Source organism: Tachypleus tridentatus, chromosome 9, assembly GCF_004210375.1.
Source record: "Tachypleus tridentatus isolate NWPU-2018 chromosome 9, ASM421037v1, whole genome shotgun sequence".
NCBI classification, from domain to species: domain Eukaryota; kingdom Metazoa; phylum Arthropoda; class Merostomata; order Xiphosura; family Limulidae; genus Tachypleus; species Tachypleus tridentatus.
The window spans coordinates 3,110,107-3,163,771 of record NC_134833.1 but is presented as its reverse complement, the minus strand read 5'-3'; the positions used below and the strand labels follow the sequence as shown (position 1 = coordinate 3,163,771).

General features: G+C 34.4%; 1 protein-coding gene and 1 long non-coding RNA gene across 7 annotated transcripts in view; one reads left to right on the top strand and one right to left on the bottom strand.

Annotated features, from left to right (window-relative positions):
• The first annotated feature begins 2,392 nt into the window (after window positions 1–2,392).
• Window positions 2,393–29,973, top strand: LOC143224664 (apicoplast pyruvate carrier 1-like). 4 transcript variants are annotated; one of them, XM_076452810.1, is made up of 11 exons: window positions 2,408–2,563; window positions 9,351–9,831; window positions 11,285–11,569; window positions 14,645–14,771; window positions 20,226–20,353; window positions 20,807–20,942; window positions 22,378–22,617; window positions 24,663–24,785; window positions 25,427–25,636; window positions 27,316–27,415; window positions 29,581–29,732. In XM_076452810.1, the coding sequence occupies exons 3-11, from the start codon at window positions 11,307–11,309 to the stop codon at window positions 29,619–29,621; spliced, it is 1,368 nt and encodes a 455-aa protein (XP_076308925.1). In that variant the 5' UTR covers window positions 2,408–2,563; window positions 9,351–9,831; window positions 11,285–11,306; the 3' UTR covers window positions 29,622–29,732. The 4 variants fall into 4 exon arrangements, with proteins under 4 accessions (XP_076308924.1, XP_076308925.1, XP_076308926.1 ...); XM_076452811.1 differs by having other exon boundaries at window positions 2,427–2,645; XM_076452809.1 differs by lacking the exon at window positions 9,351–9,831 and having other exon boundaries at window positions 2,393–2,563; window positions 29,581–29,973.
• Window positions 29,974–33,789: 3,816 nt separating this feature from the next.
• LOC143224663 (uncharacterized) overlaps window positions 33,790–53,665 on the bottom strand; it is a 29,859-nt gene continuing 9,983 nt past the window's right edge. The window contains exons 2-5 of one of the 3 annotated variants that reach the window (XR_013013391.1): window positions 50,090–50,244; window positions 48,066–48,196; window positions 37,569–37,717; window positions 33,790–34,015 (exon numbers count right to left, since the gene is read on the bottom strand). This is a non-coding gene — a long non-coding RNA (uncharacterized LOC143224663). The remainder of the gene's footprint in view (window positions 34,016–37,568; window positions 37,718–48,065; window positions 48,197–50,089; window positions 50,245–53,665) is intronic. The other 2 variants (XR_013013392.1, XR_013013390.1) reach the window with 2 other exon arrangements.

Genomic DNA, 53,665 nt, shown 5'->3' with positions numbered 1-53,665 from the left:
GATTCGTACCCGCGACTCTTGGATTACGAGTCGAGTGCCTTAACCACCTCGCCATGCCAGACCCACAGCCAAACACGCAACATTTTATTTTTGAAAGATTATTTACATAAAATCCTATAAACAACAAAAATAGAAAAGGTAAGAGAGCCCATAAAATCTTATTTGTTTGTTTGTTTAGAATTAAACACAAAGCTGCATGAGGGGCTTTCTGTGCCCTTGCCTACCATGGGTATTGAACTGTTGAACTGAATGACTTGCCTAATTTTCAAGTCTCAGATGACGTGTTAATAAGTTCCCTCTGATATGAAGGTTAAGTCGTACTGTAGTTTAAGAGAACAACTGCGTCACACTCACCTGAGCATCATCTATTACGCGTGATTTATTATACTCAAATAATAAATGTACAGTTTGTTACTTGCCATGTTAGCAGCCCTCAGGAAACGATGCGACCTTGATGAAAAGTTGACAAATTATATTGAGGTTCTAAACATAAACGTGTTATCTTTAAAGCACAATAAATATTTCGTGCGTCATTGTGTTTGTTTGTTTGTTTTGAATTTCGCACAAAGCTACTCGAGGGCTATCTGTGCTAGCCGTCTCTAATTTAGCAGTGTAAGACTAGAGGGAAGGCAGCTAGTCATCACCACCCACCGCCAACTCTTGGGCTACTCTTTTACCAACGAATAGTGGGATTGACCGTAACATTTTAATTCCCCCACGGCTGAAAGGGCAAGCATGTTTGGCGCGACGGGGATGCGAACCCGCGACCTTCAGTTTACGAGTCGCACGCCTTAACACGCTTGGCCATGCCGGGACCGTGCGTCATTTTGCTTTTAAAAATGCATCTCATGTGAACTTGTGATTGCAAATTTTTTTCTTACATAAAAATAACAGTTACTTCATGGTAACATTATAAAACCAAACTTTTCTAAAATTAGTACGTTGGTGATTTCTAGAAGTTTTAGTTGTTCAAATAGTCATAAATAATTCTACAAATCAATTGTATGTGAAATTGAATATCACGTAAGAATCATTTAATGTTTCCACACTATGCAGAAAAATTAGTAGTGTCGTAAGATTTTATAAGCCCAAAGTTTGGACCAACATTTCTTTAAAAAACAGTTGATTTATAAATAGTAAAATTATAATACAGATGATAACCTTCATATCCAAAGCTATTATTGCAACTGTGGTCATAGTGCTTCTAAAAACGCGCGTTGATGGTATTGTTGAAGTTACAAATTACAATGAATACTGTAATGTCTGCTATATAAATATCCTTGAAATTCACCTAATATAACGCTCTAAATCAGTGGTTCCCAACGTTTTTTATGCCCCGCACCCCTAAAAAATTTTAATATGTTCTCGCACCCTTCACAGTAATTATATATTTAAGAATAAAGGTGAAGGTGGTCAAAACAAATGTTATCTCGCACCCCTGGTTGAGAACCACTGCTCTAAATTCTTACATACAAACCCCTAACCATGAAAACATGAAAAACGATCAGCAGGGGCTGGTGGGTTGCATAGACAGGTGGGTTAAGACGTTCGACTCGTACTCTGAGGGTCGCGGATTCGAATCCCAGTCGCACCAAACATGATCACCCTTTCAACCGTGGGGGCGTTGTAATGTGATGATCAGTATTTCATTGGTAAAAGAATAGCCCAAGAGTTGGCGGTGGGTGGTGGTGACCAGCTGTCTTCCCTTTATTCTTAAACTGCTCAATTAAGGACGGCTAGTCCTCGAGTAGCTTTGTGCGAAATTAAAAAATAAACAAACAAATAATATGATAAAGTTGTTCATTGAAAATCTTTTAAGATATTAAAATATCCAACGCTGAACAAAGACTTCCCATAAAACGTTTTTCATGCACAAGGTAAAGCTGTGAAAATATAAAGTCAGCCCGGCATGTATATACATGTGTTCTAATATAATGAAAGCTTTCAGGCTAATTACTGTGTAGCTTCAGATTATATTTGATATCGTATACTTCAAAACTAATTCGTAAACCCTTAACAGCTGCAGGATAAAACGAAACGTGCGTGGCATAATAATTTAGTGTTTACTGATAAACTTTACCGACGCCATACAATAAATGGCGAATTTCAATCACTCTACATCCTTCTGAGCTTGTATTGCGTATTGTAATACCTCATTCTGTTATATTGAACGGCATAGTATTCCTACAATGCTTTGTGATTTGCTGTAATCTTAAATATTAGGATATTTTAACATGCAAAGTATTTTTATTTCATTTAAACAGTTTCAGTTTCAGTTTAGTTCTTTATTTTTATCCTCCAATTTATTCATGGATTACCCTTGTACCGAAACAATCAACGTAATATTTTATCCTCCAATTGACTCACGCACCACTAGGCGTCTAAATGTCGTACTTGTTTCATTACGACATTCGTGTCGTGTTCATTTTTAGCATTTGGGTTGTGTGGTGAGGGGAAGTATTAACGTGAAAGTTTTTTGTGCTGTATAGTTGTTACGTATTATCGTTAAAGGCATAACTAATAAGCTGTTCTCTTGTATATTTGACAAAATATATTGTTTCTTGTAAGTGTAACGACATTTATTTTTCGTATTATAATAAGTAATTTAAAAGTAAGTCATTTTCAAGTTGAACATATAAAATCAGGTAAGCCTTAGTAAACAACTGATGTTCGCTGTACTGTGGTGAATATTCTTTATAAGTTCACTATAGGAAACATAATTATATTTTAGGCCATATTAAATTTGATTTTTTATTAACCGTAAGCTAATTTGTGTAACGTTAACCATTATTTACCTCTTCTTTGCTCTGTTTAATTCTACTGTCTTACACAGCTTTTGTTTTGTCATTTTGTACATTATTGAAGATGAAACGTAAACGCGAAGTTACATTATTAGTATTAACAAATAAAATAATTATTTTTACGATGCGTAATGGTAAAACGACTATTATTATTATGGGGAGGCTAAGCCTAATATCATTGCTGGGTTAAACGTTCGCGCCTTGCGCACATTCTGTTTATAATGTATGCTGCAGCAGCTAGTTGCAAACGTTTCCATTTGTTGGCATGTTGTTTATTGGTATGTTATGTAATCGTGATAAGATATTACATTTGATTGGGTGTGGTATTATACGTAAAACAACGTACTTTAATTTTAAATCAGATCATCTCCTTTGTTTAGGCGCTTGATATCAGAATATCTAAACCAATTTCATGAGTCTACCCGCACTTATTTAACAGTTGTTGAAGTGTATTTATTGTGCGTATTCCAAAATATGTGATGCTTTCGTTGACTCTTAGGAGAACATTCTTTTAAAATAGAATTCGGAAATTTAAACCAACATTTGTTTTTATTATTTTCCTGTAATTATGCAGCCACGTGTATCAAATGTTAAAATATATTCCGTTTTTTTTTTCAAACAAAGTACTGAACCTGTTCATATGATTTTTTTTTTTTTTAATTTCATCTTTATTCGTGGCGAAGCAAGTTGTATTAGTTTTCTCGAAAAAACGTTTGCATGTTTGCGGTAACACCAGAGAGAATAATTTTATTACATCCAGATAAATTTTCTTGATTTTTTTTTTTGAAAAACCAATAAGAATTCTCTATAATATTGACTTTTGAAATTTAGCTTAGCAAGTAAACACTCGGATATTGGTAGTAATGTATTATATTAAGAAACACTGATTTATTAATCAGTTTTGTGTCAAAGAGAAGTAATAGTATTATTACCTCCATATATACTAAAGGTTTAAACTTTAACAGAAGTTCTGTATAACATTAATCATTATTTATATTTTGCTTTCTGTAATTAATTCCTTTGTTTGTATACGAATGAATTTGTGAACGAGATTTCAGCAAAGTAATAGTAAATGCTAGTTTATTTAAGAATAGTGTTTAAAAATACAGAAAGCATTTTAATTTTAATGTAAAAGTTATCTGGTATTTATATTGTCTTTGTTGAGAAGGTTTGTTTTAAAACATAAAAAAAACAAAATTTTAGTAAGTTTTTTACCAGATTACTTTGTTTAGTGATCTGGTATTCCAAGGTATCGAGTTATCTGATAGTATCAATGACTTGAGGCTCTTAGATCAGTGTTTTTGAGTAATACGTACATTGACTTATAAAGAAAAGTGAGATTCTTTGTGAAGATAAATAAATATGAAGACTACTGACAGAATAGAAAAGACAAGGCTTAGTGTGAAGACAAACTAACATTTTATTGACAGTATAAAAAGGAAAATATTCTGTGTGAATATTAAAAAAACTAAGACTATTGACACACAAAGAAATACAAGGCTGTGTTAATATAAATAAAAACAGAACATCATTGACATGATAAAAAGACAAGATTCGATGTAAAGAATTAATACTTGACTAACCACTTGAAAAACTGTTAAATATGTATTTCTGTTAAGCCTTAAGTTACTGTTGCAATATCGATCAAGTACATGAAAGTGAAATGATAGCCAGCACTAGTTCATGCGTTTAAGTGATAATCCAGAAACTAGTCAGCTCAGCGTTCTAAAATGTTCGTTTTAAAACGAGGTTCAACAACCCCACGAAAGAGTTAAATCTCTATTTGTTGATAGAAAACCTTTTTTTAGTCAGTTTTTTCGAAGAAAGGAAAACTTTTTTTATTATTATTACTGCAGTCGTTTTGGAGCAGTTTCAGGTAAATTATTTTAGTACAAGTCGATTGTGTGCTGTCTGTTATATTGTTCACATGTATCACAAACAATTAAGACACATCGTAAAGAATCACGGTCCTTATAAAACCTAACAACGCCGGTTAAATACAATTAGTATAATGTTGATGAAGTGTTATAAGACTGAAACTTTTGAAATACATGATGTCACTGTTGAAACTAGGTAACAGTGGTGTTCAAGAAACGCTCGGTTGTTTGGACGAGAAGACCTTCAGGGTAGCAAGCGTAGGTCTGCTGTTTATCGATTTTTTGTTTTTCTGGTTCAGTAGGACATGTGATCTCTCACAGATGTATTCCGTTATAGGAAAATAATAAAAGGTTATATTTCTTTCACTTACGTTTTGAACAATTTTTGCTGGTGCTAAAGACACTAGGTTTCGCCATCTTTTTCTGCTTAAATGTAGTATCAGAACACGAAGAGACTGACTATATAAACGTAACATTTCTTTCGCCTTCGTCATGGCCAATGTATACTATACCTAACGCAGTGCATTGGGCGCTCTGATTCGTTGTCTTGTTTTTAGTAAAGAAATTCAGAATAGAAAGGATTGAACTGTTGCATTATGGCAAACATAATTAACTAAAAATTGATTAAATATTTATTGAGATGAAATTTGCAGAATTAGTACATACAACTGTAAATGCATGTAATTAAACAGAATTAGTACATACAACTGTAAATGCATGTAATTAAACAGAATTAGTACATACAACTGTAAATGCGTGTAATTAAACAGAATTAGTACGTACAACTGTAAATGCGTGTAATTAAACAGAATTAGTACGTACAACTGTAAATGCGTGTAATTAAACAGAATTAGTACGTACAACTGTAAATGCGTGTAATTAAACAGAATTAGTACGTACAACTGTAAATGCGTGTAATTAAACGGAGTTGGTACGTGCAGCTGTAAATGCGTGTAATTAAACGGAGTTGGTACGTGCAGCTGTAAATGCGTGTAATTAAACGGAGTTGGTACGCGCAGCTGTAAATGCGTGTAATTAAACGGAGTTGGTACGTGCAGCTGTAAATGCGTGTAATTAAACGGAGTTGGTACGTGCAGCTGTAAATGCGTGTAATTAAACGGAGTTGGTACGTGCAGCTGTAAATGCGTGTAATTAAACGGAGTTGGTACGTGCAGCTGTAAATGCGTGTAATTAAACGGAGTTGGTACGTGCAGCTGTAAATGCGCGTAATTAAACGGAGTTGGTACGTGCAGCTGTAAATGCGTGTAATTAAACGGAGTTGGTACGTGCAGCTGTAAATGCGTGTAATTAAACGGAGTTGGTACGTGCAGCTGTAAATGCGTGTAATTAAACGGAGTTGGTACGTGCAGCTGTAAATGCGTGTAATTAAACGGAGTTGGTACGTGCAGCTGTAAATGCGTGTAATTAAACGGAGTTGGTACGTGCAGCTGTAAATGCGTGTAATTAAACGGAGTTGGTACGTGCAGCTGTAAATGCGTGTAATTAAAATGAAACAGAGTGGTGAAACATCCGCCATAAGTAATGTCACAATTGGGAAAAACCGAAAAGGCTTAAACAGCAGTTTTGACGCAGAGTGTAAGAAGCAAATCCAACCGAAGCTAACATATATCCTGACTACGTTTTCTGTGTAACGTGTTAGATTGTTTATAACAAGTCAAAACCTTCAACAACATATATCCTGACTACGTTTTCTGTGTAACGTGTTAGATTGTTTATAACAAGTCAAAACCTTCACTCCCACCAGGACATATAAAGTATTTGCTACATGTTGGCACTTTAGTCTTTGCATTATAAGGCTTTTACCAAAGTTTGGAAAGTAGTGTGCAAGAACGAATTATTAAGCCAAAGTGAATAACAAAGAGAAATGTATCATGAATAGATTTTACAAAGAAGGACACGCGTAAAAAATAGTGTTTGGTACCATAGCCAGTATTAGAAAATCTGAAAGTAAAACTACATATAGACTTACTTATAGCTAATACGACTTGGTCGTAAAACTACATATAGACTTACTTATAGCTAATACGACTTGGTCGTAAAACTACATGTAAACTTACTTATGGCTGGTACGACTTGGTCATAAAACTACATGTAGACTTGCTTATGGCTGGTACGGCTTGGTCGTACAACTACATGGAGACTTGCTTATGGCTGGTACGTCTTGGTCGTACAACTACTTGGAGACTTGCTTATGGCTGGTACGTCTTGGTCGTACAACTGCTTGTAGACTTGCTTATGGCTGGTACGGCTTGGTCGTACAACTACATGGAGACTTGCTTATGGCTGGTACGTCTTGGTCGTACAACTACATGGAGACTTGCTTATGGCTGGTACGGCTTGGTCGTACAACTGCTTGTAGACTTGCTTATGGCTGGTACGGCTTGGTCGTACAACTACATGGAGACTTGCTTATGGCTGGTACGGCTTGGTCGTACAACTACATGGAGACTTGCTTATGGCTGGTACGTCTTGGTCGTACAACTACATGGAGACTTGCTTATGGCTGGTACGGCTTGGTCGTACAACTGCTTGTAGACTTGCTTATGGCTGGTACGGCTTGGTCGTACAACTGCTTGTAGACTTGCTTATGGCTGGTACGGCTTGGTCGTACAACTGCTTGTAGACTTGCTTATGGCTGGTACGGCTTGGTCGTAAAACTACATGTAGACTTGCTTGTGGCTGGCTCGTGTACATATAGACTTGGTCGTGGTAAACTACATGTAGACTTGGCTGGTACGGCTTGGTATCTGACTTGGTCGTGGTAACTACATGTATACTTGCTTATGGCTGGTACGCTCGTAAAACTACATGTAGACTTGGTGGCTGGTACGGCTTGGTCGTGAAACTACATGTAGACTTGCTTGTGGCTGGTACGACTTGGTCGTGAAACTACATGTAGACTTGGTTGTGGCTGGTACGACTTGGTCGTGAAACTACATGTAGACTTGGTTGTGGCTGGTACGACTTGGTCGTGAAACTACATGTAGACTTGGTTGTGGCTGGTACGACTTGGTCGTGAAACTGCATGTAGACTTGGTTGTGGCTGGTACGACTTGGTCGTGAAACTGCATGTAGACTTGGTTGTGGCTGGTACGACTTGGTCGTGAAACTGCATGTAGACTTGGTTGTGGCTGGTACGACTTGGTCGTGAAACTGCATGTAGACTTGGTTGTGGCTGGTACGACTTGGTCGTGAAACTGCATGTAGACTTGGTTGTGGCTGGTACGACTTGGTCGTGAAACTGCATGTAGACTTGGTTGTGGCTGGTACGACTTGGTCGTGAAACTGCATGTAGACTTGGTTGTGGCTGGTACGACTTGGTCGTGAAACTGCATGTAGACTTGGTTGTGGCTGGTACGACTTGGTCGTGAAACTGCATGTAGACTTGGTTGTGGCTGGTACGACTTGGTCGTGAAACTGCATGTAGACTTGGTTGTGGCTGGTACGACTTGGTCGTGAAACTGCATGTAGACTTGGTTGTGGCTGGTACGACTTGGTCGTGAAACTGCATGTAGACTTGGTTGTGGCTGGTACGACTTGGTCGTGAAACTGCATGTAGACTTGGTTGTGGCTGGTACGACTTGGTCGTGAAACTGCATGTAGACTTGGTTGTGGCTGGTACGACTTGGTCGTGAAACTGCATGTAGACTTGGTTGTGGCTGGTACGACTTGGTCGTGAAACTGCATGTAGACTTGCTTGTGGCTGGTACGACTTGGTCGTGAAACTGCATGTAGACTTGCTTGTGGCTGGTACGACTTGGTCGTGAAACTGCATGTAGACTTGCTTGTGGCTGGTACGACTTGGTCGTGAAACTGCATGTAGACTTGCTTGTGGCTGGTACGACTTGGTCATAAAAAAGAAAAAGGACGAATAAAGCGTTGTCTAAAACTTATTTCTGGTAATTGTAAACAGTGTGACTGTCATATCGGTACTGTCAGATGGTGTTTAAGTAATATGAGAACAGCTTTCTTTGTTTCGTTAGAGTGATAGCGTAATTTAATTATACAATTGTATGTATAGTTTTGGGGTGGATGTAAAACAGGTGCATAGAATTATTTTGTAATTTGGGTTTGTAATGGCTATCTTCCGCTGACCAGGAGGGTCCAGTTCCACCGAGCCCACATTTTCCCTTCATGAAAATGCTATATCTCGCGTACTTTTTTGTAGTGATGGTCCAGAATAAATTTCCAGTTTTGCGAATTCATTTAGTTTGTATGTAAAGTCTTTCACTCAAAACAGTTCCTTCACACACGCGTAAATTTACAAAAATTTTGAAGATCGTATTTATATTTATATGTAAATACTCTTGTTAAATACATAGAGTTCATCTAACTTCGTAAGTTCTCTTGTGGTAGGTAGCCTTGTATTTAACTGTTAATAGGGGAGATACTTCTAGAATGTCAAAACATTGAGGACTATGTTTGGAGAAGTCCAAATATACTTTTTATTAATGTGCCTTGACTTGTGAGTAAAAGTCTGTTTTTACTTTTTAAATATAACGCCTTTTGTTTTTGCGTGTTTGTTTTAATTCCCATCTTTTACCTAATTTTAAACTTTCAATTTTATATAAATTTATCTTTTATTTTTCTGTAATTTTTTTATCTTATTTTAATGTTTGGTTTTGTTCTTTTAATATCCTGTTTCTTCCAGACCTTTCAAGTCACGTAGGTTTCTACATCCCAAGGACCTCCGCCTATGAATCCAAACAAACATCGTTATACTGCGAAACCTTATAAACACAGTTTCAAGACTTTGCTAAATCGGCTACACAGATGAAGAAGTGAACTGTATAATAAACCCCTTCATTCACTCCAACTACTGTTGAAATGCCTAAACTTGCACACAAAATTGACACTGATACAAGAACACAATTTCGCTGTACCATTCATCTTGAAGTAATTTAAAAAATAACCAACACTTGGAGAAACTTGTCATTAAACATAATTCCTGTTGACTTGAAGTTAATTCAAAAATTTGACACTAAATGAAAATCATTACTGAATAAAAATCAAGTAGAACATTCCACAGAATTGTACATCGGAGAAACAGGATGGGAAGATGAAAGCAGTTTCTTCGAACATAGTAAAAAACCATCCAGTATTTACTACCACTGCAACTTGGGAAAACCACGGTAAATCTATACAAAATTAGATTAGAAATAAGTACTGAACGCCAGCAAACAAAAGAATCTAACTGAACAAAGCAGCCATGCTTTAAACAAACATCTGGGGTATCCTTAATCTGCTGAACAGTTTGGTCATGTGATCTCTGTTTCATACTGTGTATGTGTCTTGTAATGCGATATACGTACTCCATCAGCCAATGTTCGCATACCACTAGTGTCCCATTGTGATGTATTGTTACAGATGCTTCACCAGACAATGTTTTAAATATAGACTTCTCATAAGCAACTGATATCGTAAAACCAAATTAAAGAATTTAACAAAAAACCAGCTGGTTAGATTATTTATATGGAAATCATTCACCAACTGGTGTGGCACAAGTGTTGAAATACCTGTGTTTAGTAAAATGTCGTGAGTGAAGCTGTGCTAACATTTATTCTATGTCTATCTTTTATTTTTCTGTGCTGAATATATATTATTATAACTTCTAATTAATGCATTAACTAGCAATTTTTTTCCTGAAATTGTTATTGCTTTCCCCAACAATGAGGATACTTTTCTCTGTGTATAAAATTTTCGTGTATATTTTGGTTTCTTACATAAAATAAACATAATGATAATCTTTTTATTTTTTCAGGTTATAGTTTTACTTAACTGTAAGTTTGAGTTTTAGCGCAAGCCACGTAATGGACTACCTTCAAACAAGTCTGTACGCGATGAGGAATGGTCCTGGATTTTAGCGTTGGAAGTCCGTTAATATATCATTTACCTCAAGAAACTTTAAGTAAAAATAAGCTTCGCTTCTTAGTTAAACTCTAAATACAAACTCCAGTTACTAATTTCTGTTCTAATGGAATTTGCACAAGTAGAAACTCAACGTGCAGCTGAAGCTAACTGGCTTACAGCAACAAAAGTTCCCCAGTTGGGCAGGGGTAAGTCTAAGGCCTTTCAACGCTAAACTCCGGGATTCTATCTTCCCACGGTAGACATAGCAGATAACACAAGATGGCTTTGCTCTAAAAGAAAGAAACAAAAAGCAACAAGGAAACTTACTAAATCATGCTCTAATTATTCGTTAATTAACACTAATTCACTAAGTCGACAGTTTTTCTCTAGTCTAAGTTTGTTTTAAACTGGTTAAAGTATTTTTTAAAATTTTCAAAAGTTTTTCGTCATTTAATCACGCACCTCTTGCAACGTCAAACCTCCTCCTGGCTAAACAACAATACAAACGTCTAAATCGAAATATGTGGCGTAGAACATTATAATTTCTCTTAGCTACAATGTTTTTGAAATGATCGGGTTTAAAACGTGGGGGAAGGGTAAATGTTATTGATATAACGAATTAGATTTCAACCAATTTTAGGATACATTTAAATAATTTTGTTAGTGTTCACAATATTTAGTTCTATGCTAGAACTATTGTCATCATGAATGACGAATTTTGTTGTCTTTATCTAGCAACTCAGTGGACAAAAAGAACATGAATTTCCGTGGAATCCTGGTGTCATTCTGTGGCTTCCTCATTCAGTTCACCACTGGTCATTTGTTAACATTCATTAATATGAACACGTACATCACCTCGTATCTGCGTGAAAGAATAGATAAAAGTGTCAACTATAGTATATCTCCCTGGATTAATGCTGCTACCATTCTTGGTCGAGGACTTTTTATGCCTATAGGGGGACGACTTGGTGACCGACTAGGACCGCGGTGGGCGTGCCTTTTTGGAAGTGTTCTATTTAGGTAGGCTCAAAGTTCAACATAAGATTTGTAAGCATGTGACCTACGTGTTATCTATATCTGTTCCTATTAGATGTAATGTTAAGGCCAATATTATCATTTATTTAAGTTAAACTCAGTGGAACTTGTATTAGTAATAGTGTTAATGTTAAATATCATATAATACATTGGCATGGACCCCTTGTTTTTTTGCGTTAGTAAGTGTTAGTGTCGTGTTATGATATAAAAGATTGCTTAGTGTAGGTATTATTTTAGTTTATTTTGAGTTAATATTTCATGATTGTTTAGATTATCATAAGATAATTAAGAGCAAAGTTTAAAGTAAACATTGACGATTTTATTTACAAAACTCACTGTTTATAGTTCATTGGTGTTGAGGTTGTGGGATGTCGCGTGAAACTTATTGATGTCGAGGATATAGAAATTTGTAGAAGATGAGCAGACGATTAAGTTGTAGATATATAATTAGTGAGACTAGCGGGAAGAGACAACAGACGAGAAAGTAAAGGCACGGAAGTAGAAACTTGGCCTGAGAAAAGTTAACGTAAAGCTAACTACCGTAGGAGCGAAAGGCCTAACTATTGATATGTCGGAGTAAAACTAATAATTTTAAATGATACAAGAAGTGTAGTGTAGCGAATTATAGAGCATTTGAATCAGCCCGAGTACACCTTGACGAAAGGAAGAGACGATATCTGAAGTAGGAGGACCAGACGATCATAGGAAGAACAGTATACAACTGTGGTAGCTCACGTTATAACTGTACACGGGATTCTGTAGGGGGATAGAAATAAAGGTAGTTTGGCTTGTCAGTTGAAATTCCAAAGTAATTGACTAAGCCTATGTAGACTTTTGACAACTAGAAAAGAACTACATATGTGGTGTTTATGATATGCGTATGAAATCTGTTATGTAAATAATTTGTTGGACATCCATTTAACTAGTTTTAATATATATTCTTTGAAAAATAAGTTGTCGTTTCTTTATTTTTGAATGTATGACCAACAAATCGGAAATCTATTGTATAAGAGAACCCAACGCACGTATTTTTTACCACAATTCAACAATCAAGTTGTTTGATATGTTGAGTATGACATAGTTCATTGGTTCGGACTTGCCTTTAATACTAGTTTGAGTGTTGAATGTTTAATACCGTAAGTGAGGATTCCTCATTAATGATATTAGTTTCGAATGTAACGTAATTAATTGGTGGGAACTTAGCGTTAGTAAGTGTCAGCATTAGTATGGAATTGCTGTTATTAATAACGTTAGGGTTAACTATCATATAATAAATTGATATCTACCCATTAATATTTTTTAGTGTCGTTTAATGGAGTTTTAATGAAAAGGTAACTTAATACATTGAGAGAGTATTCAAGTAATAGGCTTAAACAACTTATAGTAGTTAAGAAGTATTCTGCTTAAGTGTATTTTATCAGCTGATATGTGATACGGTGAGTGCAGTTGTGTTCTCTTCATTGTCTGTTTTGATCAGTTTAAAATTTGAGCAAGAAAAGTGAACTTAAATATGCAATTACTATCTGTGTTTTGAAAACTATATTTTCTTTACGCTAGATTGTAAAAGTGGTAAAAATTTTTGTGTGTAGATTACATAAGTATTTCAGCAATACCTGTATATAAGTTTTTTGTTCCAAGTCCAGTGTTATACTTGAGATTAAAAATCTCAAACCACCACATTTTCCTGTTTTCTGAAGTATAGTATGTGGAGATGCTTTTAGAAATAAATCAAAGGTCAAATAATTATTGTTTAGCATGACTTGTTTTGACAGGTTAAAAGTAGAAAATTTTATTACTAGCCATTTCGCAGATTTTACCAACAGAATGTTGGCTTAGCACCAACTTATACGAGCGCGCCTGAAAAAGCAAATGTAGGCTTAGCACCAACTTCTTCGAGCGCGTCTGGAAAAGCGAATGTAGGTTTGGTACCAACTTCTACGAACGTGTCTGAAAAAGCGAATGTATGTTTAATACTAATTCCATATTAGTTCTACTATATATTAGTGACCACAGATTAAGCGATTGTTATAGGTGTAAGTTATTTAATAATACTTATTTATAGTGATAACAAATGTTCACAATATAATGGATCATGCTGTTTTGGGTGTATATTAACTCTTCTTTACAGTAACAGTCTGTGCCAGCTCACCTCCAATGTTTTAGGTATAGGTGGCTCAATGATAAATGATCTATACTATTTTTATTAATGGTCACAGAGTAATTGGAAGATAGTAATTTAGGTGTAGGTTTCCCAGTTGCATCTAATCTTTACTTTACAAGGATGATTATAGTGTAATAGCACTGTGATGTTTTTTGTTTAGATTACCCAATAATACGAGACTTCCACTGTGTAGTAGTGAAAGTGTAAAAGGACCATGATGTTTTGAGTGTAGATTAATTTATGCTGTACAGTAATGAACACTGTCAGAGTAACATCCATGTAGAGAAAGCTACAAGTTACATCTAACAAGCACTAAACTTGTATGTAGAAGAAAGTTCCAAGGAAGAAATGATTAATAGATTCTAGCTATCAAAAGTAGTGGCCAATTCTGTGACTGATCTCTGTACTGGCAGCCAGATGCAGAGAGTGGTTAATTCTGTGACTGATCTCTTTATCACCAGTTTCTATACTTATGAAATTATACACAAATTCAGGTATCTTTACAGTGGAGAGAATGCAAGGTGTCCTGAAATGAGGTCAGTTATGGAGAAGAGAAGTGAGATGCATTGGTGACCATCGGTTCAGATCAACAATTGGGAGCATGTTTATGGATCTGGGATAGGGGTTTAATTGATGTAGGTAGAATGAATTGCAAGATTTAACGGGGGGTGGATGAAACAAGATAAGACGCATATCAATGTTCAGATTGGTAGAAAAGAGTATGTTTGGAAGAAAGAATGCTAACCTGTAAGGAGAGGTAAGTATCATTAGAAATATATTTGTGGTTAAGAAAATGTTAACCTTGATTTTTTCTTTATAAAAATTAGAATCATATTTGAATAGTATGTAGAATTACAACTTGTATAATCTTGTAATTACATACATCTTATTTGAAACAGTGGATCCACTATTCTAACTATGTTTGCTATCAAGAGAGGTTTTGTGGCAATGGTAATAACGTATGGGTTAGTTCCGGGCATCGGTATGGGTCTAGCTTTTGCTCCCTCACTAATGACTGGCATGAAGGTAAGATAAATATGATACTTTTTTAACATTGTAGTAGAAGGGTGTGGAAACTGGGGCATATTTTGAAGTACAGGGGTTCTGCGTACTTGTTTTAACACAGTAAGAACTGAGTACATAACTTCTAACATACATCTTTGTTAAATATATTACAGCAACACTGCTGTAAAGAATGTTCCAGTATCCATAATGTTGTCCCTTTAAGATTCTTGTTATGTACATATTAGATATTACTTGTTAACAGTAGCTTCTGCTTTATATACATTCAAAATGACATTCCTCAGATTACTTGATTAAATTTATTTTGTCAGTTGATTTTTTCTCTGCAGCATTTCATATCAGTGTGAGATGATCTGTATTTCAACTTTAATATTGCTGTTTAATTAAAGCTTGATTGAATGGACGAGAATAGCACTGTTGTTTTAGCATCGTTTTACACTAATCTAAATGAAAGGAAAGAGAAAATGTCCAGAACACTATGTAACACAAATTTTGTTTCTGGATAGTATGTGTTATTTCTTAATTGCTTATGTTGTAAAAGTGCAGAAAATGGTCATTATTACCTTCAAACTTTGCTTTTGTGACGTGGATAATGAAATCTAGAAATTAACCTATTTTCTTTGTAAAAACGGGCAAATTTGCACATTTTCATATACATAAGGTCTGAATAAAACATATGAATCAAGATTTCCATGTATTTATGCTAAAGTTGTAGAAAAATGAACAAAAATGTTTAGAAGTGAGTAGTTTTTCGAGATTTGCAACTGTAATGTAAATCACTTTCACTATAATCCCCCAAATATGGTCTCCCATCATGTTTTCATTATACACTCCTTGGTAGGGCATTTATAGCCCAGTATATCTTGGTGGAAGAGCTTACCTTGCTCTTCTGAGTATGCTCTCATGTTCTCCTTGAATTTATCAAGATGAGCATCAAAGATATGGACTTTGAGGAACATCCTGCAGCCCATTTTGTTGTAGTTCTTCACCAGAACCTGAAACAGTTCCACATAATTTTTGGCCTAGTGATTGCCCCAAAAGCCCTGAACCACTGCAACAAAACTGCCCCAAGCTTTATTTTCCTTCTTACTGAGCTTCTTGGGGGATTCTGTGCACTCCAGGATCTTCTTTATTTGTGGTCCAATGAAGACACTAACATTGACCTTTGCCTCAGACAGCTTAGGGAAGAGGTTTTGAAGGTACTTGCTGCATAAGACCCAATTTTATGTGCAATGGTGAGAACTTGCTCCATTAAGGCCAGTGCTTCCTGTTGTAGTGTGTTGCAGTGTCCCTGCTGTCCCAAAGGCAAAGATAACAGGGAAACTTGGTAAAGCCTCCTTGGATAGGTCTATATGTTTGCTTTGGCAGCTAGAACTGAAGTGGTGAGTGGTGAGCACCTGGATATATATTACAATGGAAAGTTCTAGAAAATAGTAAAAGGTTCTTAAAGTTCTACAACATCCCAGAAAGTTATTGAAAATTCTTGTAAGTTCGAGAAAATTCTATCAGCTACTCAGCACTGAATCCACATGGAATGGTTTGGAAAATGGGTAAATTTGAAAATTTCATTTCCCAGGTCACAAAAGCAAAGTTTGAAAAGAAAAATAGGTTTTTTCCATTTACTTTAGCCATAAGCAATTGGGAAATAACACTTTCTGCCCAGGAACACCGATAATGGTTGAGCACAGATAAGTCGAAAATCAGTTATTAGGATAGGCTTAATTGTTACTATTATAATGCTAGAAATATAAAGAATAAAACAGATGATTTTTAAACCACTTGTAGGAACAGAAAATTGATATAATGGGAATGAGTTAAATATAAATGATTTTGATGACAGAAGTTTATTTGAAATGCAAAGTTATAGGCTATTTGATAGGGATAGAGTATTGAAGAGGGGATAGGTGTGGATTTGTTTAAAATGTAAGTTACATCCTGTTAAAGTTTAAGATATTAAAGATAATACCAAGAAGATGGGATCCATTTTGATTTCTGTTAGTGGATACAAGGAGAAAAGGCTTTTAATGGGAGTGTTACAGATAATCAGATGATGCTGATAAAATTAGTAAAACTTCACAGTGAGATTAACATTTTAGCTGTTAATAAAGTGGTAATTATGAGTGGTTTTAATTTCATGCATACAGATAAAGGCTAGAGTTAAACCATGAGGAAGAAAGGCTGTTATTGTCTTTTGTCACCAATTAGTCAAGAAAACTACAAAAATAATGCTATTTTACCTTTATTGTTAACTTAAATTATTAGAAAGAATTAATACGATTGAAATTTGGCAATATCTGGGTGTAAGTGGTCATTGTTCTATTTACTTCCGTGTTTAGCTGGGGTATTTAAATTCTAATTTGTTTTCAGTTTTTACTAACAAAGATCCAAGCAATATTCCACATCTTGAAGGATGGATAGATGGAAACAAGAATAAGTAAGATTATTACATTAATTCTGAGCTTGTTAAGACCATTAAGTCCCCAGATAATATTTTCTCTAGGGTTTTGAAGAAAGTTATGAATTGATATTGTGAGTCACTCACTCATTGATGTTTGTTTATTTATAAATCCTTGAATAATGGGCAGATACCAGAGGATTGGAAGTTAGCTTATGTAACTTCTCATTTCAAAGTGATGTTAAAAGTTGTCCCAGTAATTATATTTTTGCATCAGTTGTGGGAAAAGTTTTAGAAAGTCTGAGAAAAGATACTTTGTAAAACGATTTAATGAAATTTAGAATTTTATTGTATAGTTAAGATGGTTTCACTTAAGGAAGTTTTTGCTTTACAAATCTTTTGACATTTTTTGAAAATATCATTGTTTATGTAGATGAGAATAAGGGTATGAATTTGGTGTATCTGGATATTTGGAACACATTTCATAAAGTGTCACATAAAAGGTTTGTACAAATATCTGTTGTGGGGGAGAAGTAAGCTAATTGGATACAAAGCAGAGGGTTGTTGTAAATGGATTTCAGTCAAGTTGGATTAATTTCTCAAATGGGTGTACCTGAGGGCTCAGTCTTAAGACATTTGCTCTTTTTAACTTACATCAATGACATATATGAAGGAATGGACAACAAATTTTTGCAGATGTCAAGGTTTTGGATTTTGCTATCTGTGAAGAGGATGCTGGTAATTTAAAGGATTTAAAACATTTAGTGAGTTTTGTAAATAAATGGCAGATGGGTTTTATTTATAATAAATGCAAGATAATGCACTTATTTAAAACTGAAAGGAATATTCCTTTTAATTGTAAATAACATTCTAAACAAGTGTAATTTTTAAATTATTTATAATGTATGGCATTATCATGGTGTGAATTATGATTTGATGGGAATAACCTTAACAGTGCCATGGAAGTAATTTTGGTATAATGGTTAACCAGTATCCTAAGTCATTCAGGCAGTGTGCTCTTCTTAAAGATAGGGTAGTCATTCAGGCAGTGTGCTCTTCTTAAAGATAGGGTAGTCATTCAGGCAGTGTGCCCTTCTTAAAGATAGGGTAAATAAGAGTAAGTTGAATGAACAGAAATATTAAATGCAATTTTAAAGATGTTATCTGATTCTACAAGTAACTAGTTAGTCCTCATTTGGAACTTTATGTTCAGTCTTAATTTAGGAAAGACATTGAATTGTTTTAAAGGGTTAATAGAATGATACTTAGGATAGAGGTGGTTGACACATGAGGAGAGGCTGAAGTCTTCAAAATTCTTTTTTCTTGAAAAAAGAAGAGTTGGGAATTTGTGATGTCTAAGATTAAGGTAATTGATAGTGTTTATACATCATCATTTGTTCATAAGTTAATAGTAGGACTAGGGGACACATATAGATTTTGGTAGCATAGGAGTCATCTTCAGCTAATAGTTTTATCTTTTTAATAGGATGGTTAGCTTTTTGAATGGGTTGCCATCAGATGTTAGAGAAGTGAATTTAAACGAGTTTAAGAAAGCTTTAACTGTGTGAAAGATAAGGATGGCTTCATGTTTTTGTTTTAATTTATGATAGTTTAGAGGATGTGACAGCTGAGATGGACCAATAGGTCTGTTGTTCCATAACACCATGTTATTGTTATATGAATGTATGGATTGATTGGGCTTTTTGCTTCTATATTGATGAAGTTTCTGTATAAAGTTATGACACTGGGTGAAGTGCATTAGGCATGTCATTTTTATGCATTTTTTGTTAAAACCTGTTGAATTGTGGCAATTTCACTTCTGACTATCTTTAGAAATCCATGTGGGTTGAGTTATATTGACCTTAATGATATTTCTTAGAAATGTCTATGGATTTCAATGAACTGAGATGTGTCCTTTTGAAACTCATGGTAATTGGAATCTATTGAGCTTCCTTTTGTATAAATCTTTGAATTAGATTGTGATTTATTTTCTTTAAAAAAGTTATATGGGTTTTGGTGTACTGATTTTACTTCTCCATAGAAAGGTACACATAGCAGTGTGGGTTGAGGTATACTGGCTATTTCTCTGAACAAATTGATATTGGTTGGGGTGTATTGGCCTTCTATACAGAACAGTGTGGGTTGAGGTGTACTAGCTATTTCTCTGAACAGTCCAGGTAAATTAGTTTATTGTTTCTATTTATTTGTACAGTATTAATTTTAACTAAACAAATCAAATTTTAAAATAAATCACATGAATCATTTGTTAGTCACTGTAACATGAAAAATAAATATAAATTAAAATAAGATTTTTGTTTGAAAAACATTGAAATACCAAATTGTTGGAAAGGTAAATTGTAAATGTAAAATGTGTGTATATGTGTATGTATGTATGTAAGTGGAGTTTATTATATTAATTGTAAGTCTTACCTTATCATTTACACTTCATTTTCCTCCATCTGGTCAAGCAATCTGTGATGTTCTAAATACAACCTTCCTGTTTTCTCTAATTCATCTTGTGTATAATGACAAATGTTTCTTGTGCTTGTTTCAATAGTATGATTAAAGAGAAATCCAAAGTCACTGTTACCGTTACCTTTACTAGTATGTTTCTTATGAATTAACAAGACTGTTTGCTTCATTCTTCAGATGCTTAAGTTATCTGATTGTCATAAGAAACAGTTCATGGATAGCTTTGCTACTTTTAAGATGTCATACTTTACTTACAGTGGGTGGGATAGGACTTGAAAATAACTTTCTGGATAGTCCTGATACTCCAAGTTGATTCATTTAATTTTTTACAATTCCATTTTGAATATTATGATTTATGAGCACTTCTGTAGTAAAAAGACCTATTACACACCATTCCTGAGAGTGATGAAGTTTTTGGTGGCATCATACTGTCTGCAGTATACCATAGAATATCAGTCTACATTTAATGACATTTCAATATAATGTACTCAACCCTCTTTGTATCTGTAAAATGAAGGTATTAGTTTAATATTGTGTTATTTCTGTGTGAGTGCATTAATGTCACATAGAAATTTTCTTTCTACACACAGTGGTTTACTAAGAAGAAAGGCCTTGTGGTTGGAATGTCATCTGCAGGATTTGGACTTGCCCCATTAATTCTGAACCCAATCCAAACTGAGTTCATTAATCCTCTGAATTTGCCTCCAGATAAATATGGGTAAACTATAGATACATAAGCAAGAGGAAGAATTGTGTATTAGTATTCAAAGATTTTAAAGACCAAAGGCAAGAGTAAAGGTTTAATTAAGATTAACAATTATGATAAATAGAAAAACAAAAGTGAAATGAATTGATGTGTACTTGGTAAGAATATTGAAGTTTTGACATGCAATTTACAGAACTAAATATAAAATTAATTAGAAATGGTTTGGTTGGTTATTAATAGTAATTTAATAGTAATGTGATAAAATGTTAGGAAATCATGACTGTAATAAGTATTTATCAAGAGTGATTTGAGTAAGGACAAATATTTAAAGACACTGTTTTAAAGGATAAGCTTGTGTAAGTATGCATGTTTTAAAGGGATGTGTGTTTGCTATAATTTCTTATATATTAATTTTCAGTTCTTAGAATGTACATTGTTTTGTGATTGTATTGTTTATTTTTTAAGGTACTTTACAGATTCAGATCTGTTAGACCAAGTTGTCATCACGTTCCCTCTATTAGGAGGGATTTACTTGGTATTGCAGCTGGTTGCCTGCATTTTCCTGGTTAACCCTCCCATTAAGAAAAATCCTGACATTAATGTAAGTTATATGAAACCTCAGTGGATAAGAATGACTACATTCTATCATATAGTATATTGTTTAAAATTTTTCTGTTTTTATTTTAATAGGATCATTTTTAAATGTCTGTTACGATGAGTTGTATAATGAAAACTTTAATTTTCTATAGTTATTTCTTAGGTGTTTTCAGTTATTTAATCTTGTCTAAATTTGAGGAATGAAGCTATTAGCAATTTGTTTTTTTAATTAAAGAGAAGTTGATTTAATTGTCTGTTTAAATTAAGTAAATAACTGACAGAACAAATGATTTGCTATCAGTGATACAAGAACTAATAATGTGTAATGTGTTAAAGGTACTAGCAGTTATACAGACTTTATAGGTTAATATCTAATTATTATTATTAAATTCTACTGTTTGAGGAATGGTACAAGAAGGCTGGTATGTAATGATTATTAAATTCTACTGTTTGAGGAATGATTGAATAAGTTAATGGTATTAATTTTGAGCTTGTTAAGAAAAAATTAGAACAAGTGTGTTTACCAGAAGACAATCTTGTCTTACAAATGTTTTGATATTATTTGAATAGGTTACTTGTGTAGATGAGGGTAAAGGTGTAGATATGGTTCATATGGATTTTCAGAAAGCATTTGACCAGATGCCACATAATGTTAGTGAGTGAAAATGTAAGATCTCTGCAAGACATAGTGTCAGTGTAACTGAACTACAGTTTCTAGTGGGAATGAACATGGAGATCCATTTCTCTAGAGAAGATACCAGTCCATTGGTGGTGAAGCCCCGTGTACATTTCATACAGCTGGGTAAACTTTAAAAAGTAGGTAAAGTGTCTTACTTTAGGACACAACATGGCATTGGCTAACAATTATCTGACCAAAGATTCAAAACACAATCAAAGAGCCATGCTTCTAGATTAAAGGCTTTTCTGTAGGTGTAGGTGATAAGTTGGTTCATTGAATAGCAAACTAGCTGGATGGAAGAAAATTATTATAAAAGTGGGATATCTTGGGGCTTATTGTTGGACCTTTGCTCTTTGTGATTTTCATCTATGATACAGATGAAATAATGGTTAATGAATTATTTAAAGTTGTTGATAAAATTAGGTTTAAATATTGCTGGCTATGAGGAGGAGAGTACTGTTGCTTTACAAAAGGAGTTGGATTAGTTAGTGAGCTGGGAAAATGTTACATAGCTTTGAATGATAGTAAATGCAAAGTAATGCATGTGTTATCATAATTTCAATTATAAATTTGCTGTGAATAACATTAAGTTTGTTATGGAAGTAAAGGATCTTGGTATTCTGGTCAATCAATTTCATAACCATTCAGGCAATATGCTGTAGGTGTGAAGCAAAACGTTGTCTGATTAAATAGAAACAATTTTGTTATCAGATTGTTTATTTCTAGTCTTAACAAAATATTTATTCATAATCAAATTTAGGTTGAGGAAAATGAGCAGAAGTTGAAGATTATTGTAATACAGGAAGATGGAAGTGAGAAGATGAAGGATGATTTAAGTCAAGAAGATGGAAGAAAAGAACTTGAAAACAAGGAAAACAAAGATGCAGGAGAGGACAATTTTTCAGTTATGTTAATGTTTAAAACAAGAGAGTTTTATATTCTCACGTTTACCATGGCTTTATCTTTCCAGAGTATCCTGTTTATGATAGCTATGACCAAGGTAAAGTATGTCTGGGAATATGTTAGTAAACAGTTAAGATAGTAAGGTTACGTCTGCTGTTGTTGAAATAGCCCAGTTAAGATGGTAAGGCTATACATATGTAAAAATAGCTGGTATGGGTAGAGAAAGCACTATGTAGAGGAATGAATGTCGTTTCAACCTTCTTTGGTCATCTTCAGGTTCATGATGATCAAAGAAGGTTGAAACGCTGTTTACTCCTCTACATAGTGCTTTCTCTACCCATACCAGCTGTTTTTATATACATATTTTTCTCTACAAGTGGATTTTCTCATCATCTCGGATAGTAAGGTTGTCTTTGACGTTGAAATAATCTGTTACGATAGTGACGTTATGTCTTTAAATAACCATAGTTATGTTTTTATAACTTCATATTGTAATTAAATGTGTTTTTGTATCCTCTATTATACCACAAATTTGTTTTTGTAGAAAATGCACTTGTCTTAGGCCTTAGAATAGTCAAACCTTTAAGTAGAGGCTACTCTTTATGAATATAATATAATGTTTCAGGACAACATGGGACATTTTTGTCTGTTTTAGCTGTTTCCTACTTTAACTAAATTATCTTAAGAGAATGTAAAGCTAGCCCTTATTCATATACTTATGAAGCATTTCTTACACTTACTTATATATGTACTGCCTCTACAACATCTGGAGGCAATCCATTCCAAATACAAACCACCCAGATGTCTTAGTTGGAGATGTCTCCTAACCTGCCAAAATGTATACTTAGTGTTAGTTATACTGTTCTCACTGTTCAATATGTAGAAAGATAATGCAACAACACTCAGTTCCTTTACAGTCTTAAACACCTCCCTCGGATCCCCTCCCCATTTCTTCAAGAAAATGCAATGAGATATTTCAGCTTCTCCTCATGTGATAACCCCTTCATTTTGGGAACCCTTCTCTGAAACTTTTTCAACAATTCAATATGTTTCCTGAGGTAAAGAACCTAAAACTGAACACTATATTCTAAATGTGGCCTAACCAGTGACCTATACAATGAAATTATAACTTCAGACTTGTATTCAGTATTTCTGTAGGTACAATCTAAAATTCTATTTGTCTTACCACTATCAACATCACACTGCTTATTATAGTTTGCAAATAATTTATTAACTGTTCCTTCATTGATGTCAATTGCATAGAGCAAAGGTCCTAAGACTGAGATTTGATGTACTCCACTTGTGATGTTTATCCATTCTGACTGAGCTCCATTTGTAACAACGTTCTCCTTTCTTCCATCAAGCCACTCTTCTATCCAGTTCCTTATCTCCCAAACCTATAGAGAATTTTTTTACAAGCTGATTTTATGGCTCCTTGTTAAATGCTTTTTGAAAATCCAGATACACCAAATCGATACCATTACCTTCATTTACATAGTATCTTTTTGTAAGATTTTTCCATTAATGAAATAACTTTGATTATCTAATGAAGTTCTAAATTTTGTTAAATTACTTTGTAAAATGTTTTAACTCACTTCCCACAACTGATGCAAGACTAACAGGCTTTTAATTACAAGGACAGGTTTTATCACTTCCCTTAACTGTAACTTGTTTGGTTTAGTTTAGTTAAGGCTAAAATTTACCATACTATTAACAGATGTGCTTGTACTGTAATTCTATGACCTAACGTTAGGCCTTTTACTGAACTGTGAAGTTTTTATTATGGTATTCTACAAAATGTATTTCCCTTTCACTTACACCCATTGAACTGAAGTTCATGTGCATTTAGTTAGTAAAGTATGTAACTATTTTCAGGACAGACAAAACTGAGTATTGTTTTGTTATATTGTCTGTTTTTATATTCTGTACTTACCTAAACATTCTCTGGTTTCAGTCATGTTTTAATAGCACATTTGTATGTTTAAGAGTTTTTGTGACAAACTGTCATAACTAGTGCTTTGTTTTGTATAATGTGTATTAAAGAGCATACTTTTGTGTGTGTGTGTGTATAAAATTACCATTATATTATTTTTAAGCTTTTCATTAATAAAGAAGAAATGGTTTGTGTCACTCTTGTTTCAGGCATATGGACAAACCTATATTAAGGATGATTTCTTTTTGTCAGTTGTGACAGCCTTAACTGGTGTTACTAATAGTGTGAGCCAACCTATATGGGGATTACTACTGGACAAAACCTCTTACAAGGTACGTTGTGCATTTTTTACCACCCTCTTAATTAACGTACTGTTTAGGATTGTTTCTTAATATTTCTATTTGTCTGAGAAAATGTTTTATTTTCACAGGTGCTAGATTGAATTCAATGAAGTTTTGGGTGTTTGGAAAATATTGTTCAGTTTTAAATATACTGAGAAATTATCATGAAATGTAATTTGTCTTTAAATTAAAAAACTTTAATATAGTCTAGGTTTGTGAAGTATCGTAATAAAAAAAAAAATTTGAGAAAATATCAATTTCTACAATAGAGGTCAAGTTTAAGGTGGTGACAAGAGTAGTAGTTAACTTCAGGCAAGTTTCCTTTGTCTAGTTGCACCATGTTTGTTCTTTTGTAGTCTGAACATTTGTTAATAACAGTGGTAAACTTTACATATCTAATGTTATGCTCAGTGTAAAGAACTGACCCATCCATACAGAGGACCCAAACAGAAACTAATGGAATTATAATATGGATGGTAATTTTGTTTATTCACGTGTTATTAGTGACCCACTAACTCGCAGATAAATTCAATTTAAAAGTAACAATTTAACAAAGAGATGGAGTCTCTTATTTAATTCTATGGCTCAGCTAGTATGTATTAAAATATAACTATCTGTTGTTTCCATTTCAGGATTGTATGGCCAGTGTAAATGCTCTTCTAACTGCATTTATGTTAACCTTCTACGCTACACCATATGGCTACAAGATAATGTTTACAGTTTGGGTTTTAGCAATCGAGTTTGTTATGTCAGCAGTCTTTGTATTGATTCCTGCAGCATGTGCCAAGGTGTATGGGGCAAAGCATTCTGGGACCTCAGTGGGTTTTGTTTTCATTTTTCCAGTGAGTACAGCAGTATTTTGTGATGATGAGAAACCCATTTGAAGTAAAATATATTCTCAAGACAACTGGTGTGGGTATTAAAACTTTAATATAATGTACAGAATAACGTTTCGACCTTCTTAGGTCATCTTCAAGTTAACAAAAATTTAGTTTACAACTGACTTGCTGGGCACATGTGTTAAGGTTGAGTGTAAATGGGTATGTGAAATTATTTACACTGTCTTTGCTAAGATGTGCCCAGCAACAGTCAGTTGTTAACTTGAAGATGTCCTAAGAAGGTCGAAACATTGTTCTGTACGTTATATTAAAGTTTTATTACCCATACCGGTCATCTTCAGAATACAGAAAACAGTATTGTGGATGTTTTACTTTTTTTCTTTTTATATTATTATTTTTATTGAATTTAAGAAAGTTAGTAAGGAAGATACCATTATGAACTAATTTAATGTAACATATTTGGAGGCAGCAAGGGTCATATTGGTTCATCTTGACTCTCACAATATCCAAGGGCAATCCATTCCAAAAGCCGACAACCTTATTACAAAAGTAAAAACTGTTTTAGCTGAAGAAGACTCCCTAGGTCTACTGTTATGTTAAATATGAAAAAAGATGATACATCAACATTATCAATTCCCTTTACAATCTTAAACACCTCAATCAAATCTTCCTATTGATTCTTCTTTCACTGTATTTGTCAGAAATACTGATGTAGTAGTTTCAGTTAGAAATGGACTTATCCAAATTGAATTAGTGTTAAAATTTGCATACCTTTCCAAGTGAAGGTTGAGGGCTGTAAGCCAGCATATCTGAACTCAACAAATTATATGCAGAAAAAGATCTGTACCGTAATACAACAAACACCGTGAAATATTAGTACATTTACAAAATGAACTGTAAAGATGGGTTGTTCATTGTGCCTAATTTAACTTTGGTAGTAGTTGATGACAATTTCAACTTAATACCTGGTACTTTGGTAATAGGTGATGAGTATTTCAACCTAACATCCCATACTTTGGTAACAGTTGAGGACTATTTCAACCTAACATCCGATACTTTGGTAACAGTTGAGGACTATGTTAACTTAATGATTAACATATTAATTTACTTATTGTGATACTTTGGACAATAATGTATTCCTGCCATGATAACATTGATATGCTGCATGGACAGAAGAGAAATGTTTGAATCTATGAACAACTTCAGAACTTTCTGATATGCTGTTGCTATACCTGCCTTGAAGTTGACTGATGTCAGTGTCAGTTATCAGCAACATTATCAGTATGCTGTAATAGTTTAAATGTCTGTTATTACAAAACACTCTATAAGAGGTTATTGGCATATTTTATGGTTTATAATTTTGTTAAAATAATACTATAATTTAATTTACCACTCCTGTAGTTTTGATGTTTAGTTACCTAATTTGTTTGTTTAATGAACTATAAAATTATAATTTGTTTTTGTTCTTGAACATAGATAGATAATTAGTTTGACTTGTTTGTAAACTCTGAGATTTAGTACAAATTTTGTTTTGTATTCCTTCATTTGGCTAAAGTTGGTATTACTGTCTCTCAAGTATGAGATATATTATATTACCTGAGTTTTATTTTGTCTTGTGGTTCATACAGCATCTGATTTTTTATTTTTTCTTCACATGTGAATGTTATTTGTTTTTATTTCAGTCAATGTCTTGTGTTTTGGGAGCTTTAGCAATTCAGTATATTCAAGACAGTTTTGGGTGGTTTGGATCTTTTGGCTTTATTTCGAGTCTTACTTTCATGGGTAAGGACCTTTTATTATGATTAAAATTAGTTGGAATGTGTTTAACATCCACGGGTAAGACCTTTTTATGGATGGCAATTAGTTGGCTGTATATATTATATGGTATATGTTTAACATTTACAGGTAAGTACACTAACATTACTTTAGTCAACCCTAGAGACTGTATTAGTCATCTGTATGTCTTGTCTGGTATGTGTTTAACAATTAACATGTACAACTAAGAATGGTAACATTACTTTAGTCAACCCTAGACTGTATTAGTCGTATGTATTTTAAAAATGAACATCTACAACTAAGTTAACTAACATAACTAATACAGTCTGTAATGTTAACTAATCTGTATGTGCCACATGGAATGTGTTTAACATTTATTAAACACCACTAAATTTCCTAATATTACTTTAGTCAACACTAGAGACTCTATTAGTCATCTGTTTGTCTTTTCTTGTATGTTTAGACTCGAACATTCTTGGCTGTCCTAATATTTCTTTGTTATGAAAATGTTAGCTTAGTTTTGAGACTCAAATATTCTTAGTAGTTGTGTAGACACATACTTTCAGGTGCTTAAAGTAGAACACTTATCTTAAGACTTTACATTGTATAAAAGCTGGTAGAAAATCTTCTGACTTCCATTCTATATATATTTTGGCTTAGCATACATTCAGTTTAGTAAATGTGTGTTTAGATACTTTTGTTATGTGTGTGGAATGAGGGATGCTCCTGTGAGTGAGGGATGCTCCTGTGAGTTTGGTAAATGTGATTTTTGTTATTCGGGGACTTTTGCATTTCCTAAGAGATATATCTCCTCGCCTCAATCATTTCTCTTTGGTAAGAGAGATGTCTTTAGACTGCTGGGTATGTGTGTAATGGGTTTCTGTCCTATAATTATTTTAACATCTATGTTTATTTCAGTTTAATATATATTTAGAATGTGTTTTAAAGCTTATATCTTTGAAGGTTACATGTTTTGGATTCATCTGAGATGTATCTTTAGTCTCTTTGTAGAGGATGTTTTATTATACTTGTGAGTTTTGTTTGTTTTACATCTTAGTTCATTTTAGAAATACTTGTTTCTGTTATTACTTAATTGTATAACTAGTGGTTGTAAAATGAATGAGGAGTCATAAATAAAAGAACTTTGTAATATGTTGAGAAAGCTTACTAGTTGAGGTACCATTTTAAATTAAGGCTTATAATAAGTTTCAGTTTAATGTAAATGAATTTAGAATTGGAGAATTGAGATTGGCCACGTGAGAAAATCACAAGACCCTGTTGTTAAATTTTTCACGATACTTCCCTCACCAATAGTATATAAAGTAAATATGTAGATCTTTATATTTGTTACAAAATTTAAAGATTTGTGAAACATGAAGTGACATTCACTTGTGAAGAAGTAATGTAGTTTGATTTTAGTATACAGTGTTGTAGTGCAATAGTTTGATCTCTACTATTCAACAGTGAAAATTTGTCTGTAGGATGAAGTAGTCCCCTATATGACTTATCTTGTGTTTCCATTTCGTGGTGCTTTGTTTTTTATTGTTATTTGAAAAGCTTATTTTTGTGGTTAGTCTCTTTCAAGAATTGACTTTGTCTACCTGTGTAACATATGATGGCTGGTTGAAAAAGAGGGCTGGAAGAAACAACTTTTTATGACATTCTTTTCTCTTCAGTACATTCTTTACTATATTACACTTCACACATAAATAGGTGAAGGAATATTTTTCACTTCTGTAAAAATATGTTTCAGTGTATTGCGTTTTTTTAAAGACCATCCATGTTTTGCATTTATGACAAATCTTACAGAAATTTGATTTAATTACAATCCTGCTACGTAATACATTACTTTTTCATAGTTCCTTAATTTTGCATTTTTGTGTAGACTCGTACAATAATTTGACACACGCACACACTGTATGTATGTGATATCTTTCAGTCCTGTTCACTTTGTACAATAGTCAGTCAGATATTAGTTCCGTGTATATGTTTCTTTGATACAGGTTGTGTACTATTTATATGGTGACTAGCCAGATATTTTTTTTGCTACATCTTGTCATCTCTGATTTTCTATTCGTGCAACAATAGTTTCTACACTTCCATTTATATTATTTATATATTAATATGCACTTACATTTGTATAATTAACTAAAACATTTTTTTCATTATAGCTTTTATAGCGACCCTGTTCTTCCCAGAAAGAGAAAAGTGAAAAAAAGTACAAGGAGAGCTGAGAGAGCCAAAACAGTGATAGTTAGAAATGTCACTTTAGTTTCAATCACTTGTACTAATAACCAAGTGCAAGTTTTCATTAACATTAGCCCGGAGTAGTGAATATGTAACTTTTTATAAACTGTACTGTTGTATGTAAAACTACTGCTGCTGAACCTTGTGAAATGTAATTACTGTAAGCTTCCTACGTAATGTGATTGTGAGACAGTTGGAATGATTTTTATGGGCCTAAATTCAATTTCTGAGCTGTGTAAAACTTTTGTCTCATTGTATTGCACAATAGTGAAGATAAGAGTATTAAAATGTACCCGTGATAGTTGGAACTGTCATAACGTCTATGGTGTGTAGTTGTGTAGTCTAAATTATTGTATATTTATTTTGATGTGCGTTTATTCGTGCATGATGAGACTAGTCGTAAGACAATAGTGACTTCATATAACACAGGATCACCTCAGGCCTAAAGTTTTACTTGTTTTGAAAGTTCTGCTGTTTCAAACTGTTAAGAACATGCAAACAAAAAGCTGTGAGAAATTTGACCCTAAAGCCAACTGCTGTTTTAATGAACATGCAGTATTACACTTTGATTGAAGAAAGTGTATTCATATAGTTACATTCTTTTCAGCTCACCCACTTCCTCAAATCTTGTGTAGTTTTACGTGAAAATTATTACTTGGAGATCACGTGGTAAACGCCACACGTGATCGTGTTATCAGACAGATCTTTATCAGACCTTCACGTGATCGTGTTATCAGACCTTCACGTGATCGTGTTATCAGACCTTTACGTGACTAGATCACTCACGTCAACATGTCTATTAGAACTTTTGTTGTCCATCTCTAAACAAAGTTTTATATCCAGTGTTTCTTCTAAATGGATCTTTGTAGTGGTAGTTAATCAGTTTCTTCTAAATGGATCTTTGTATGGTAGTTAACCTGGTAGTTAATCAGTTTATCAGATATCAGAAGGTTGGCAATACTACCTATTTGACAATACTACCTATTTAATGTCAGTTTCTAACAATTCCTAAGATCAACACACTTACCTGCTTTAGATTCGTTGTGTTATCAGAAGGTTGACAATACTACCTACTTAATGACATAATGTTTAAGTGCTATTTACATCGTTTCTAATAAGCGCTGAAACTAAATAGAAGGCCGCATCTTTGTTTGTTAGTGAGTGTAATAAGCTTTCAATGGAACAAACACCATGGTAATTTCTAACCGAGCTTCTAACACTAATAAAATGTAAATCTGTTTATTTATAAAAATTGTTACTTTCTTGATGCATTTGTAAAGAAAAATCTAAACATTTCTCTGAAGAGGTGCTTAGATATTAGTTTACTATGGTCGTGATGAAATATTTTAAAATGTATTCTCAACGTAATTAAAGTTGACGAATAGGCCAGAATAATCAAAACCAGTTAATAGTTATTTAAATTATTTCATTTCAGTTTGTGTTATTATAAACGTATAATTTTACATAAAATATACAATTAGAAAAACTATCTTCACGTTTCTTCATCTCCATACATTTTGAAACATTTCAGAGTAGCGTTCCTTTATAAAACATTAAATTATACCACGTGTCCTTGAAAGGGTTTAGATTAGCGTTCCTTTATAAAACATTAATTATACCACGTGTCCTTGAGAGGGTTTAGATTAGCGTTCCTTTATAAAACAAATTATACCACGTGTCCTTGATTTAGATTAGCGTTCCTTTATAAAACATTAAATTATACCACGTGTCCTTGAGAGGGTTTAGATTAGCGTTCCTTTATAAAACAAATTATACCACGTGTCCTTGAGAGGGTTTAGATTAGCGTTCCTTTATAAAACATTAAATTATACCACGTGTCCTTGAGAGGGTTTAGTTTAACGTTCCTTTATAAAACATTAAATTATACCACGTGTCCTTCAGGGTTCAGATTAGCGTTCCTTTATAAAATATTAAATTATACCACGTGTCCTTGAAAGGGTTTAGATTAGCGTTCCTTTATAAAACATTAAATTATACCACGTGTCCTTGAGAGGGTTTAGATTAGCGTTCCTTTATAAAACATTAAATTATACCACGTGTCCTTGTTTAGATTAGCGTTCCTTTATAAAACAAATTATACCACGTGTCCTTGAGAGGGTTTAGATTAGCGTTCCTTTATAAAACATTAAATTATACCACGTGTCCTTGAGAGGGTTTAGTTTAACGTTCCTTTATAAAACATTAAATTATACCACGTGTCCTTCAGAGGGTTCAGATTAGCGTTCCTTTATAAAACATTAAATTATACCACGTGTCCTTGAGAGGGTTTAGATTAGCGTTCCTTTATAAAACATTAAATTATACCACGTGTCCTTGAGAGGGTTTAGATTAGCGTTCCTTTATAAAACATTAAATTATACCACGTGTCCTTCAGAGGGTTTAGATTAGCCTTCCTTTATAAAACATTAAATTATACCACGTGTCCTTCAGAGGGTTCAGTTTAACGTTCCTTTATAAAACATTAAATTATACCACGTGTCCTTCAGAGGGTTCAGTTTAACGTTCCTTTATAAAACATTAAATTATACCACGTGTCCTTCAGAGGGTTCAGTTTTACATTCCTTTATAAAACATTAAATTATTCCACGTGTCCTTCAGAGGGTTCAGATTAGCGTTCCTTTATAAAACATTAAATTATACCATGTGTCCTTCAGAGGGTTCAGTTTTACGTTCCTTTATAAAACATTGAATTATACCACGTGTCCTTTAGAGGGTTCAGATTAACCTTCCTTTATAAAACATCGAATTATACCACGTGTCCTTCAGAGGGTTCAGATTAGCTTTCCTTTATAAAACATTAAATTATACCACGTGTCCTTCAGAGGGTTCAGATTAGCTTTCCTTTATAAAACATTAAATTATACCACGTGTCCTTTAGAGGGTTCAGATTAACCTTTTTTTATAAACATTAAATTTTAACACGTGTCCTTCAGAGGGTTCAGATTAACTTTCCTTTATAAAACATATTATACCACGTGTCCTTGAGAGGGTTTTAAAAAGTGAAGAACTGTAATATGTTTAAGAATCAATAGTACATAAAAATCTATAAAACTTGAAGATTTACTTGAATTAAAATATTTTGTGATGAGAATCACTATTTAGAGGAAAAACTGTTTTCATTCGTACAAGTACATTGTGTTTGATTATAACATTCTTAGTTAGCATGCGTTGTGTTAGTTTCTTATGTCGATAATACAGCAATTCTTTATAGTAAGTTTATTACGATGACGTAATACGTTAATCAGAATAATCTGGCTAACTAATGATGAGAAATTATATGTTTTAATAGTGTTATTTGGTTCGTTCAGTACCAACATCTAATACGTTAACCAGTATAATATGGCCAACTAATACGTTAATGAGAAATTAGATATTTTGATAGCGTTATTTGGTTCGTTCAGTACCAACATCTAATACGTTAATCAGTATAATATGGGTAACTAATGATGAGAAATTAGATGTTTTAATAGTGTTATTTGGTTCGTTCAGTACCAACATCTAATACGTTAATCAGTATAATATGGCTAACTAATGATAAGGAATTAGATATTTTGATAGTGTTATTTGGCTCGTTCAGCACAAGGATCTTGTACGTTAATATGAAAACTCTGGCAAACTGCTGGTCAGATACTTTAAATTATTTGGCTTGTTCAGTACCAGCACCTAATGTGTTAATCAGTTTAGTTTCGCTGACTAATTATGATAAATAAGATATTTTGGTAGTGTTATTTGGCTAGTTCAGTTCGAGAATGTAATACGCTAACCACTATAATGTGGGTCACTAATGATGAGAAATAAGATACTTTAGTAGGTTTAATACAGTGGTGCACAAAGGCCGGCCCGCCAAGTGGCCTGCGATGTCCAACGGAAAAGTCAAACATGGAGAGTTCGCGTCTGCGCGATGATTAAGTGCTATAGAAGAATATGCATTAGATTAGATAATGGATGGTTCCATATTGTGTCGAGCAATAAAGAAAATTTAATAAGCAACTCTCGTTAATGCATAAGTATGTAATCATTGGCGCAATGACGTAATATTCCCGTTAATGATGTCACTTGTTTGGTCCAGTACCTGAAGCTACTACATTAATTAATATAATCTGACTTAGTAATGATGAGAAATAAGATGTTTATTAGTGTCATTTGGCTAGTTCAGTACAAGGATGTAATAATTTAACCAAACTAATGATGACCAGTAACAGTAAATGTCGTAGACTTGATGGTTTAAAATGTTGTGTCAGCAGAAGAACGTCTGCGGTTCGTCCCAGGATACTGTGTTCTCCAGCTATCACACTTTTGTTTTGTAGGCTCTTTGAAATTCTTTGTGGACCTTTCCTGCTAAAATTGTGATAATTAATAACTTTACAATCATAACAAATTAGCTCAGTAGTCAATAGGTGATTAACATTATGATGATAAATGATACAAGAACACAATTACTCAATAAATATTATGTATATGTGACAAGTTTAATAGTGACACTAAACTCGATTATCACTCATGGTTTACCACCAGAAGGAAGGAAAACTTCCAGAAACAGACTCGTGTGTTACTCCATGAGAAATGTATAGTTGTAGAAAAACTCGCATGTTACTGCACAAGGCTGGAATATTTCTAGTAACAGACTCGCGTGCCAGTCGAGAAGGAAAAATTTGTTCTAGAAACTGGCCTACGAGCTAACTCAAAAGAGCAAAATAGTTCCAGACACGCACAAATTTGCCTTTCCACGAGGTGGGAGTAGCTCTAGAAACAGACCCCCGTTCTACTCCACGAGGTGGGAATAGCTCTAGAAACAGAGCTCCGTGCTACTCCACGAGGTGGGAATAGCTCTAAAACAGACCCCGTGCTACTCCACGAGGTGGGAATAGCTCTAGAAACAGACCCCGTGCTACTCCACGAGGTGGGAATAGCTCTAGAAACAGACCCCGTGCTACTCCACGAGGTGGGAATAGCTCTAGAAACAGACCCCGTGCTACTCCACTAGGTGGGAATAGCTCTAGAAACAGACCCCCGTGCTACTCCACGAGGTGGGAATAGCTCTAGAAACAGACCCCCGTGCTACTCCACGAGGTGGGAATAGCTCTAGAAACAGACCCCCGTGCTACTCCACGAGGTGGGAATAGCTCTAGAAACAGACCCCCGTGCTACTCCACGAGGTGGGAATAGCTCTAGAAACAGACCCCGTGCTACTCCACGAGGTGGGAGTAGCTCTAGAAACAGACCCCGTGCTACTCCACGAGGTGGGAGTAGCTCTAGAAACAGACCCCGTGCTACTCCACGAGGTGGGAATAGCTCTAGAAACAGACCCCGTGCTACTCCACGAGGTGGGAATAGCTCTAGAAACAGACCCCGTGCTACTCCACGAGGTGGGAATAGCTCTAGAAACAGACCCCGTGCTACTCCACGAGGTGGGAATAGCTCTAGAAACAGACCCCGTGCTACTCCACGAGGTGGGTAATAGCTCTAGAAACAGACCCCGTGCTACTCCACGAGGTGGGAATAGCTCTAGAAACAGACCCCGTGCTACTCCACGAGGTGGGAATAGCTCTAGAAACAGACCCCGTGCTACTCCACGAGGTGGGAATAGCTCTAGAAACAGACCCCGTGCTACTCCACGAGGTGGGAGTAGCTCTAGAAACAGACCCCCGTGCTACTCCACGAGGTGGGAGTAGCTCTAGAAACACACCCCCGTGCTACTCCATAAGGAAGGATTAGTTCTATAAAGAGACCCATGAGATAATCCAGAAAAACGCACATTTGCTTGTGGAAATAGTTCTTGAAACAGACCCACGGGCTAACCCACAAGGTGAGAATAGATTTAAAAAGTGAGCTAGGTGTTGTTTCCCAAGGAAGGAATACTACCAGCAACAGACCCATGTGTTATTCTTCAGAGTTGGAACATTTCCAGAAACAAATCTTTGTGCTATTCCAAAAGGTGAGAATTACAACCTAACCTTTAGTTAATTGGCCGAGTATTCATTTTTCTATTTTCGTTCAAGGGTTAAATGTTATGCTAGAGTGAAGGCATTTGCTAGTTTGATAGTCGATATCAAACAACGTCAACTCTGGGGCTACTGTTTAACAAAGGAATGGTGGGGAATGGTTGTTATATTGTAACGCTAGCACACTCATCACGAGAATTTTCTTTTTAAGGCCTTTGGATACGACTGTTTTGGACATCCATGATATATGCAACTTTGCATGAACATATCTGGATAGAGAAATAATATATTTTAGTTTTGTTTTCTTAAGAAAACTATTAAAGTTTGAATGTGTCAGTCGGTACAGTATGGTGTTCGTAACGAACGTTTTAAGTGAACAACATTTAAGTTATCCTATCTTTTGTGTACGGACAAGAATAAGTTATCCTTCTTTTGTGTACGGACGGGAATAAGTTATCACGGACGGAATTCACAAGTTTTAAATAAAAATGAAATATCGGCACTGAAGATTTTTAAAACACCAAACTTGTAACTATACAGTAATGACCATAACTGTACAAAGATATTGAATTAAAATGTATCTTCCAAATCCATTCATTTTAAACGCTAACATTGGATGTTGTTTGTTTATTAATTAACCCCAAGCATCGTTTGAGTGCAAGTTGAATCTCGGTATACACGTCCGTGTGCGTATGTTATTTATTTTCAGGAGAACAATGCATACGGGTATTTGAAGCGGCTTTATTAACTAGTCACATGGCATCTAGGTTCAGTGAAAGAAGAAAACTGGTTTCACCACTTACATGAACCTAGATGTGGAATATAATTTATTCTCGTGTGTACTATTCCACCACGAAAAGGAGAAAGCAACAACCAGAGAAGATTGCCAATAAATAATAAAGAATGAACGTACGATATGTTTTAAAATAGTGTCTGTTCCTTTTAAGAGAGATGTAACATGGAGAGGTTGTTAATTACGTTAAACAATATAAGAATTCACCTCAAACGATAAAATGAGTATTACAATTCCATCTACATTACACGTTCCACTAGCACATTACAATATTCTTATCAAACTACATGTTTCATTAGCACATAGGTCTGGCATGGCCTAGCGCGTTAAGGCGTGCACTTCGTAATCTGAGGGTCGCGGGTTCGCGCCCGAGTCGCGCTAAACATGCTCGCCCTCCCAGTCGTGGGGCGTTATAATGTGACGGTCAATCCCACTTTTCGTTGGTAAAAGAGTAGCCCAAGAGTTGGCGGTGGGTGGTGATGACTAGCTGCCTTCCCTCTAGTCTCACACTGCTAAATTAGGGACGGCTAGCACAGATAGCCCTCGAGTAGTTTTGTGCGAAATTCCAAAACAAACAAACAAAACATTAGCACATTTCTGTCTATAAACCCTCTAGCTCCATCGCTATTGCAAGGTGGGCCATTTCTTCATGAGGGGAAATCGACATTATCAAGTGGCTAAGGCGCTCGACTGCGGGTCGCGGCTTCGAATCTCTTTCCCAACAAAGGTTTTTCGCCCTTTAAGTCACTGTTGTTTTATAATGTACGAACCAATCCGTTTGCAAATGAGTAGATGAGTAGTCCAAGGGATGGCGGCGGTCGATGATGACTTTAATTAGTATATTAGGGACGGTTAGTACAAATAACCCTCGTATAGTTTTTGCGCGAAGTTCAAAACAAACCCAATTCTTCAACATGTACAAACTTTGAATGAATATGTAAAGTTACCTGTGATAGGAGGTGACGTTATCCAACCAGATGTTACTGTTTTCAGTCAACAATAAATCTTTGATTTCACAGATTTACTCTTTCTTTGTATCTGTGTAAACTATATGAAAAGTCCAAATTAAAAGCACAAGTACAGTAACAATTTACACGTGAATAAAACGTTGCCAGCGACATCTTGATATTGTTTGACACAAAGAACGTGAACTTACCTGATTTTCCATGTCATATATATCATCAGCCGCAGTATTTTCAAAAGCCGCAGCTATTTTACTTTCCCACTCTTTATACTTTGTAGCAGCAGTGTCTTCCTCGTGAAAGGGGACCCGCACTTACGTCGCACGTGATATCTTCCGTAAACCTAACCAGCGAATATTGCTATAAAGATCTTTTAATATGTAGTTCAAACAAATTTTTCTAAGATATATCTGCAACAGGCTCTTAATAGTTCGAAACAAAGTACAAGTAAGTTGTAATGGACTCTAGTATCATGCAAGATGTTAACAGTCTGTAACCGATTCTGTAGTATCATGCAAGATGTTAACAGTCTGTAACCGATTCTGTAGTATCATGCAAGATGTTAACAGTCTGTAACCGATTCTGTAGTATCATGCAAGATGTTAACAGTCTGTATCCGATTCTGTAGCATCATGCAAGATGTTAACAGTCTGTATCCGATTCTGTGGCATCATGCAAGATGTTAACAGTCTGTATCCGATTCTGTGGCATCATGCAAGATGTTAACAGTCTGTATCCGATTCTGTAGCATCATGCAAGATGTTAACAGTCTGTATCCGATTCTGTAGCATCATGCAAGATGTTAACAGTCTGTATCCGATTCTGTAGCATCATGCAAGATGTTAACAGTCTGTATCCGATTCTGTAGCATCATGCAAGATGTTAACAGTCTGTATCCGATTCTGTAGCATCATGCAAGATGTTAACAGTCTGTATCCGATTCTGTGGCATCATGCAAGATGTTAACAGTCTGTATCCGATTCTGTGGCATCATGCAAGATGTTAACAGTCTGTATCCGATTCTGTGGCATCATGCAAGATGTTAACAGTCTGTATCCGATTCTGTGGCATCATGCAAGATGTTAACAGTCTGTATCCGATTCTGTAGCGTCATGCAAGATGTTAACAGTCTGTATCCGATTCTGTAGCGTCATGCAAGATGTTAACAGTCTGTATCCGATTCTGTAGCGTCATGCAAGATGTTAACAGTCTGTATCCGATTCTGTAGCGTCATGTAAGATGTTAACAGTCTGTATCCGATTCTGTAGCGTCATGCAAGATGTTAACAGTCTGTATCCGATTCTGTAGCGTCATGCAAGATGTTAACAGTCTGTAACCGATTCTGTAGCTTCGTGCAATATGTTAACAGTCTGTAACCGATTCTGTAGCTTCATGCAATATGTTAACAGTCTGCAACCGATTCTGTAGTGTCATGCAATATGTTAAGTCTGTAACCGATTCTGTAGTGTCATGCAATATGTTAACAGTCTGTTACCGATACATCTAATATTATACTAAATTAACATATGAAAGTTACCGGTGTTTACATGGTTGTGTTCATAAATACTCTTTTTAACAAAAAAACACTCGCCCAACTTCACGAAGGTTGAACAGAAGTGTTACATACTGTCTCGATGAGGGTTGCTGACACAAACGTCACACACTGATTTGGCCTTATGGCGGTGTAACAGAAACTTCAAACACAATATTTTGACCTGAGAACGTTGTAACAAAAACTTTACACAGCGTTTTGAACTGAGGACAGTGCAATATACATATCCCACAGCTACGCTTCTTAAAACTGTCTATATGTTACAATTTATTGTTTTTTTTTCTACCTATTATGTATACCAAAATTTGTAATATATAATAATAACCATTTGTTAACCTTGGTGGTTACACCAGGGCTATCTCGTCGTTAACTAGACATTATATATAATTATACTTTCTTATTAGTTTATTAATAACCATTTGTTAATCATCTTACCTTGTTGGTTACATCAGAGCTGTCTTCATCGTTAGCTAGACATTATGTGTAACGATACTTTCTTATTAGTTGTTAATAACTATTTACTAATTATTTAACCTTGTTGGTTACACCAGGACTGTCTTTATCGTTAGCTAAACATTATGTGTAACGATATTTTTTATTAGTTATTAATAACTATTTATTAATTATTTAACCTGGGTGGTTACACCAGGACTGTCTTCATCGTTAGCTAGACATTATGTGTAACGATACTTTCTTATTAGTTAATAACTATTTATTAATTATTTAATCTTGTTGGTTACACCAGGACTGTCTTCATCGTTAGCTAAACATTATGTGTAACGATATTTTTATTAGTTATTAATAACTATTTATTAATTATTTAACGTGGGTGGTTACACCAGGACTGTCTTCATCGTTAGCTAGACATTATGTGTAACGGTACTTTCTTATTAGTTATTAATAACCATTTATTAATTATCTTACCTTGGTTGTAACGCCAGGACTGTCTTCCGGTTTGTAAAAACTTCTTGTTAGTTCCAAAGGAGGGTTAGTTAAGACTTTCAACTCAGGATCTGCTACTATACGACGGAGCATGCGCAATAGAAACACCATCTACAATCATAAACACTACAGTGCAAAAGTAACTGAAAAGAACGGTTTCTTTAAGCAATAAGTATGGCAGCATGTAGTATGACGTATCAGATTATACTGATTTGTCATGTAGAAAGTGTGACGTATCAGATCATACTGATTTGTTATGTAGAAAGTGTGACGTGTCAGATCATACTGATTTGTTATGTAGAAAGTGTGACGTGTCAGACCATACTGATTTGTTATGTAGAAAGTGTGACGTGTCAGATCATACTGATTTGTTACGTAGAAAGTGTGAAATGATTGGTTATGTAGAAAGCGTGAACTGATTGGTTATGTAGAAAGCCTCCCGAACCCTATGGCTGAACAATTCCGACATCAAACTTACACCATCCTCAGAAAGGTCAAGAAACCAAAACCAAACATCACTAAACACGAATGAAGGGCATTGAACCTTCTAAAACGAGACAACATCAAGATTCTACCAGCAGAGAAAGGAAACAGTATAGTCGTCCTAGACGTCAACGATTATGACACGAAGATCAAACAGTTACTAGACAAACACCAATATGAAAAGATCACCAATGATCCTACAGAAAAGACAGAGACTTATCAATAGAACGCTGAACAAACTAAAGAAACAAGACTTAATCAACAAAAAACTAACCAAAGACTTAAGATCCAAGGAAAATTTTCCTCCTCAGTTCTACGGACTACCTAAGATACACAAACATAATATACCTCTAAGGACAACGTAGTGCTCAAAACTCACCCTGCCATCAACTGGCTACTTTCCTAGTACTTGTCTTATCTCCACTACAAGGAAGCACAGAGCATCGCATTCAAAACTCGACAGATTTCATAGGACAACTCGGAAAGCTACACATCAAATTCCAGGATATTATGATCAGTTTTGATGTTACAGATTTATTTACCAATGTTCCAATCTCAGAAACCCTTCACATCACCAGACAACGACTACTGAATGACAACCCTCCACTACACAGAATAGAAACAGAGAGGCCAACCATTACGATTTGAGCGTAATCATTACGATTTTGGTGTATACATTACGACTATACGCTCATACAGACAAATATTACGACTTGTTGCAAAACTCCTAATTATTATATATTATTTTGGTCTATACAATAGTGATAAATTGTTCCTTTAGGGCTTGAAAGGGGTGAAAAGAAAATTTCTAGTGAGATACAAATAAATTTTGATAAATAAAAGACATAGTCCAAATGGCTACTTGCGATAATCATGTTTGTGCTTAAAATAATAAAAAATATTTGTATCTCTGACGTCTACTAATAGTTTGAGTGTGGTGCTTCTCCATACTGGGTACGTGGAGGAATCTATAGTTACGTCATCAGTGCTTGTCAGCCAATCAGCGCTCACGTAGATGGGTATTTTAGACATCTGAGCGGCATAGAAACACCAATGCGATCGTTCACAAGATGGAAAAAATGGCTCGTTCACCAGATTGTCTTGTATCTGGCTAATCTAAAAGGACTAAAACTGTGAATAAAAAAATTAGGAAAGAGTATAGTGCAAAATATCCAGTCATTGCATCAAAATTAGTGACAGTCATGCGTTTTGTACAGTTTGTCACATCGATTTTTCTGTGGCGCATGGCGGGATAAACGATTGTTCCAGATATACAAATTCGGCATCTCACCAACAAAACGCTGAGGCGAAGACAAAAACGATGCAGATAACGACATTTATGAGTAAGAATTCAGAAATTGAAACCATAAATGCAGAAGTGATGTTCACGCAATTCATCATTGCTTATAATTTACTCCTAGCTGTAGCCGATCATGCAGGACATCTATTCAGAAAAATGTTCCAAGACTCTGATATAGCGAAATAATATGGCTGTGCTAGAACCGAAACTACAGCCATTGTACAAATGTTTGGTTGTGAAGATGACAAAATTATTTCAAGCATTATTACTAACAGTGTTTACAGTTTAGCCACAGATGGATCCACAGACATCGATGACTCAAAACTATATCCAGTGGTTGCACGATATCTTGGCTCTTTGCTCGGAAAAATTGTTTGTTCTTTTGACAGTGGTGGGATGAAAAGAAGCTTCAACGGGAAATAATATTTTGAAGGTTTTGGACCACGAACTGACAAAGAGGAAAATTCCATGGGAAAACTGTCTCAGTTTTTCTACAGACAAATGTCTCAGTTATTTCTGGTATAGGTAGAGGTGTGATGGGACACATCTCAAGATGACAGCCTAGCATTTACTTCATGGGCTGTGCCTGTCACCTCATGAATATTGCTGCCCAGAAAGCTTCCAGAGAACTGCCCTGCACAATTTCTAATATATTGATAGATATCTACTATTTTCTGGACAAAATTGCTAGCAGAAAAAACATTTCAAAGAGTTTCAAGGATTGTATGACAAAGAAACAAGAAAAATTCTACAACTTGTTAACATAAGATGGTTATCACTTGGGGTGTGCTTCAACAGAATATTGGACATGTGGAAGCCATTGAAGGCAGCAAGACTTTAACAGTCAGGATATCTTCTTGGCCACTCAGGGACACAAGACAACAGTCTTCAAAAGCAGCAATATTTGGTATAACTCAATATATGTTTAGGCAGTCTGACCTTGAACTAAAGAAGAGACAATCAATGAAAAAAGAGAAGAAAACGAAAGCTAGCAAGGAAGTAACCAAGAAAAGTTATGCGCAGAGCAAGTTAGATAAGTTAACAGTTTTCTTGGACAACAAAATGAATTTGTTATTTTGTCTTTTTTTTCGATCTGCAATTCATCTATTTGAGCAAGCCAATTTGATATTGCAAAGAGAAGAACCTTGCATACACATTATGCATTGAACTCTGATTACACAAGTTAAAATATACTTGTCAAATACATCAAGCCAGAATATCTTGAAGGCAACATCACTGAACTTGACTACAACAATAAATCCTCACACAAATCTGATGAGGTAGTTTCTATTGGAAATGCTGCCAAGGAATACATTGTTAAATATGAAAAGGACCTGGACCTGATAAGCTTCTACACCAGTGTCAAGAAATTCTATATAGCAGCTACAAATTACATGATGAAACATTTCTCTCTATATGATGAACTTCTGATTCACGCAGAGGTTGCTGGTCCAAAACTGAAAGTCACCAAAGATTTCTCTTTTCTACGTTTCTTCACAGACAGGTATCCTGTCCTTGTCAATACACATGAGCATGACACTATTGACAAGTTGGAAGGGCAATATCTGAACTATCAAATTGATACTTTCTCAGAAACTGTCCTTCAGTTGAATATTGACAAGTTTTGGGTTCAGCTGTCTACAGTTAAGGATGGAAATGGTAACCAGAAGTATGACATTCTGCGCAGGGTTACGCATGAAATTCTTAGTCTTCCATTCTAATCCTGATAGTGAAAGGATATTTAGTTTAGTGACTAAAAACAAAAGTTCAGACCAAACTTTAGCACCAGAGTTTTGAGCAGTATTATAACACACAAAATGTGTATGCAGTCAAACGGACAATGTTGTTATAACTCCCAACCATCCAGAGACATTCTCATGAAAGCAAAGGCTGCAACAGCTGCAAAACTATTACAATAAGTGTCATAAACATGATATAAACTAGTCCTTACACAAAGGCTTTTCCTGCTTACTTTTATGCATGTTCAATGTTGTTTTACCAGTATGTTTGTTACTATGAACTAAATAAGACATAATTTCAAAATAATTTTTTAAAATTTATTTATTAGAATACACAAAACACAGTTATAAATGAGCAATCTATAGCAGTAATAAATAATAAGTTATAGTAATATAATAATAAACAGCTTAGAGACATTGGTCAGGCCTAGTAGCCTCAAATGATAAAGGGCTCTGTAAGCTGCTGGTAAAATGCTAACCGCGCGTATCATATGGCACCTGGAAAGCAACACGTTACGTTCCGATATACAAAACGCCTCTCGTGAAAATAGACAGACCGCTGATAACTTAGTAGAGTTAAGAGAATTCATCACACAAAGTTTCAATAAAAACCACACTACTGTAGGCTTATTTCTAGACGTGAGACAAGCCTTTGATTCAGTATGGCATCAAAGCCTCAAGTACAAACTTCTCCAGTTCAACCTCCCGTAAACCTTAACAAGATGGATATCAAACTTGTTTAGACAACAGAAGAGCTAAATTAACAAATCAACATATCACCTCTCGGCAGGCGTTTCTCAAGGGTCTTTACTTTTATATGTCGTGTATGTTAGTGACATTCCATTCCCGAAACTAACGTATACCTACGCATCTCAATATACCGACGACAAAGCAGTAAGGAGCACGTCACGTGAACCACTGCTAGCAACTTCGAAAGTTCAAACCACCCTTAACAGTATAACTGCCTGGTGCAACATCTGGCGAGTAGCACTCAATGCAACCAAAACTCGGGCCATAATATTTAAACGCAAAATCTCCAGGTAAAACAAATCTATTTCAAAAGTCAAACTTAAAATGATGAATACAGAGTTTCAATTCTAACCCACCATAACATTTCTTGGCATCACATTCAACAGGAAACTAACATGGACCGATCACTTCAAAAACATTCTCACAAAAGTTTATAAACGAATCTTCTATTTAAGAAGAATCAGTTGTCAAGGGTTGCAGAACCAAAACTATTCTTCCATATCGTCTCCCTGCATACACACCGACTGTTTATATCGAGAAAGCAAGCAACATCCCGACCCTTAAGAATAGACTAATCTCTCTAGCATCACAATACTATAAAAAACAAAACATATAATCGTACCCAATTAATAAGACAACTAGCAGCCACCCCGCGAACATGTCAGTGATACCTATCTCCTTACAACTTTATTCACGCCCTGAATGTAAACTCAAATATCTAATCATATATATCATTTAACTTTCAGTGTTGGGCACTGGTTGGGTAGATTATGCGGCGCCCTACCAGTGTAAATGGGTTTTCTCGGGGTACTCTCGTTTTCCCCCACGGCACAATCTCAGTTTCATTGGATCTATAGACCCTAGCCCTGAAAAGAGGCCCGCTATTAAGTATCTAAATTCTTGTAAAATATAGTCACGTGTGTTAACTGTGCTGACCTTGCATCTCCCTGCTGTGACCACAACTACATCAATAGATACTGTCCAAAGAATGTATGTTGCAGCTTCACGTCCGACTCTCACACGCAGCCCTTTCAGCAGCTTCGACCGATGCGCCTCAAAGAGATAATAAACCTGTCAAGGTAACTTACTACCACCACTATAGTTTGGTAAATAAGTGTTACTACAATTCAGTTAATAAGTTTCAAATTATGAGCCAGATTAACTCTAGCCGCATGAGGGTGAAGAGAAACAAGAGTTTCTGACCGCCCGGGCTATTTTTCATACCCCTTCGGGGAACGAAATAATAATTTAACCCAAACACCTACCAAGAAATTACAGACACTGACTTGAAGACGAAAGGCGGAAGACTTTCGAAACGTCGTCCTCTACACTTGTGTCTCCATAACAGGCAGTTGCCGTCCATTCTACAAAGTTTCACCATCAATACTCTGCCTAAACAATCTATCAAATAATAGTAAGTATGATGTTTTAGATTATAGTGATTCGTTACGTAGTAAGGACGGCGTGTTAGATTTTACTGATTGGGTTACGTAATAAGTATGACGTTTTAGATTATAGTGATTCGTTATGTAGTAAGGACGGCGTGTTAGATTTTACTGATTGGGTTACGTAATAAGTATGATGTTTTAGATTATAGTGATACGTTACGTAGTAAGGACGGCGTGTTAGATTTTACTGATTGGGTTACGTAATAAGTATGACGTTTTAGATTATAGTGATTCGTTATGTAGTAAGGACGGCGTGTTAGATTTTACTGATTGGGTTACGTAATAAGTATGACGTTTTAGATTATAGTGATACGTTACGTAGTAAGGACGGCGTGTTAGATTTTACTGATTGGGTTACGTAATAAGTATGATGTTTTAGATTATAGTGATTCGTTATGTAGTAAGGACGGCGTGTTAGATTTTACTGATTGGGTTACGTAATAAGTATGACGTTTTAGATTATAGTGATTCGTTATGTAGTAAGGACGGCGTGTTAGATTTTACTGATTGGGTTACGTAATAAGTATGACGTTTTAGATTATAGTGATACGTTACGTAGTAAGGACGGCGTGTTAGATTTTACTGATTGGGTTACGTAATAAGTATGACGTTTTAGATTATAGTGATTCGTTATGCGTAGTAAGGACGGCGTGTTAGATTTTACTGATTGTGTTACGTAATAAAGTATGACGTTTTAGATTATAGTGATTCGTTATGTAGTAAGGACGGCGTGTTAGATTTTACTGATTAGGTTACGTAATAAGTATGACGTTTTAGATTATAGTGATTCGTTATATAGTAAGGACGGCGTGTTAGATTTTACTGATTGGGTTACGTAATAAGTATGATGTTTTAGATTATAGTGATACGTTACGTAGTAAGGACGGCGTGTTAGATTTTACTGATTGGGTTACGTAATAAGTATGACGTTTTAGATTATAGTGATTCGTTATGTAGTAAGGACGGCGTGTTAGATTTTACTGATTGGGTTACGTAATAAGTATGACGTTTTAGATTATAGTGATTCGTTATGTAGTAAGGACGGCGTGTTAGATTTTACTGATTGTTACGTAATCAAGTATGACGTTTTAGATTATAGTGATTCGTTACGTAGTAAGGACGGCGTGTTAGATTTTACTGATTAGGTTACGTAATCAGTATGACGTTTTAGATTATAGTGATACGTTACGTAGTAAGGACGGCGTGTTAGATTTTACTGATTGGGTTACGTAATAAGTATGACGTTTTAGATTATAGTGATTCGTTATGTAGTAAGGACGGCGTGTTAGATTTTACTGATTGGGTTACGTAATAAGTATGATGTTTTAGATTATAGTGATACGTTACGTAGTAAGGACGGCGTGTTAGATTTTACTGATTGGGTTACGTAATAAGTATGACGTTTTAGATTATAGTGATTCGTTATGTAGTAAGGACGGCGTGTTAGATTTTACTGATTGGGTTACGTAATAAGTATGACGTTTTAGATTATAGTGATTCGTTATGTAGTAAGGACGGCGTGTTAGATTTTACTGATTATGTTCACGTAATAAGTATGACGTTTTAGATTATAGTGATTCGTTATGTAGTAAGGACGGCGTGTTAGATTTTACTGATTGGGTTACGTAATAAGTATGATGTTTTAGACTATAGTGATACGTTACGTAGTAAGGACGGCGTGTTAGATTTTACTGATTGGGTTACGTAAAAAGTATGACGTTTTAGATTATAGTGATTCGTTATGTAGTAAGGACGGCGTGTTAGATTTTACTGATTGGGTTACGTAATAAGTATGACGTTTTAGATTATAGTGATTCGTTATGTAGTAAGGACGGCGTGTTAGATTTTACTGATTGGGTTACGTAATAAGGACGGAATGTTAGATTTTACTGATTGGATTACGTAGTAAGGACGGAATGTTGGATTTTACTGATTGGTTATGTGTTGAATTGTATATTATCAGTTAGGACACTTACTACTGAAGTAAGAGAGGTGACCTGTTGTTTAACAAATTGTAACTTTGCATTATAATGAATGAAGTATTACTTTACGAACGGTATGTTATACAACCAATGAACTGTATACTTTGTGCTATGTTATAACTTTATGAACGGTATATTACACAACCAATGAACTGTATACTTTGTTCCATGTTATAACTTTAAGAACGGTATAGTCATGGACGTGTTGTTGACTTTCTCAATGGTAAAACTCATATATAGGTAAGTTGAAAGACAGACATGGACGTGTTGTTGACGTCCAAAAAAGAGTAAATTTATCACAACCTAAACGTGAACTTTGATAAAGTGAGAACCATTTAACAACAGAAGTTTTGATTTATGAAAGCTGTGTAAAAACAGTAAATAAACAAGAAGAAATAAATATATAGAATTATTATCCCTTAAGTATACTCATAGTTATAAAAGAAGTGCTGATGGTTACACCGTAACCATAGTAGACAAGGTGAAACTACTCACGGTCACTGCACCAAATAGAATGGTGAAGATAAGCGACGCTGTAGCTATGACAACGACAGCTATAGCCCACTGTGGTATGGATGGCTCGGCTATACCTTCAAGTGTTGGTGTAGGCTTCTTTATAGATATCACTGGAGAAGAATAGATATTATATCATCTTACTGTATGTGTGTATATATAGTACATTATATCTTCTTACTGTATGTGTGTATATATAGTACATTATAACTTCTTACTGTATGTGTGTATATATAGTACATTATAACTTCTTACTGTATGTGTGTATATAGCACATTATATCTTCTTACTGTATGTGTGTATATATAGCACATTATCTTCTTACTGTATGTGTGTATATAGCACATTATATCTTCTTACTGTATTGTAATAAATAATACTCATTATAAGCTGAAAAAAATCATATTACAGTTGTCTTTAAACACAATCTGGGTAGGCTAAATTCAATATTATAACGATACTAAACACAATCTGGGTAGGCTAAATTCAATATTATAACGATACACTTATATTTCACACCAACACTTTTGTGGCAGTTGAGTTGCAAATACCGACTTTTAGGTCTTCGCTAACGACCGCACTAGCGACTTTTATGTTGCAACTTATGAATTTTGTAGTTGTAGAGAGCGACTTCATAGGTTGCTAAGAGTATCCTAACACACAGTTAAAACTATCGAACAATCACACAACAAAAACGGGCAACAAATTTTGATTTATATGTGCTAGTTAAAAACAAGAATATGTGACCTGAATTCAGGAACAAGAGAGTGAAAAATGAACCCAAGGAGAAGTCTCGCATCCTGTTTTGGAATGTTAGCACGTACAATACATACATAACTTTATCTCCACAGAAGTTTCCTTATATTTCATCTGACTATGTAAAAATATCACTTTCTATTTACTGAACTAGAAAAACGTAGAAATCACACTTTTTATGTTTTGATTTTGAAACACCACAGAAGAACTAGGAATGCAAAGTAACAATAACTAGTTTGATTCTAAATAATATGAAAGTTTATAAATACTATTTCTATCTTGATCCAAGTCCACAAACGAACTACTATACACAAATCAACTATTTAACCCAATCAACAATTGTAAAGATAATAGTTACTGTGTGCTGTGTATGTACTAAAGAAGTTGTCATGTAACACAAGTTACATCATGTCCATCATCCATAGTTAACATCAAATTCTTGTTTTATTTGTACGGTTTCTCTAACATTTCTAGTAGTTAAACGGTTTTCTTGATTCACGAAAGGTATATTCCTCATTGAATAATATATCCAGTATAATTTACATGTTCAGTACAATTTCTACGTTTAGTATAACTTACATGTTCAGTACAATTTATACGTTTAGAAAAATTTAAACGTTTGGTATAATTTACACGTGCAGTATAATTTACATGTCTAGTATAATTTACACGTGCAGTTCAATTTACATGTATAGTATAATTTATACGTTTAGTATAATTAACATGTCTAGTATAATTTATACGTGCAGTATAATTGACACGTTCAGTACAATTTATACGTGCAGTATAATTGACACGTTCAGTACAATTTATACGTTTAGTATAATTGACACGTTCAGTACAATTTATACGTTTAGTATAATTGACACGTCCAGTACAAATTATACGTTTAGAAAATTTAGACGTTCAGAATAATTTATACGTTTAGAATAATTTATACGTTTAGTGTAATTTACACGTGCAGTATAAATCGCATGTTCAGTGCTGTTTATACGGTCAGTATAATTTACTAATGTTCATTTATTCCAAATTTTAAATTCCTTCTACATTTACGAATGTATGCAGGACCTCTTGATATATATACCTGTTATCTTGATATATATATATATATACCTGTTATCTTGATATATATACATGTTATCTTTCTTAAATATTTATTTTATTGAATTCCCTTACAGTGAATAGCGTCAAGCAGGAAACCTTTAGCATAAAGAATCATCATCATATGTTTATATAGACCGTAAAGTTACCTTCAAATGTAGTAAAGCCAGGATCTACAGTGAAATTCCCAAGTGAAGTATTCTTTCGTAAGTTGTTGTTAAATACTTGTATCAGTGACTGAACGTCAATTTTGGTGTCATCTTTCTTCAACACTACGAAAAAGTCAACTATAACACTTCCTTGGCTGAAATATAGTAACAATAAAGTAAATGTTTAATATTAACGTATTGATACAATCGTTATTGTATAAATAAACAGCTGATAATGAAGTTGAAGCTACGTAACATTTGGCAGGAGATATGCTTATTATTTATATACAGGTTTTATTTAATTTTACATTTATCGAGTTGGTGGCGTGTGAAGCCATTTTAATCTTACATCTATTTTATGCATGCCTTTATGATATTATTGTATCTATATGACGTGAAATATTTGTCAATCAGTTTTACACGACATTTTTGGTTGCAATAGTTGTAGCAACTTCCTCTCGTAATGGACAGTCTACCACTCATTGAAACAAAACAAACAATGAATGGACAATCTACCACTCATTGAAACAAAACAAACAATGAATGGACAGTCTACCACTTTTGAAACAAAACAATACAATGAATGGACAGTCTACCACTTATTGAAACAAAACAAACAAATGAATGGACAGTCTACCACTTATTGAAACAAAACAATAAATGAATGGACAGTCTACCACTTATTGAAACAAAACAAACAATGAATGGACAGTCTACCACTCATTGAAACAAAACAATAAATGAATGGACAATCTACCACTTATTGAAACAAAACAAACAATGAGTGGACAGTCTACCACTTATTGAAACAAAACAAACAATGAGTGGACAGTCTACCACTTATTGAAACAAAACAAACAATGAGTGGACAGTCTACCACTTATTGAAACAAAACAAACAATGAATGGACAGTCTATCACTCATTGAAACAAAACAACAATGAATGGACAGTCTACCACTTATTGAAACAATACAAACAATGAATGGACAGTCTACCACTTATTGAAACAAAACAAACAATGAATGGACAGTCTACCACTTATTGAAACAAAACAAACAATGAATGGACAGTCTACCACTTATTGAAACAAAACAAACAATGAATGGACAGTCTACCACTTATTGAAACAAAACAAACAATGAATGGACAATCTACCACTTATTGAAACAAAACAAACAATGAATGGACAGTCTACCACGTATTGAAACAAAACAAACAATGAATGGACATTCTACCACTTATTGAAACAAAACAAAAATGAATGGACAGTCTACCACTTATTGAAACAAAACAATAAATGAATGGACAGTCTACCACTTATTGAAACAAAACAAACAATGAATGGACAATCTACCACTTATTGAAACAAAACAAACAATGAATGGACAATCTACCACTTATTGAAACAAAACAATAAATGAATGGACAGTCACCACCACTTGGAAACAAAACAAACAATGAATGGACAGTCTACCACTTATTGAAACAAAACAAACAATGAATGGACAGTCTACCACTTATTGAAACAAAACAAACAATGAATGGACAGTCTACCACTTATTGAAACAAAACAATAAATGAATGGACAGTCTACCACTTATTGAAACAAAACAATAAATGAATGGACAGTCTACCACTTATTGAAACAAAACAATAAATGAATGGACAGTCTACCACTTATTGAAACAAAACAAAAATGAATGGACAATCTACCACTTATTGAAACAAAACAAACAATGAATGGACAGTCTACCACTTATTGAAACAAAACAAACAATGAATGGACAGTCTACCACTTATTGAAACAAAACAAACAATGAATGGACAGTCTACCACTTATTGAAACAAAACAAACAATGAGTGGACAGTCTACCACACTGATTGAAACAAAACAAACAATGAATGGACAGTCTACCACTTATTGAAACAAAACAAACATGAATGGACAGTCTACCACTTATTGAAACAAAACAATAAATGAATGGACAATCTACCACTTATTGAAACAAAACAAACAATGAATGGACAATCTACCACTTATTGAAACAAAACAAACAATGAATGGACAGTCTACCACTTATTGAAACAAAACAAACAATGAGTGGACAGTCTACCACTTATGAAACAAAACAAACAATGAGTGGACAGTCTACCACACTTATTGAAACAATACAAACAATGAATGGACAGTCTACCACTTATTGAAACAAAACAATAAATGAATGGACAGTCTACCACTTATTGAAACAAAACAAACAATGAATGGACAGTCTACCACTTATTGAAACAAAACAAACAATGAGTGGACAGTCTACCACTTATTGAAACAAAACAATAAATGAATGGACAGTCTACCACTTATTGAAACAAAACAATAAATGAATGGACAATCTACCACTTATTGAAACAAAACAAACAATGAATGGACAATCTACCACTTATTGAAACAAAACAAACAATGAATGGACAGTCTACCACTTATTGAAACAAAACAATAAATGAGTGGAAAATCTACTACACTTATTGAAACAAAACAAACAATGAATGGACAATCTACCACTTATTGAAACAAAACAAACAATGAGTGGACAATCTACCACTTATTGAAACAAAACAAACAATGAATGGACAGTCTACCACTTATTGAAACAAAACAATAAATGAATGGACAATCTACCACTTATTGAAACAAAACAAACAATGAGTGGACAGTCTACCACTTATTGAAACAAAACAAACCATGAATGGACAGTCTACCACTTATTGAAATAAAACAAACAATGAATGGACAGTCTACCACTTACTGAAATAAAACAAAGAATAAATGTACAAACTTCCACTTATTAAAACAAAACAAACAATGAATGGACAATCTTCCACTTATTGAAACAAAACAAATAATGAATGGACAATCTTCCACTTATTAAAATAAAACAAATAATAAATGTACAAACTTCCACTTATTAAAACAAAACAAATAATTAATGGACAGTCTTCCACTTATTAAACAAAACAAAACAATGAATGGACAATCTACCACTTATTGAAACAAAACAAACAATGAATGGACAGTCTACCACTTATTGAAACAAAACAATAAATGAATGGACAATCTCACCACTTATTGAAACAAAACAAATAATGAATGGACAAACTTCCACTTATTAAAACAAAACAAATAATAAATGTACAAACTTCCACTTATTAAAACAAAACAAAGAGTAAATGTACAAACTTCCACTTATTAAAATAAAACAAAGAATAAATGTACAAACTTCCACTTATTAAAACAAAACAAAGAGTAAATGTACAAACTTTCACTTATTAAAATAAAACAAAGAGTAAATGTACAAACTTCCACTTATTAAAATAAAACAAAGAGTAAATGTACAAACTTCCACTTATTAAAATAAAACAAATAATAATTGGAAAATCTTCCACTTTTAAAAGAAAACAAATAATAAATGGACAATTTTCCTGTAATTAAAACAAAACAAAGAATAAATGGACAATATTTCACTTATTGAACAAAACAAAGAATAAGTGGACAATGTTTCACTTATTAAAACAAAACA

Coding starts and splice junctions, on each gene's coding strand:
- LOC143224664 (XM_076452809.1), top strand. CDS start 11,307: ATGAATTTCCGTGGAATCCTGGTGTCATTCTGTGGCTTCCTCATTCAG. Junction 22,618..24,662: donor TTATGATAGCTATGACCAAG/GTAAAGTATGTC, acceptor CTCTTGTTTCAG/GCATATGGACAAACCTATAT. Junction 24,786..25,426: donor TGGACAAAACCTCTTACAAG/GTACGTTGTGCA, acceptor TTTCCATTTCAG/GATTGTATGGCCAGTGTAAA.